General features: G+C 53.7%; 3 protein-coding genes across 3 annotated transcripts; 1 reads left to right on the top strand and 2 right to left on the bottom strand.

The window, feature by feature from the left end:
* The first annotated feature begins 3,210 nt into the window (after positions 1-3,210).
* Positions 3,211-11,984, top strand: NES (nestin). The gene is made up of 4 exons (XM_087827646.1): positions 3,211-4,129; positions 5,176-5,300; positions 7,046-7,119; positions 7,358-11,984. Exons 1-4 carry the CDS (start codon positions 3,347-3,349, stop codon positions 11,464-11,466), a joined length of 5,091 nt encoding a protein of 1,696 aa, XP_087683772.1. The 5' UTR covers positions 3,211-3,346; the 3' UTR covers positions 11,467-11,984.
* An 8,362-nt stretch (positions 11,985-20,346) lies between these two features.
* Positions 20,347-32,732, bottom strand: BCAN (brevican). Its single transcript, XM_087828177.1, has 13 exons — positions 32,642-32,732; positions 31,630-32,112; positions 31,141-31,315; positions 30,738-30,865; positions 29,975-30,268; positions 28,181-28,414; positions 26,985-27,626; positions 23,447-23,554; positions 22,707-22,865; positions 22,035-22,117; positions 21,522-21,666; positions 21,060-21,250; positions 20,347-20,734 (listed from the first exon to the last, which is right to left on the bottom strand). The coding sequence occupies exons 1-13, from the start codon at positions 32,730-32,732 to the stop codon at positions 20,627-20,629; spliced, it is 2,841 nt and encodes a 946-aa protein (XP_087684303.1). The 3' UTR covers positions 20,347-20,626.
* Positions 32,733-47,392: 14,660 nt separating this feature from the next.
* On the bottom strand, positions 47,393-49,349 carry HAPLN2 (hyaluronan and proteoglycan link protein 2). The gene is made up of 5 exons (XM_087827611.1): positions 49,262-49,349; positions 48,685-49,038; positions 48,441-48,557; positions 48,142-48,324; positions 47,393-47,865 (listed from the first exon to the last, which is right to left on the bottom strand). The coding sequence occupies exons 1-5, from the start codon at positions 49,347-49,349 to the stop codon at positions 47,585-47,587; spliced, it is 1,023 nt and encodes a 340-aa protein (XP_087683737.1). The 3' UTR covers positions 47,393-47,584.
* Between the last annotated feature and the right edge of the window lie 5,202 nt (positions 49,350-54,551).

Here is a 54,551-nt window from a genome sequence, read left to right as displayed (position 1 = left end):
AGCTCAGTTAATTAGAGCATTATCCCCATATGCCAAGGTTGCAGGTTCGATCCCCAGTCAGGGCACATACAAGAATCAACCAATGACTGCATAAACAAGTGGAACAACAAATTGATGTGTTCTCCCTCTCTCCCTCCCTAAAATTAATAAATAAAAATTTTAAAAATGTCTTTTTAAAAAAGTCTTCATCAAACATTCCTTTACCATCTAGTTATCTTGCCCTGGGATCAATTCCAACCAGTAAAGGTCCCTCTTAAAATACAGTATCCAGAACAACACTCCAAGTGCAGAGGGCAATGAGACTGTCACCACCTCTGATTTGGACCCCTTCCATCTATTAGTCACTTATAATCTTTTTACTTTTTTAGGCAGCCACTGCACAGTGTCAGCTCATAAAAGGCTTGTGGGCTGCTACACCCACCAGGGTTTCTTCACTAGAAATGCTCTACTCTTTATTCTTCCTTTTTATGCTGGTTTTTTAAATTGATTGATTGATTGATTGATTTTTATAGAGAGAGAAAGGAGAGAGAGAAACATTGATTTGTTGTTCTACTTAGCTAGGCATTCATTTATTGATTCTTGTATGCGCCCTGACTGGGGACACCTTGGCATATCAGGACGATGCCCTAACCAATTGAGCTACCTGGCCAGGGCTTATGCTGTTAATTTTTTAAAAACCAAAAGCAGAATTTTACATTTATCCTTAGTAAATGTCATCTGCTTCACTTTTTTTTAATTCTGTCAAAATCTAACTCTTAGTTCTTGCATAATCTGTTAATTTGATAAATACGGCTTCTATGTTTTCATTCGTCTTTAATAAAAACTCATGACAGTCAGGACCAAGGACAGAACCTGATTAGACAGCCCAGAGCCCTCAGCTTGCTCATGGACATCTCTGGCGACAGCTACTGAACTTTGTGTCCACCACTGTAGTATCACATGGCCCATGTGTCCTGGGCCCAGAGGTTCAAGAAGTGTAGCCAAAAACCTAACAAAAATCCCAAGACTCCAGTGCAAGCCCTGGGGGAGGAGAGGAGGCCGCTTGGCCCACAGAGTGCCTGTTGAGTGCCTGCTGGCCCCCATGCAGGACTTCATTTTTCTGTCTGTCATTGTTTTAAATACTGTTTATCTGTTTAGAATCCGCTGAGCATTGATGGAGCTCTGTCTGCTAAAACCTACTTTCTCCTGCCTTAGGAAAATCAACACCATGCTCTTCTTTAGCATTCTAGGTCATCTCTGCTCCCCATGGTCCCCAAAACTCACTGTTCCAGCTAAGTGGCTTTGTACAAAGAGCTTCCCATACTTGGTCTCGTTTGATACTCAAATCAAATCTATTAGGATGGGGAAATATTAATCTCCTTTACCAAACTGGTAAACTGAGGCTCACTTACAGAAGTTATGTGACTTTCCCAAGGTCATTCAGCTAGAAAGTTCACAAGTCAGACCCATTGCTCTTTGCACCAGACACAGTGCCAAATGTCTTCCCCTCTGTATAAGAGTGAGGGGTCCAGGAGAGAAAGTCACCCATTCAGTGCCACCACACCTCTCCAGGAGATGTCCCTAAGGATTCCAGGGGATCCCAAGTATTCAGCATCTCTCTCCCCATAGGAAGGAAGTGAAAGAGGAGGGAGAGATCCCAATCAACTCTCCTGGACACAGCTCTTGGGGAGCCCCCAGCCTAAACCAAATAGTAGAATTTGTGAGGTAATGTGAGGAAGGAGTCTCTCCCCTCACTCCACATCCATAGGCCCTCCTGGCCTCCATTCCACATATTGGTGGTGAATTCCAAATCCCAGCTTGCCTTGGGATGGGAGGGGATGGGTAGGAATGGCCTACTGGTCACTGACCTTGCTGTAACCCAGAAAACCCTTTCCATTCTGTGTGCTTCCCCAACTCCCTGCAGACACCTTGGGAGATAAGAGGGGCAATAATCTTATTATGTCTACTTCCACCACCAGACTATGAGCACCCGTCACTGTTGCTCTCACATCACCGATCTATGAGCTCTTCCAGGGCTGGGAGTGAGTGCTGACACATACTAGGTGCTGATCAACACTTGTAGAACTGGATTAGATTTATGTGAGCAGAATTTCTTCCCTAAGATCTCCTTGGTTTCATTTTCCCTGACTCTCCTCCTGTGGCCCTGCTTCTTTTTCACTCTGCTAACCCCAAATTCTACTGTCTTTCACTACCCAGGAGGAGGACCCCTCCTCCTCCAGAAGGCCTTCCCAACGACTCCCACCCTTACCATTTCAGGTGAGCTCTCTGCTTCCTGAAATGTAGAACCATCAAAGGAATGTTTTGAGGAATAAGTCAGATAATGTAAGTAAAATGTTAGAACACGATTTGGCACATCACAAAGGCTCAATAAATCTGGGCTAGTTGTGATAAAGGAAAGAGCCGCTGCTTTTCTGCTTCTTCTTGGCCTGGTCTGTATGCCACCAGGGGGCGCCCTCTGCCCAAAAGTCCCTGGCACCTAGACCAGGATGGGGCCTTTTCCCTGAGACTGGGGGAGGCCTTGGACTAAGTAAGGTGGGTATGTGGACCTCAGGTTATGTGGAAGAGCAGCAGGAAGGATGGAGGTGAGTAATAGAGAAAATACCCTTTCATTTTTCCATTTTCTGATGGATACAGAGGCAAGAGTGTGTGCATATCTGTGCAGTCTCCCCATACAACATGTTCTTTTCCCCAGGCAGTGTCTCTCTTACCTCTCTTTGCAATGCTACCTTCTTCCAGTATTTTGGGCTGGTGAGCACTTGCAATTTACAAAAGAACAAAAACAAACAACAAACAAAAAAACATGGGATTTCCATCATTGCTCTGGAATGATGAAGAAACTGAGTCTTAGAGGAATTCAGTAAGTGATACCTTTCTTGGGTGTGCTGAGTATCTGAGACTCGAGTCCTCTCCCAAGCCCGAATCCCCTGGTACCCCCTCCACAGGCTCAGTTCTGTGCATAATCTGCTTTTATCAGAGGTTATGACCCTTCCTCACTGCCTCCTCCCTCAGAAAGCCACCACCATGGGATCAGATTCTCCAGGCATGGCTTTTCCTACAGTTCCACTCTCCATCCAGCGCACCAGGCCGCAGGGACACAGGATGCAGTTGCTCCTCCAAACTCTAAGGGGTTAAGGCCTAGGTCCCGCCCCCCCCGCCCCCCCCCCCACTGGCGGGAGTATGAATAGCCTCGCTCCCACTCCCAACTCTGTCGCTCAAGCTGCTCCTCACCCTGTCCAGTCATTGTTCCTTCCCATCTCCCTTCCCCTTTCATCCTAAAAACTTTAAGAGCCGCTGGCTTCTCCCGGTACCTAGCGTCTCTCCGTCTTCGGTGGGTCAGACGTGCAGGATGGAGGGCTGCTTGGGGGTGGAATCTTTTCAGATGTGGGAGCTCAACCGACGTCTAGAGGCCTACCTGGCTCGGGTCAAGGCGCTAGAGGAACATTATGAGCTGCTCAGCGCGGAGCTCGTCGGTCTCCGGGCACAGTCCGGGGACTCTTCCTGGCGGGCCCGTGCCAACGACGAACTGGCAGAACTGCGGGCCCTCGTCGACCAGCGCTGGCGGGAGAAGCACGCGGCCGAGCTGGCGCGCGACAGCCTGAGGGAAGAGGTGGAGAGCGTGGCGGGCCGGTGCCAGCAGCAGCGGCTGGCCCGCGAGCGGATGGCAGAGGAGGTGGCCAGCAGCCGGCGTGCGGTGGAGGCGGAGAAGCGCGCCCAGGCCTGGCTGAGCAGCCGGGCTGCGGAGCTGGAGCGCGAGCTGGAGGCTCTGCGCGCCGCGCACGAGGAGGAGCGCGCGGGCCTGACCGCGCCGCCCGCTGGGCCCCGGTGCCCCCCCAGCCCCCCCCGCGGGCCGCCGGCGCCGGGCCCCGAAGTTGAGGAGCTCGCGCGACTGCTCGGCGAGGCGTGGCGCGGGGCCGTGCGCGGCTACCAGGAGCGCGTGGCGCACATGGAAACAGCGCTGGGCCAGGCCCGCCAGAGGCTGGATCGCGTGGCGCAGGGCGCCCGCAAGGGACGCCTGGAGCTGCAGCAGCTCCAGGCCGAGCACGGCGGCCTCCAGGAGCGCAGGGCAGCCCTGGAGCAGAGACTGGAGGGCCGCTGGCAGGAGCAACTGAGTGCCACTGAGAAGTTCCAGGTGAGGAGGTGGGGGCCTGGGCGGAACACGGCTTCGAAAAGTCCCCACGGGGCTCAGAAACGCTCTGGGGAAGGGAGTGGGAAGTGGGGGTGGAGATGGCTGCCCATTCAGGGACTGCTTCTTAGAAAACTCATAGCTGGTGCCAGAGGCCCTAGACTTTCACAACTCCCTGAGTAGGGTGGGAATGGTGGCGTTCAGAGCCCTCAAATCAGACCGCCTGGAACAGCAGACAGGCCCAAGACGCATGCAGCACCTTCCCGCTCTGATGGCCTCTGGGCCCCTCCCTAGGCTCTGCGGTCACTGGCAAGATGCCAGAACTTTCCTTCTCAGTGCTGCCTTATGGTCCTGCTACTCAGAATCTCCAACGTTCCTCACCTCCCTTATCCCCCTGACAGGTGGGGGTGAGGGGCCCTGCAGGAGGGGCCATCTGCCCTTGTCCCATGTCGTGGCTTCTTAACTCCCTGAGCACATTCCAGAAGCCTGGGACAGCTGCTCCCCCTCACTACACAGACGTGACCAGCAACTGAGAAAACAGCTCCCTTGCTGGGCCAGACAGAGGTCTCACCATGGCCACCTCCCCAACTCTCCTCTCAGAGGAGACAGATTCCAGAACATGTGGGAAGTGGAGGGGGTGGGAGCCTGGTGTGAGGAGCAAAAGACAGTGATTGGGACTAGGGCAGTTTGGCTTTCAGCCCTGCAAGCTCCAGGCCTCTTGATTAATCGTTTTTCCTTCTGCTTCCCTCCTTTCCCCCCCTCTCCTCCTCTCTGTAACCCATCTCCTCCCCTCCTTCATGTCCCCCTTCCTGTGGAAGCTGAATTCTGAGAGCATGTGCAACCATTTAATCAGCATCCTCAGAGGAGGAGCCCCATGGGAGAGGGCTGAGAGGGGCCCTCATGCTCTTTTGGAGGCTCTAGAGGGGCTTCTCTGGGCAGGGAGTGGGATAGGGAGACAGGAATCTGCTCAACAGAGAAGTCAGGAGCAGAAGGTGCTGCTGCAGCAGCCAGGGACCCCGCCCTTTACTGACTGCCTCTGGCTTGCTCTGCAGCTGGCGGTGGAGGCGCTGGAGCAGGAGAAACAGGACCTACAGAGTCAGATTGCCCAGGTCCTGGAAGGTCGGCAGCAGCTGGCACACCTCAAGATGTCCCTCAGCCTGGAGGTGGCCACATACAGGTACAGGTTCACCCTGACCCACCCGGACATACAGATGTACACGTACATACAGGCTAGGGTGGAAGCTCCTCAGCTGAAGGCGTCCAGAGCCATGGGTGGTGGCAGTTCTGCCACCATTAGGTTCTGTGACTCTAGGCTGATCCCTTTCACACCAAGATATTTCCCATCTGAACCCACTTAATCCTCTATGGGTTCAGGACCAGAGACGTAGCCTGTGCCCAGGAAACCCCCCAAGGAGAGGTGATATTGCTGAGTGGGGCAGCCAGATGAGAGAGGGCAGGACATGTGTGGGGCATCTGTATCCAGACCCTAACCCCAAGGGGCTGGAAAGCCCTGTCTGTGTGTGTATGTGCTCACACTAAGGAGGCAACTGACTTGGGCAACCTCAGAAAGGAGGAACTGCAGGTGTGGGTAGCTGGCACTGGTTTGCACTGACAAGTCTCCTTGTTTGGAAGATGGAAGATGGGCTGGGTGACCTTCAAGGCCCCTTCCATCCTGAATGTCTTGGGGCCTGACAATTCTCAAATCCTAGTCCCTTGGCCCCACAGCCCTTCTGCTAGCCACATTTCCTGTTGGCTCAGGAAAGGCTGCGACTGCTGCAAGGGCTGCTTCTCTGGCCGTGTGGCCTTGGGCAAACTCACAGCCTTTTCCGGGAAACTGACTTGGTTGGCTGACCATGTAGGGCTTCGTACACCAAACCCACTGTGAGGGCCAGGGCTAGACAAGCTATGAAGACAGTGCTCCCCAGAATCCACAGGCAAACAAAAGCAGGGGTCCTAGGACAGGTTCTGGAGGGGAGGGGAAGCAGGGCCCAGAGTGGAAGGTCAGTGAGGACCCAGGGATGAGTGAGTGTTGCATGAGCTCAGAGGGCAGGATGCTGCCTGGAGAAGATGGAGGTGAGACCACAGACAGTACTAACCAGACTCAGAGATCTGGAGGAAGCATTGAGAGTCGATGTTCAGCATAAGCTGTTGAATCAGTTGTTTCCCCCTCCCCCTATTGGTCCCCTCCTCCTCAGTCCCCAGTGGGCACTGAGGCAGGGGCATGAACACAAAGACCTCCATTGCCCTGAAAGGCTTGGGATCCAGAGTACTTAGAGATCCCAAGATGAGGGCCTTGACCCCAACCCAACCACTGAGGGAAAGGGTCTGCGGAAGGCTTAACCTCTGGGTTTTTGAGGCTTGAAAAGGATTTGGATGAATTCTTTTGTTTTTTTTTCTGTGACTAGCTCCTGGGGCCCTGGGGGAGGAGGAGGGAGCCTATCCCATGGGAACAGCCTGAGAATTCCCACTTCCCCTGGGAAGCCCCCTCCTCAGACCCTCCAGATGGTGGTGTGGACAATGGCAGCTATTAGCATGAGAATGGGCCCCACACACAGAGTATGAGGTCATTGGCCTGGGGTGGGGAGGAGGAGACTAGTCTGAGCAATGTGTGTGTGTGTGTGTGTGTGTGTGTGTGTGTGTGTGTGTGTGTGTACACTGTGTCTGCTGTGTGGGAATCTGCTTGTGTGTCTGTGAGCTCATCTGTGTGTCCCAAATATGTGTGTGATGCTGTGTGACCAAGTGTGTGATGTCTGGATATGTGATTATGTGATTTCATGTACACAGCCAAGTATAACCCCACCTGTGGCTTTCATGTGATAGTGGCAAAAATGAAGAGGAAGCCTGCAAGGTCAGGGGTTTTTTTCTGGCTGGCTTGCTTACTGGCCTGTGGACAGGGCTTACCCAAGTTTTCCTCATTCCTAGGACCCTCCTAGAGGCTGAGAACTCCCGACTGCAGTTACCTGGTGGTGGTTCCAAGGCTTCCTTCAGCTTCCATGGTAAGAGTTGGAGCCAGGTTTCCCCTCCCTAAAACTCTACCCTTCTTTGTTTTTCATACCCCATTCCTTTCTTGAGAGGCAACAGTCTAGGTCTTGACTCCTTGGCCCCCAACAGCTCAGAAAGTGGGAGGAAAGGACAGGGCCCATGGACACTCTTGCCAGAAATGGTAACTGCTCTGTGGCCACATCCCTCCTGCCAGTACTTACTGACACCGTTTCTTTTCCTCCACTTTTCCAGACTCCAAGCTGGAGCTTCATTTTCCTGGGACCCCAGAGGGCCAGCGTCTAGGACCTTTGCTCTCTGTCCTGGGCCCTACTCCCCTCTCCTTACCCTTACCTGATACCCTTGAGACACCTGTTCCAGTCTTTCTGAAGAGCCAGGAATTTCTCCAGACCCGTATCCCCACCTTGGCCAGCACCCCAATCCCACCCACACCTCAGGCTCCCTGTCCTGCTACAGATGGAGAGATCAGAGCCCAAGATGCCCTTCTTGCTGTGCCCCAACCAGAGGTTGGGAGGCAACAGTGGGCTGAAGCCAATGTAGCCATTCCTGCCAGCATCCTGCCAGGACCAGAGGAGCCTGGGGGCAAGCAGCAAAAGTCCAGTACAGACAAGTTCCCTGAGGATCATGCTTCCTTGGCCCCACCCCTTAGCCTTGATCACCCCAGTTTAGAGGCCAGAGATGGAGAACCCAGTGAGACTAGAGTGTCCAGCAGATTCCAGGAGGAAGGTGAAGGGCAAATGTGGGAGCTGACAGAGAAAGAAATAGCCATAGAGGTCAAAGTGGTAAGCAGCTTGCAGCAGCAAATGCAGCAAGAAGAGGGGGATCCAGACATGAAAGAAATCCAGGACTCCCAGGGTCCTTTGAAAAAAGAAACTCTGAAGTCTCTGGAAGAGGAAATTCAAGAACCACTGATGTTTCCAGAAAAACAGAGCCATGAGATACTGAGATCTCTAGAGAAGGAAAATCAAGAACTATTGAAGTCTTTAGAAGAAAAGGACATGGAGGTAGTAAGAACTCTAGAAAAAGAAACTCTAGAACTACTTAAGCCTATAGGAAAAGAGGACCCACAGACATTGCAATCACTAGAAAAGGAGAATCAAGAACTAATGAGATCTCTTGAAGATAATCTACAGACATTTTTATATCCAGGGAAGGAAAATCAAGAATTAGTGAGATCTGTAGAAGGGGAGAACTTTGTGTCCTTGAGAGCACTAGAAAAAGAAAATCAAGAGCCACTGAGGTCTCTAGAAGAAGAGAATCAAGGGACCTTGAGATCCCTAGAAAAAGAGAACCAGGAACCACTGAGGTCTCTAGAAGAAAATAATCAAGAGACCTTGGGATCTCTAGAAAAAGAGAACCAGGAACCACTGGGGTCTCTAGAGGAAGAGAATCAAGAGACCTTGAGATCTCTAGAAAAAGAGAACCAGGAACCACTGAGGTCTCTAGAAGAAAATAATCAAGAGACCTTGAGATCTCTAGAAAAAGAGAACCAGGAACCACTGGGGTCTCTAGAGGAAGAGAATCAAGAGACCTTGAGATCTCTAGAAAAAGGGAACCAGGAACCACTGGGGTCTCTAGAGGAAGAGAATCAAGAAACCTTGAGATCTCTAGAAAAAGAGAACCAGGAACCACTGAGGTCTCTAGAAGAAGAGGACCAAGAAACAAAAAGACCTCCAGAAAAAGAAAACCAGGAACCACTGAGGTCTCCAGAAGATGAAAACCAGGAGACAATGAGGCCTCTAGAAAAAGAGACTCAACAGCCACTGAGGTCTCTAGGAGAAGACCAAATGATATTGAGACCTCTGGAAAAGGTGGAACCAGAGCCACTGAAATCTCTTGGAAAAGACCAGGAGATATTTAGACCTCTTGAAAAAGAGAATCAAGAGTTATTAAGGCCCCTAAAAGAAGAGAGTGTAGAGGCAGTAAGATGTTTAGAAACAGAGAATCTAGAATCAATAAAGTCTTCAGGAGAGGATCTGGAAATATTAAAGTCTACAGAAACTCAAGAGCCATTGTGGTCTCCGGAAGAAATGAATGGGGAGACAATGAAACCTCTAGAAAAGGAAATCCAAGAACCACTGGGGTCTGTGGAAGAGAACCAAGAGTCATTGAAACCCCTAGAAAAGGAGAATCAAGAATCTCTATCTCTGGGAGAGTGGAACCTAGGTTTGAGATCTCCGGAAGAGGTAGACAGGGAAAGTCCAAAGTACCTGGAAGAGGAAGAGAACCTGGAGAAGGCAGAGAACCAAGAGTCGCTGAGACCTCTGGAAGAGGAGGGACAGGAGCTGCTGCTGTCTGCGGATCAGCAGAGGTGGGAAGATATGGTGGAGAGCCAAGAATTGGATCAGGAAATGCCCTCTGGGAGGGCTGGAGTGGGCAATGAGGATGAGGCAGAGCTGGACCTGAGGGAATGTGATGGCTTCTCTGGAAAAGAGGAATCTGCAGAGGAGGGAGAGCTGCAGCTAACTGTCGCAGGGGGCGCCTGGAGCACAGGTGAGGGACACCCAGGGAGCCCAGAGCCCAAAGAGCAGAGGGATCCAGCTGAGGGCACCAGTAGGGAGGGAGGTGGTGAGGGCCTTCAGGACCTTGAAGGGCAGCCAGAGAACATGGGGGACCCAGGCCTTCAAGTTCCCTGGGGAATGTCAGAGGTGATAGAGCCAGCGTTGGAAAATGAAGATGAGGCCCCAGGGGGTGACCAAGCCTCCCCAGAGGTCACTTTGGGGTTGGAGACAGCCATGGGTGAGTCTGTTTCAGGAGCTGAGCAGGGACTGGAAGAGGAGGTGGTAGGCTTGGAGTTCCCAGGCCACCTGGCCAGAGAGGAGGTGATGGAGCCTCTCCTGGGGGAAGAAGGTTTGGAGGCAAAGAGGGTGCAGGGCTTGGGAAGGCCTGGAAAGGACCTAGAGGAGGATGCTGCTCTGGAGCCAGAGCTTCCCATACTGCTCAGGAAGAGCAGAGACTCTCTGGAGTCTCACGGGACTGGGGAGAAGTTGGAGCCTGAGGTCCCCTGGGGAGAAGAGGAGGAGTTCCCTGCTGAGACCTTGTGCCATGATGGAAGTGATACCCCTCAACCCAGGCCCCTGGGGTCAGAGGAAGCTGAGAAGGATGCAGAACCAGTGCCAGGGCCCTCCAATTCAAGGCCCCCTGAGCCCTGTTTGCTCACCCTAATCCCCAAAGATGCCCCTGAGTCCCAGCCCCCAGCTGAAGGGAACCAGGAGGCTAGCTGGGGGCTGACAGGAAGGGCTGAGGCCCTGGAAAAGGTGGGGGGCGAGGAGGAGGAGTTGGGTCCTGGGGGGCTCCCTCCGGCCCTCCAGGATGAGGCGGAGGAGAGCAGAGATGAGAGCGAGGCGGATGAGCTGGGAGAGACCCTTCCTGACTCCACTCCCCTGGCCCTCTACCTCAGTTCCCCTGCCTCATCCAAGTGGGACCCAGCTGGAGAGCAGAGGCCCTCCCCTCAAGGCGAGACCAGAAGGGAAGGCTGGGATTTTGCTGTCCTGACCCCTGAGGGCCAAGGGACCCATCCAGAGGAGGAAGAGGAGGAGAGGGGGGGAGATGAGGGTCAGGAATGTGGCCAGGACTCTGACCTGTCGGAGGAATTTGAGAACGACGTGGGGACTGAGGCTTCTGTCCTTCCTGGGGTCCCTGGGGAATTGATGGAGCCCCTGGGCCAGGTGTCCCAGGTGCTCCTGGAGCCTGCAGCCTGGGGTCAGGATGGGGAGTCTGATGGGTTTGCAGATGAGGAAGAAAGTGGAGAGGAGGAAGAGGAGGAAGAGGAAGAGGAGGGAGGGGAGCCAGGGGCCGGGCAGTGGGAGCCAGGGCCCTCTGCTGGCAGCCTTCCTGCCCTGAGCAGCGCTCAGAGCAGCAACCCCTTGGGGTCTGAGGCTGTGGATGTCAGCGCCCCCTGGGATGATGGCTCCAGGGGTGCAGCAGCTGATCCCCCTACGACAGCCCTAGAGACTGAGTCCCAGGACAGCACTGAGCCCTCCGGCTCAGAGGAAGAGTCTGACGATGCTCCCTTGGAGGGGGAGGACCAAGTTCCTGGCCCTCTGGGGACCCTCAGTGGGACAGAGGATACCCCTGGTGTCAATGGCCAGGGCCCCAGCCTGAAGAAAGAGTTGGAGCATGTGAATGGGGGGTTGGTGAATGGGGTGGAGCAGTCTGAAGGAGCGGGGCAGGGAAAACTGGGGGCCCTTGAGGGGGACCAAGGGAGCCCTTTGGAAGAGGAGGAGGGGGGTGCCCTGAAGACCCCTTCTGCAGCCATTCCTCTTCATCTGGGCCCAGGCCAGTTCCTGAAGTTCACACAGCGGGAAGGAGATGGGGATTCATGGTCCTCAGGGGAGGATTAGAGACAGTGCTCATCCTGCACTTCGAACTTTAGTGGGGACATGTCCCCAAGCCCCCTCCCTGCTCAGGGCCAGCACCTTAACTTATGATCTCCTGTCCTGTGGTATCCATCCGAGCGGCCTGGCTGGCCAAAGTGAAATGGGTGTGGAAAAGGGACAGCTGTTCCAAGAATGGAGGCTCCAGGAATAAAAACCAGCCCCTCAGACCCTGCAAAGGGGACACGCTGCCTGCATTGTCCAGTGAGGTTTAAGCCAGCTGAACCCCTATAGGACTAGGCCCCTTTTCCTTGCACCCCCTTTCCCCCTCATTCCTTTAGCTGGAAAAGGCCTGGGGCCCTGCGGCTCCTCCAAGGAGAGGGTGGCTGTGGTGGCCTTTGTGCTGGGGTTCACCAGCCCTGCCTCTCCTCACTCTCCACCCTTATGGGGTGTCTGCTCCTGTGTCCTGACCCCCCATATTCCTGCCTCATGTGGCCCTGTCTAGCTCGTCACTGCTTGAATAAAGTAATGCTTCTACCGACAAAGTCTGATTTCTTTCTTCCCCAGTTCAGGGGGTCCTCGGGGCCAGCACAGGAGCTGGGGAGACTGGGGAAGCATCGGGAGGTGCTGGTGTTGGGAGGGGCTGCTTCCTGAAGAGAGGAGGCCTGGGAGGCCTCATGGGAGGACAAGGCAGATGGACTAAGGCTGCAGGCAGCAGTGCTGGGACCCCAGGGAGGCCTGGGGTTCCAATCCAGGTGATCTCAGTGCCTGAGCATGCAGGCGGTCATCATCTCTGCCACAGGGCTGATTACAGGGAATAGGACTTGTGCCACCCCCACTTTTGCCTGTCCTTCTCCCTGCCCTCAGTGCCGCCAGCATAATAAGCCCCTTTGCCCCCAAACCCAAACAGTTGTCTGGCCTGTGATGTCTGCATGGGCTGGCTGGGTCAGAGTGGGGTGAGGAAAGAGGAGGCCTCTTCTGCCTTATGGTTGTGTGGCCCCAGGTCAGCCTTAAATCTCTCTGAATCTCACACTCAGCCACACAAGAAGGGTGCTGGGCTGGGTGACTTGGGGGGCCTTCCAGTGCAGGGAAAGCAGGAGGAAGGCTAGGGGAAGCCAGAGGGCTGCAGCTTTGACCATGAGTGGTTCTTTCCTCACTTGCTGACGCAGGAGACAGGGAAGCCAGGAACGTGGAAGTGAGGAGGGGGAGAGACTGAAGAGCTAAGGGCTGTGTTGGTAACTGGGGTAGACAGAGGGTGAGGAGCACAAAGCCACAGCTTCTCTCCACTCCCTGCCCCCTTTCCAGGAGTTTTCTGGGTCCCTGTATAAGGCAGGAAGGGACCAGAGGTTCCTGGATTAGGTGGGGCCTGAAGGCTTTGAAGTCAGGACACCCAAATAGAAGCCACTCCCCAGCTCAGCTCAATGGGGACGGAAGATCTGGCGACACTTCTAAATATCTTTGGTGGGGGTGGGATAGGGGCTGCCAAACAAATATTCCATGTTTGGAGACAATCTCAAGTCTGGGAACAGGCTGAGGGCCTGGGAAAGATGAAAGGATGAAGCCTCAGCCGATCTGGCCCCAATTTATGTCCTCTGGCCAAGGGGGGGTGGACAGGAGGCCCCCTGACAGAGTCTCACTGTTTGCCTCTCTGCCTGTGCCTTTCTCCTCTATCTGGGAGTCTCTGTCTTGGGCACTCAGGCCCCCATTCCACACACACCCCTGCCCTCGGGGTCCAAGGTTCTGTCCCTCCCCACCCTTCTGGCAGCCCAAGCCCACACTCTCCTTCCTGTACTCACCACTAACAAGGCCCTGTGTGCCAGGGTGGGGACCAGAACACTGGCATACAGGCAAATAAGGCCCACTCCCTGACCCTCTAACAGGACACAAGAGCCCTGTGCATGATCTCCCCGGGCCCTTGGGCACCTCCGCCTGGGCAAGGGACCAAGGAAGAGGCCAAGCCAAGAGCAGTCCTTCTCTCTGCCTGGGTGACCATCCTGTCCCACACACCAGGGTCCCTGGTTCCCCGCAGAGTTATCCAGACTAGCTGATTCTGCTAACAATCCTCAATAAGGAAGGACGTAAGTTAACAAAAGTGAGGACTTTCCTAAAGGGGGTATGTGATGGTAGGTGTGTTCTCTCTGGAAATGGTCATCTGTCTACACAGCAAGAGAAATGCAGGCTTGACAATAACAGAGATATTCCTGGTGCTGAGAACAGGAGCGAATACCATTTTTCGACAAATATTTACTAAGCATCTACTATGTGCCATGCACTATGCAGGCACCGGGAGTCGAGGGTTCCTCGCTCATGAAGCTTTATCTTCTAATTGAACAAGGGCTTGAAAACAGAGAAGTGCAGGAAGTAAGGGGAGCAAGGAGCAGAGGACCTCGCCTGACCTGGGCTGAAGGAGGCGGCCAGGGAAGGCTACCCTAAGAACCTGAAGGGTGAGCAGGAGCTTCTCAGTGGTGGGAGGAGGGAGGAAAAGGATTCTGGTCAGAGGGAACACCATGTGCACCATCCTGGGGCAGGAGGGGGAAGCTTGTGCATTTGAAGAACAGAAAGATGGCTTGTGTGGCCAGAGGGTGGAGACAAGGGAGAAGATTGATAGTGAGACTGGAGAGCGAGTGGGGGTCAGTGGCCGAGGCCTTGCCAGGCAGCCAGAAAGTATGGACTTCTCCCTGAGGGATATGAGGAGCTGCTGAGGAGCAAAAATCCAGGTTTGTTTTTTTTTTTAAGATTTTTGAAATTGAATTTTAGAGAGAGAAGAAGGGAGAGGGGGAGAGAGAGAGAAACATAGATGTGAGAGCGAAACTTCGATTGGCTGCCTCCTGCACTCCCTCTACTGAGGATCAAGCCTGCAACCCAGGCATGTTCCCTGAACAACGGCCACCCAACTGAGCCACAATGGCCAAGGCCAGGTTTGCATTTTTAAAAAACCCTTCTGGTTACTGTGAGCATGGCCTGGAATGGGCAGGGGTGCTTCAGGGAGGCTACTGCAACAGTCGGGGTATGGTGGCAGGGGGACGGAGAGGAGGCATAAAAGAGCAGCAGAGTCTCAGGACTCGTGATCCACTGTGGGAGATAGGGGGATATGGCAGTGCCTGGGCAGCTGGGAGACAGTGGTCCCATCTCTGAGCTGAAGAATCCAGCAGGAAGTTGTGAGCTCCAAGAGGAACTGCCCTCATGGAGGGTAAGATATGAAGCTCAGGAGAGAGGATCAGATTGGAGACAAGAATTGGAGGGCTGCTGGCCTTGAGATCACCCATACAGAGCCCCCAGCAAACTCCTGGCAGAGGAAACACTTGGGCAGGGGCAGGAAGAGAGGCCAGAGAATAGGAGATCCAGGGGACTGTGGCACCTGGGAGGATCCTGCCATTGTAGAAAGCTCCAGAAAACAAGGCCTTTGTCCAGCCTACTACCAAGGGTGTTCAGGAAATTTGGATTGGATAAATGAACTAATGAAGGAATGAATGACCGAGATGAAGTCTGACAACAGGAAGCACTTTGGAGGGTGGCGTCCCCTCCAGAGAAGGGAATGAGGAGACCGCACACTCTCTCCACCAGCAGGACAAGTGGGAGGTTATTTTAGGGCCTCCTCTGGGTAAACATAGCCTCTGAGTGGGGTGGGGGCAGGGTGGGCCTGGGCCCCCCTCCCTAGGTGGCTTCCTCATTTGTTTGGGGCACTTCCTTATAAGGCTGTGCAGGCTGAGGGCCATGGAGGGTGAGGTCAGGGCTGAGCTCTCCATTCAGCCCAGCCTGATGCTGTCCCTGTTGTCCCTGTGGCTGCCAGAGTCTCAGAGGAAATCAAAGGCTGAGACTTTGGGCTCCAGCCAAGGGAGCTCAGAGTGGGGCCTCTTAAAGGGCCCCTGAGCCTTCATGTCTGTTGTGGGGGCCCAGTTCAGGGATGGAGAGAGGGTGTCCTTCAGGGTCCTTTTGGAAAGTAGTGCCGGGGACCCTGGTTTTCTCATCTGCATAATTGGCTCATCCTCTGAAGCTCCGCACAGCTCTGACACCCTGTGGTCTCACCTTTATCCCTTCTGCTGCAGGGGCTGCCCCTCTTGCTGTGGACTCTTGAGAGCAAAGACTCATTCACTACTTCCAAAGGCCCTGGTTCCTCAGCTCCCCTCAGCTCCCCTCAGCTCCCCCTTCTCAGCCCCTCTTTGGGGAACCAGCTGCTGCCACTTGACCCTGTGGTGTCACAGCTGCTGTCAGCTATGCCATTCTTGCCAGGCAGGGAAAGAAGAATGTGATTTAATTTCAACTGGAATGTGCTCTCTGAGGCTGCTCACAGAGAGGGGAGGGAATGTAGACCAACCCACCCAAGCTCAGGAAACCCAAGAGGGCTCTGGGCTGAGGACAGGCTCCTATGTCCTTATGGGGCCCTGCCCCCAGCCCAGAGGGGAGGCTAAGCTCTGGAAGGGCTCCTGCAGCAGGGTGGATCTTCATAGTAGGTGGGAAAAGAACAGGCTTCTTGTGAATAAAGAAAGGACCCAGGCACCTGTTCCTGAGTCCACAGGCCCACCTTAGAAAGATATGAGGAGAGTCTCAAGTCACCTGATCAGGGAAGGGACGACTTGGCTCGGGGGCAAGAGAGACAGAATGGCCTGGGGTGAGGGTCCATAGAGCCTGCAGTGGAGCGTAGGGGAAACCACGGTCCTGTTTCCTCGCAGCGCTCTGAGATCCCATATGCTTCCATCCACTCTGGGAGCCCCGTTCCCTCTCCCCTCTTTCTAACCCAGTACCCCAACACTCAGGTCAGGCTTGCCTCTTTGCCAGCATTTCTGGAGCAGGAGACTCTGCCTCCTGCTCCCCACTCCTTCCTCAAGCCCATTATTCCAGGCTCTCCAGTGTGGATGTCCCTCCTGTCACCTAACACTTGTTTTTTGTTGTTTTTTTTGGGGGGGTTTTTTAAAAATATATCTTTTCAGAGAAAGAGGAAAGGAGAGGGAGAGAGAGAGAGAAACATCAATGATGAGAGAGTCATTGATCGGCTGCCTCCTGCACGCCCCTGACTGGGGATCAAGCCACAACCCGGGCATGTGCCCTCACCCAGAATCAAACTGCGATCTGGATCCTAGGTCAACGCTCAACTGCTGGCTGGGCCCTAACACCTGCTCTTGATGCTGTAGCACCAGTCCCTCTTGTCCCAAAGAGTGGACCCCAGGATCCAGAGCCCAGATCCTAGAGCTCTCTTCCCCCAATAGTGTCCTCCCCTCCCAGCTTCAAAGTCCCCTCCCTTCAGCCCCATTCACTTTCCCCATCCCCATGACTCAGCTGTGACTCCAGAAATAAACGGAGTCAGGAGCCAGGGGGCCACTGTCGAGGAACCACTTCCCAGCAGCTGTGGAGTCAGCTGCTGATAAACCGGAGCCCCAGGGTCCCAGGAAGGGTGGCTGGGGGACTTCAGCAATGAGAAGGTGCCCAACTGGTTGGCTCTGGCCCCTCCTAGATCCTCTGGGGCTCCATCTTCCCTGCTAAGAGAACACTCCTCCCTGTCAGCCTCATTGGCCACTCACTCTCCTTCCCCATCACCTCTCCTCTGCCTTCCACCCTCCCCCCCCATCTCTTCCAACTCCTGAATCACTTGGTGTCTCCTGGATTCTTTCCTTTTCTACTCATCTCATTCGCCAGGAAGTTGTATGCCAGAGTTTCAACTCACCTTGATGGGGAAACTGAGGCACAGAGAAATATCCCTTGTCAATGATATTAAGAGTCCCTAGATGCCATTTGGAGTCCACAGAACATGGGCCAGGTGGCTGTGGGTTGCTCCCCTTAAGTGCTCCAGTCCAAAGTGGCCAACAGCCTTCCCTCTGTTAAGCTATCTAGAGACTCAGGAAGGACCACCAGGGGCCACAGGTCCTCCCCCCAGGCGGTTGAGTAGAGCTGAGTCTCCCAGAGGGCATTTTCTCACATCCTTCCTCCTTCACCCTCTTGCCTTTTCCTCTTCTCCTTCCCGAGCCCCTCCCTGTGCTGTGCCCTGAATCTTTTAGTTCTCTCTCCCCAGGAGGAAGGAGGTTGCTTTGTAGCAGGCAAGGTTGAAGTTAGATCACAGGAAGGACCTCTAGTCTGGGGAATAGGAGAGAGGGACCTGACTGCAGCCCCCACGGGAATCCTTCCCTCCCACCCAAAGGGGTCTGATAGGCTGAGCATTTTGGGGAGTCTTTGGGAGCTGCTGTCACAGCAGGCAGGCAGGACAATGGGGCCCTTTTCTCTCTGCCCAGAAGCAGGCCCACAGACAGGGCTTCAGGGCTGGGACAAAGACCCCAGTGAAGTCAGCACATCGTGGATGAGTCAAGGGTGGGGAGGTGGGGGTTGGGGGAGGAATAAGGAGATGGGGTGTGGGCCAGAGCAGCCTGGGGGGAAGCTGGGGGCCATGGCTATTGAGGACCTTGGAAGGCTCATCTCACTGGGCTCTTAGGCTCCTCTGCAATGCCCAAGCCCCTGACCTCCACCCAGGCTGGACCTCCCTCCTCCATTAATACCAATACATTCTCTGATCTCCCATTCATCCTTCATCCCCAGGGAACAGGAAACTCTGGGGGGACCCCATTTTAGACATGTGGGAAAGGCTGAGGGTTAACCACACACCCAGGGCTTGGCAGGTCTGTGGTACATCCCGGAGGCAGAGGCAGATACAGGTGTGCCCCTGCTCCAGCCTCCCAAAGAGATAGACACTCGTGAGGGGTCAATTCCCTTTCCCCAGGCCAAGACAGGCCCCATTCTCTCTCTGTCCCTCCCTGGATCAGGGTTGGATTCAGTGCAGGGTGTTGAGTCACCCCTGGTCCAGCTTTCCCTTCCCCAGGAAGCCCAATAAAGCCAGAAGGCTTCCGTTTTAGGCAGTCATGCCCAAGCAGCCCAGCAAGTGTGTGTGTGTGGGGGGAAGTATTCGAATTCCAGCCCTGTATCAACTTCTGGACCGCTCCTCATCCACAGATCAGAGAAGATGGTGGACCCCTGTCTACTGCTTGGGGGGGGGGGGGGGGAACAGATTCAATGAGAAAGTGTTAAGTAAGGGGCTGGGAAACCAAAGTCCCTTCCAGCTCACCCCCAGGGTCTCTCTGGGAAATACAACCTGCTTTCTAAACTCCATGTCTGTGAGGATATACTTCTCAGAGAACTTCCCTTAAGAACCCAAGGACAGCCCAGCCAGTATGGCTCAGTGGTTGAGCATCGACCTACAATCCAGGAGGTGGAGGTTTGATTCTGGGTCAGGGCACATGCCCGGGTTGCAGGCTGGATCTCCAGTCAGGGCATGCAGGAGGCAGCTGATCAATGACTCTCATCATTGATGTTTCTCTCTCTCCCTCTCCCTTCCTCTCTCTGAAATCAATAAAGACATATTTTTTAAAAAAGAACCCAAGGAAAGACACTGTCCCCTCAGCCTTCTCTTCTTCAGGCACTATGTTCAAAGGCCCATCTTGGTATTGGACCACTCATGACTCCAGCTAAATATCCTGACATGCCTAAAAATGGAATGAGTGAGCAACTGAAAGGTTGTACAGGATAAACTGGGGGTCTATTCTGGTCCCCAAATCATCCTCTTCCCTGTAGCTCCTTAAAAAACAGCCCTCCTCCCTAGCTATGCTAGCCTGGGCTGTCTGGGGAGGACAGAAGGTGGGACAGGTGAGCCTTGGGGTGAGGCGAGGAATGTGGTGTCTCAGAGACCAGCTGGTCGGGGGTTTGTATACAGGGTGGAGGAGGTCCAGGAGCTGGGCAAGGATGGCCTGGAGAGCCCGTTTTTCTGTCTTACCTCACTGTCTCTGGGTCTTTCCCTGTCACTCTCAGCCTTTTGTTTCTCTGGATCTGTCTCTGTCTCTTCGTCTTACAGGTTTTACTGACTTTTAGGAAAAAGAACAAGAACTGCTCATGTGGGTGAATGTGGTGTCACTCAGGAGTGTGTGCACGATAGTGTGCACACGTGTGGTTAAATGTGAGGATCTGCAACAAGAAGATTCACCCCCATCATGGAAACAGATGGCATCCTAACACACACACACACACACACACACACACACACACACACACACACACACAGCTGGTCATTCTCTGTCCACTTCTGAGAGTGACCTCACTACTTCAACCTCCGCTGACTCACAGCCCCCAGGCCAGCTCAGGCTGGCGGAAGTCTCACCCCTCCCCTTCGCCTCCCCCCCTTCTTGCCCCCCCCCCCCCCCCCAGCTTTCCGACTTCCACGCCCTGGGTAACTCAGGAAAAAAGACCGCAGCGCCCTCTGGCGGTACCCTAGGACTCCTCCCGCCCGGCTCCGCTCACGCAGGCGCACACGGCACTTTCAATCGCACGTACCTGCAGCCGCAGCGCCTTCTGCTGGCTACAGCCTATGAGACCTGCAGGTCATTCAGAGCCCAGCCCACAGCAGGGCTGGTGGATCTCTCCTCCTCCCTTATCATGTGTCCCTTCCTGCATCTCTGCCTTCTCTGCTGGAAGTATGCCTTTCTGCAATCCCTTCACCCTCATCCCCCTACCCAGTGACACCCCCCCCCCCCCCGAACCTCAGAACTGGGACAGCTATCTGCTTTTCTTTCTGGGCCCTCAGCCCCTACCCAGACTGAACTCATCTAGGTCTTTTTGACTGGGCACTCCAACTCCTTTCAAACACCCTGATGCTGTCCCCCCAATCCCTGAGGGCTCCTTCATCCCATAAATACTTACTGGGCAGCCGCTCTGTGCCAGTCACTATTCTATCCCCTGACATCTTGGGGACTTCTCTGACCTTCAGAAACCAATCAACCCCACAGGTATATTTATCCTGTGAGGCTAATCCCAACCCCACTTCTCTCTGTCTCTTCTCAGAAGCATCAAACTCAAATGCACCCAAATGCAGCTTTATTTCCTGCTGGTCTTACAGGTATGCCATCCTGCAAACTCATTCTCTTGAAAAACTGAGAATGAGTGGCCACAGAGCCCCCCAGGGGAAAGGAGGGGACAGGGTGGCTGGCAAGGATGGGGCAGTTGAGGCACTTAGGGGCAATTTAAGGCCCTGAGGGGAAAACCTGATGCTCAGTGTAGGGGCAAAAGGGCCTAGGCTGGGCTGTAGTTGCTCAGGTATTTCCCAGAAGCCCCTTCAGACACTGTCACCTGGACTCCAGCTCCACCCCTCTCATGTAGTCACTTCCCATGGAGGGGCATGAGGGCAGTGTCGGGGGCAGCAGTATTCAAGGCCTTGCCTTTACGGACCTGGAACATGACTGGAAGGAGGGGTAAACAGCACCTTCCAGTGCCTCAGTAGCCTCCCCTGACGTCCTTCTGTGGCCTTCATTGGGCGCAGAGCTCGAGACTGGGGAAAACACACACACTCACCCTCAGCCCTGGGCTCATCCCCCTTCTCTTCTCAGAGCCTGCCCTCTGGCATTCTTGCTCCTTGATGCCTCATCTCATCAAACACTTGCCCTGGCTCAGCCCTTAAGGGACCCAGGGCTTGGCCAAATGTTCTGACATCAGCGCTGAAGAACTCCAGAGCATCCAGCCCACCTCCTTCCCTTGGCCCCAGAGAGGGGTAGTGATTACTCCAAGGTTACACAGTCAGTGACTGGCAGAATTAGGATTGGAGCCCAGTGCTACTGTTGGCTAGTTCCCCCCACCTGCCTCCTCTTGACACTCACAGGCCTGCGGGGCACACAGGAGATCTGGGGGGGCTCCCAGTGACCATTCTCTTGGCAGCGGATCAGTGGCAGGTTGCGTTGGGCCAGCCCCTCCCGGCACCGGTAACGAAGCACCGTGTCCACTTCATAGCGCTGTCTCGGGCGGCCAAACACTTGAGCCAGGGGCAACTCCGGTGGGGATCCACAAGACACTGTAGGGGAGACACAGTCAGAAACTGGGAGCCTGGCTCTATGAGTGACAGACAGTTCCCAGAATCAGGATGAAGATGAGAAGAGTGGGCCACAATCTGATACAAAAAAGAGCAGGGATTCTGAGTAGACCCATCTAATTTGTTATCCCTCCCATGCTCATGGCCTGGGACCCATTTCTGACTCTCTCTGCAGCTTTGCACCCTCCTTCTATACACACATCAGTTCCTGGATCCCGAGCCCCCACCCCTCCTCTCCCTTGTCCACCCTCACCCAGCCCCATCTTGCAGGTGTAGGACAGGTGGTAGTTGCAGGGCACATCGCTCCATTGTCCCTGATCATGCCACACCATGACCACGCAGTTCTCTCCCGACAGGAAGTAGCTGTCAGGCTGCCCAGGGTTCCAGTTCTCATAGAGCTAGGGGGGTGGGGATGGAGGAGGTGGTGAGGAGCTCCAGTACAGGAGCACTGAGAGGAATGCACCTGGAGGGCATGGGGAAGAGGGGTGGGAGGGGCACAGGAGAGGGCAGGCTAAGGGAATGGGGAGTAGGGAACCCCAGGAGGGGGCAAGGAGAGGTCAGGGGCTTTGGGGGGAAGGATAATGGGAACCAGAAGAGAAGCCAGAAGGACACAAAGAAGGGAGGAGGGCCCAGGGAGAGAGAAAGGGCAGGGGGAAAGGAAGGAGCAAGAAAAAGGAGAGGGAGGATTGGGGTAACTGTGGGGTAGAGGTGGAAGTGCTTCGAAGAAGCGACCTAGAGAACTTGAGAGGCGGCGGGAGCCTCTCACCAGAGGGACGCCATCTGACCACAGGAAATCGCCTTCGATGGTCCTGTCATTGAGCCCAATCCACTGGTACTCCCGGTATCGATCTAGAAAAGAACCGCAGGGGAGACGGTGTGCAGTGAGCCCCGCTGCCAGCAGATGGCGATCATTCCCCAGGATCGAGCGGTGGGTGGGTGGCCGCTGGAGAACTCCTACCCGCCACCCAACCTCCTGGTTTCCATCGCTCCCACCTCTGCACGTGGGCCTGTGGGAAGGCAGGGACGTGGTGGGTGAGGGAAGAAGAAAAATATTACCCGGGCTAGAAAAGGGAAACTCTAGAAAAACAGTAAAAACGTTCAATGAGGTCAGGGTCGGGGAAAGCAGATAGAGGTAGGAGAGCCAGGGAGGTGAGAGCGCTGAAGGGGGCCCCTGGGCCACCCCCAGGCTGATGCAGGTGCATTTCCAGCTCTAACCTCAGCTTCCCGTCTGAAGCCCCACCTCCCACGTGTGGGGTGGGCAGGAGGGAGAGAAAGGAAAAGTGAATTAACAGAATGAGGTAAACCAAGTAATGAGTACCCGAATTAATGAATAAGGGGGTTAATTCATTAACATAGTCATTAATTAGCTGGTTAAGGAGTGAGTGCGTGTGAGGGAGAGAGCAGGCGCCAGGGTCCCTCCCGCCCGGCCCCAGCCCACTGTTGATGAAGTTCTGTTCCTCCGGCGTGCTGATGCTGGCCAGGTGCGCGCCATACATCCGGCACTGGGTCTCTGCCTCCTCCCAGCTCCTTCGTGTGGAAAAGTGCTTGTAGCAGGCGCCCTGGAAAGCGTCCCAGCCGGGGCTGCAGAAGCGGAGGCCTGGGGCGCAGAAGGGCAGGCAACTTAGGCGGGAGGATCCGGGAGCTCAAAGGGGCCTGGTCACCTGAAAGGGTCTTGGCTCCTCCCACCGCCGCAGCCTGAGGGGGCGGGGCCAGGGCAGGGGGCGGGGCCAAAGAGCTAGTAGGGAAGGGGGGGAGGGGGAGCCGGGAGGAGCCCTGGTGCCCTGGACCTGATGACTTTCTTCTCTGAGCGACTGGGGACCGGGGTGAGGGCTGGGAGTCCCGGCCTGGGTCTCTGCAATTCTCCATCCTAAAAAAGAGCCCTACGCTTTTCTCTTCCCAGGAGAATGGAAACTGACATGTATTGACTCCAAATGCCAGAAGCATGCTAAGCAGTCCACCCGCACCGAACCCCTGAGAAAGGCATTTTTGGTTCCACTTAACAGGTGAGGAAATCGAGGGTAGGGCTCAGACAGCTTATGTGATTTGCCTAAAACAGGTTAATCAACGACAAAGCCGAAAAACAGTGCCCTCTGTCCTTCCTCTGGAACCAGCATGTTGTGGCAGGGTACAGGTTTCAGATCTATCCCCACCTCCCACCAGCCCCTCAAGCACACTCACCAACATCGCACAGGTCCCCCCCATAGCCAGGCAAACATAGGCAGCGGACCCCCTCCTCCTCCTCCAAGCATGTCCCACCATTGTGGCAAGGGCTGGGGACACAGTCACCTGAGAGGGGAGAGAAGTGAGGTGGAGGGAAGCAGGGGAGCATGGCCCTGCTGCCTGAGTCCTTCTGGAGAGGGTTCAGAGAGTCCTCAGCCACAACCCCCTTTTCCTGGGAGCTAAAACAGCACCCTAAAAATTCTCCCTGGAACCTGCCTCTGGTTAGAGCCCAGACTGAATTCTGGATTTCTCTCCACCTCCTGGGTCGTGTCAAGGCCCCCACTTCAGCATTGGCTCAGCTCTGTGCTAGCCATTGTCATGGCCACCAGTGTGGGTTTACTCTAACAGAAGCTGGGGGAAAGTGGCCAGGAAGGCCCTCAGGACCCAACCCCACTAAGAAGAAAGATATTGGGTTGTCAATCATGAGACTTGGCTCTTGTCTGGCTCCCAGCTCTGCTGGGTGACATTGGGCAGTTTAGTCTCCCACCCCCTTGTCATTGTGCCAGGTCCCAGAACAGTTCTGTACAGTCCAGGTGGGCTCCATGGAATTGGAGGAGAGTCCCTACAGCCACCAGTGAGTGTGGCCTGCCCTTCACTGCTCCTGGGACCTGATATTAGGGGAGGGGGGCCAGATGGGAGCTAACCATTTCTCCTGCTGTCCACTGGGCAGAGTCAGCCCCAGAAGCTGTGAATGAAGATCCAATACACTTCCCTTACTTTGAGCCCTACCCCCTCTCTCCCAGCTCTGGAATGAGGCTGCAGTGGCTCCCACTGTCCTGCAGTGTTGGCCCCCACACTCTCTCAACATCATCCAACCTCTTTGCCTCCCCTTTTATCTTCACAGACTCCTCCTCTTTACCAGACTTTCCTTTCACCCTTTAGTCCAGGTTTTCTGCAGGTTTGTTAGCCTAGAACCCCCTCTGATCCATCTCACAACCTCCTTTTGGCTCTCTCTTCTCCAGGCAGTCTCCTTAGTCTAATACACTACCCTGAAGGCCTGTAATCTGCTGTCTGGCTCCAGCTCCACCTGGCTAGGCCACCTGCCTTCTCCTCTGGACACTCTCTAGATCCTGGGGCTGAGCCTGGATGCTGGAGGGGCTATCAGATTCTACTGCTTTCTGGTCCTGATGACCCAAGGAAAGATAACCCCACAGACTGAATGACAGCACAGTTCAGGGCTCTCAGCCCTGAGCAATAAAACCATCCTTGGGCAGGATCCTTCAGATTGTGGCACCCACCCCCTAGCAGCCAAGGCCAAGGCCCACATGCTTTTCTTTTGCCCAAGATCCCAATGCCTGGTAGGGATCAGAGCAGAGGTGGGGGAGGGGAAGATGGAATTGATTCAAAAATTTTTGCTGCTGTGATCTAGCTGTTTGGGGTAAAATGAATCAGCTGTTCCAGCACCACTCTCCCTGTCTTGCCAATAGTTTTACCTACCCACCAGGGAAAAGGGGAAGGGGAGGTGTTTTATTTAACCCTTTAAGCACCAGACCCCACAGAGGGTAGGAGTCCTGAACCCTTCCCTCATTCCTCACATTTTCCTGCTCTTTCTGTTGTCTTCTCTCCAATCCTCCAATCCTGGGAGACAGAAACTCTCCAACTTGGTCCCTGGTGCCCTGCCCAGGCCATAGGTCCTTCCCCTCTGGCTGAACCTGAGCCAGGAAGGGTAGATTAGGGTGAGATTTTCTGGTCTGCCTTCCTCCCCGTCTGCGCCAGCTACTATACATGACCAGAGAGTTTTGTCTTCCATTCTGCTGCAACAGTAGCCAGAAGACCTTTCCGCGACCTCCAGGTGGGCAACTGCCCATGGTGCTCCTCTTCCCACCAAACCCCTCCCCACCCCACCAGCGCTGAAATCCAAGGCCAGCTGGGAGGGAGCCAACAGTTGAAATGTGTGAGCCTGGATGTGATGCAGGGACACCAGGGCCACCCTGGGCCATCTGGGAGAATGGTTCCTGGGACTGAGGGCATCCCAGCCTTCTGCAGGGGCCTCCATCCGGAAGCTCAACCTTCCCTGAGCAGGTAGGGCTTCTCTAAAATGCCAGAACCTATCTCTCCATTCCCCTCCCTCTCTACTCCCTCTCTCCCCTTGCCTCCTGATCTGTATGTTCTCAGCATTAGGGACTTTGAGATCCTTTGGGTTTAGGGAGAGTAAAAATATTCTTCCTAAGGGGTTGGGATGGCCATTAGTGCAGGGGTTAATGGAGGAGAGGAAGGCTGTGGACAGTGGGATGAAAGTTAGACACCATTCCCTTGCTGAGATGCAGGGCCCCCTAGGGAGGCATGGGCCCTGGGGTACCTCAGGGAACCACACCTAGGCTGAGAGAGTTTTTCATCACTACTCTGTATATGTTCCTCTATATGGGATCCATTGAGATGGACCAGAAATGAATACAAATGTGCGTGCACGCGCACACACACACACACACACACACACACACACACACACACACACACTCCAGGCTGTGGAGGCTTCTCCCCTCCAAGGGTGAGGGACCACACCTCCCAGCACTCATGCAGCTGATGGACAAGGACTCCTGTGGGTATGTGTACAGTCAGATTTTGGATCTCAGCACTCAGGAAGGAAAGTGGAGAGAGACCTGAGAACAGGATGAGAGAACAGCAAGGGGCTGTTAGATTGCTAGGACAGGAAAGGGTTCAGGCTGAAGATGAAAAAGGAAGCAAGGCAGAGCAGTGAGGGGGGGGGAGAGAGAGGGAGAGAGAGAGAGAGAGAGAGAGAGAGAGAGAGAGAGAGAGAGAGAAGAATCACAGAACTACCCATGACATGAATCTATGGAATGTAAAGGGCAGACAGCGGGGGGTGGAGAGAGAGGGTGCCAGAGTTTTGGTTATAAAGCAATTTAATAGAGATTTATTTCCAAGGTTTGTTTTCCATGAAACAAATGAAAAAATACTTCACAGAAGTAGTCGCTTAAGGCTCTGTGGGATTAAGGGCTCTCCTGGACCCCAGAGGTTGAGAGGTGGGGATGGGGTCCCAGGCTTTCCTGATATTAGTGGGAGGTGTCTGAAGGGCATGGCACCCAGGAAGGGGGAAGGGAGCAGTGGGAGACCAGCCTGGGCCTTGAAGTGGGCAACAGGAGATGAGGGCTCCCTAGTGCATGAGGCATGAGGGTGATCCGTGGGGTGGGTGAGATGTGAGTCACAGGTGGAGAGCCCAAGAGTAGGAAAGAGTCTAAGGTGGTCAGTGATGGGGCTGGAGTAATAGAGTGAGCATTTCAGAAACAGGAAGAGTGTCTTAGGGTGAGGTTCAGGGCATTGGGGGCCATAGGGTGAAGAATCAGAGCTGGGGTGGAAGTCACATGGTGGGGTATCCAAAATAGGAAACCCACAGGTAGAGGTGGGTAGTAGAATAAAGGCAAAGGACAGGAGTTTGGGGCAATGGTGGGTTAAAGGACTACAGGTGAGGTGGCTCAGAGCTGTAGGGGTAGAAAAAGGAGGAAGAGAAATAGGGAAGCTGAGCCTTGGGCAAAGTTACCTGATGAGGGGGCCACGGCCACTCCACCGTGGCTGGAGCTGTCAGTGGGCAGCACTGGCTGGGCCTGCACTGAGGTCCCTGCTGGGACAATCCTTCCAGAATTCTCTTCTGAGGGGGCCTCCAGCTCCCTGGTACCCTCAGGGGCCTGTGTGGCTGGAAGCAGAGCAGGGGCATCCTCGGAGCTCCCTGTCTCCTCACTCTCTCCTCGAGGGACTCCAGACAGCTCAGGAACCCCAGTCTTTCCCCCCACCTCTCTTGCCCCAGTTGGAGTGAAAGGTGGAGATGCCAGGTTCCCCTCCCAGGGAGTGGGCAGAGTCTCAGTGGGTGGTCCTAGGACTCTTGGAGGCCTGGGAGCCCCTGGCTGTCCATTGGGAGGTGGCGATGCAGCAGGCTGTGGGACTGTGGACGACTGGGATGCCCGCGAGAGTGACTGGTCTAGGGCTGGCTCGCTGGGCAGAGGGGTTTCTGGGTCTGGGCTGCTGAGCTCGCTGGGCCAGGCCCACGGGGCCTCGTCTTCCACCTCCTCCTCTTCCTCCTCCTCCTCTTCTTCTTTCCCATCTTTGTTTTTCTCTTCTTCCTCCAATGCCTTGCCTTCCTCTTCTGAGGACCGCATGGGAGGTACAACGGATTGGGGTTCAAATTCTAGGCAAAGCACAGAGGATTCAGCACCAGGGACAGCACCCCCCCACCGGAAGAAGAATGGAAGAGGCAGGGGAGAAAGGCAGCTGGGGAGGGTGGGGACTGGGGCAGAGGACAGAGCCTGCACTGGGGAGAAGCTGTCTTTGCTCCACACCAGGAGAGTTTCAATAGCAGCTGCAATGTTGAGGCAACACTTGAGAAGGCTCTGTGAGCTGTCATTATTAGCCTGGGGAAACAGGGTCCTTGCATCTCCCTCTCCTAGTCTGTGAAAATTCTCTAGTCTAGTTTGGGTAGGTAAGGGAGAGGAGAGACCAAACAAAGGCTTGTCCTTCCCAGAGGGAAGCTCCTTAGTCCAAATATCTCTAGACCCAGAGAGTTGGAAGTGGAATTTGCTGGAAAGGCAAAGGTTGGAAGAGGGACAGGAGAGATGCTTTGCACCATTGAGCTGCTGAGAAAGTACAGGGCAGAGCCGAGCTGCCATAGCCCCATTATCAAGCTGGGCTCCTGCCCCTGACCTCTCAGGTGCAGACCTGCCCAGACTAAAGGACTTGAGTTACCTTGAAGGGTCCTAGGAGCCTCTCCTGGGTCTTCTGGAGTGGAGCTTCCACCTCCTCCATCCTCCAAGATGGGAATGGAGTAGATGGCTCCTCGGGACTCACTCTCCACAGCTTCCTGAGGCAGCTGCAGTTCCTCCAGGGTCTCTGTCACTGTTACAATGGCCTCCAGTCCATCAGAGGCTGAGTCAGAGCCTGGATTGGAGTCCTCAGGGGTGGCAGAGGGCTGGGCAGAGTCTGTTGCAGGAGTTAAGTGCCAGTAGGGGAATTAAATAGGTGGCTCTGTCCCCCCGGGTCATAGCTTACATGTGAGGGCTCTGGGTTTTAACTCAGAGACCATGGAATTCCCTCAGTTCTCTCTCATCTTTCCTGTGGAGCACCCATGGGGCCATGGAAGCACCCTAGGATGTCACCACTTGTTCCTCAAGCATTAATCAAGTTCCCACTACATGTCATGCTGAGCATTCTCCGGGGCATTGAGAATACAGTGAAGAGCAAAACAGCAAGCTTCCCGCCCACAAGGGAATTTATATTCTAGGTACAGGTAATAAGCAAACAAACAAGTATTAGAATGTTACCATATAAAGAAAACTTAAGCAGAGGAAGGAGGTGGGATGGGAAATACTGTTTCAGGTAGAAAGGTAAAGAAAGGCTCAGGGGAGAGATCATCCCATGAGTAAGGGATGTCAGCAGAAGGCTGCACAGAATGGCCTCAGCACCTTGGGCTTGGGGCAAGATGTGAGGGATCCCAGTCATCTCAAGACCTTTGAAATGGAAGGGGCCAGGCTGCCACCACTAGGAGAGCTGAAGGGCACAGGGCAGGAAGAACACTGAGTGGTCAACACCTGAGGATGTCAGTACTGAGGCAAAGGAAGGGGCCACCCTATCCTTCCGGGGTCTGCTCCCTTCAAATAGCAGAGATTTAGAATAGATTACCTTGCCTCTAGGGGAGTAAACCAAGAGAGGAAAACCAATGAAGTGAAGGTGGAATTGGGCTAAGAAAAGCCCTGAGGGCCATCTGTGCTCAGCCAGATGAAACAGGACAGCATGTCCTGCCCTTGTCACCTGCTCCAGTGAGCCTTGCTAATACCAGATAAGCAAACCTGTGCCCTGCATGCCTCTGTCTTCCACCTGCTTGCAACCAGAGTCATCTCCCCACGCCTCCTGATTCAGTTCCTCTCTCCATTTTCCCTGAGCTTTAGTCACCTTTGGCCTGGGCCCTGTGCCTCTGGGGGTCCCAGGCATTGCCCCCCTCATCTCCCAATATAAGATGTGGGCAGGAAGCCATCTCTACACCCAACAGTCCTTAAGGACCTGCTCCCTGTGGGGGAACCTGTATCTGTCCATCAATATTTGGTGTTTAAAGATATGACACTTTCAAGCTGAAGGTTCTGGAAACCCCTTTAATGGCTCTTGAGGGCATTTGGTTAACTAGAGCAAATCATTTGTTGGATTCAGAGATTGTCAGTCATCTCTGCTCTGCTAATGAGCTGGCCAGAAATGGAAATATAGTTGGTAGCCCAACATGGGAGAGGCAGTTTTGAAACTGGAAGAGCCAAGCCTGGACTACTGATGTGGAGGGAGGTGAGAAGATGCAGAGAAGTGAGCACTCCTGGAGGCCACATAGCCAAGCCAGAGGATGTGACCAGAATTTAAACGCTAGTGACAAGCTGAACATGACCCAAGCCTCCTTCAGGCAAATGGCAAAGGCCTGAGAGGAACTGCTCAGAGTTGGGGCAGGACTTCAGGGCTGACTCTGTGAGGTTGGTCTCAATCCCTGCAGGAAGGCGGGCTCACCTCGGAAGCAATAGACGTTGAAGCGGCTATGCTTGTTAGGGAAGCCAGTCTGGTTGGGGAAGAGGAAGAGAGTCTTGACACCGGGCAGGCCCCCACCGCAGCGCTGGCTGGGTGTGACGATGGGGTAGCGCACACTGCCGTCGGCCAGCCAGCCTGGGCTGCAGCGGTCCAAGCCACCATCCCAGGCTGCATACAGCTGGCCTGTGGTGGCGATCTCTGCTCCCCGCTCCTGGCAGTATGCCCGTGCTTCCTCCAGCGTCAGCTTGTCTGGGGGAGCACCCAGGAACAGCTCTCCTGGTGGGGAAGAGGAGACGGGGTTGCCAGGAAGTTGGTAGCCCCTTCTCCCCTGGGTTCCCACAGGGACCCTGGGCAAGCTTCTCTAGGCCTCAATCTCCTCATCTGTGACATGGAGTCAATTATCTTACTTCATAGGATCAAAGTCTGGATAGAACCTCAGGATGGATATTATTGCTCAGAGGAACCTGGCCCGACTTCCTCATGCTGCTAAAAAGGAAACTGAGGCCTAGAGATGCTAAGAAGTAGAGATGCACAGCAGGTAACAGGAAAGCGAAAGTGCAAACTCAGTCTCCTATGCGTGCCTGAGGCTTTGACCATGAACTTGCCATGGTCAAGTTTGTTTCCTTACCCCTGGCTTCCCCCTTAAACACATGAAGGGCAATAGGTCCAGCAGAGGCCCCAGGAAGACCCATGGGCAGCATTAGATAAGGGGTTTGTCCCCTGGGAACCCCTCAGATCCAATCACCATTTAGGTCTTCAGCATAACAGTAGACATCATAGAGGTCATTCGGGTCCACCACTCCATAGTTTCGGACACCAGGGAAGCCATCCATGTCTCCATAACAGGCCTCTCGTGGAGTCTGGATGGGATACCTGGGGAGGGAGGACCGACACCTTCACCAGGAAGCCGTCCCACGGTGGCCTTCCGAAATCACCTTGCTGTTCCATGCAGCCAGTTGTCCTCCCAGCTCTGCGGGGATGCACACCTCCAGGGCAGGTCCCCACCCATTCTCTACGGACCAACTTCATTCCCAGGAGGCAGGGAGCCCTGTATGACCAGCTTGAGGCAGCAGGCAGCCCCTGGCAGAACCGGAGGCCACAGCTACCTCCGAGACAACCAGAAGCTCCCGGTCCACAGCCCAGCCTACCTGACAGTCTGGTCGGACAGCCAGCCAGCATCACACTGCTCATAGCCCCCAAGATAGGCTGCATAGAGCTGCTCAGGGGTGGCAATGCGGGCTCCGATGCGGGCACAGGCCTCCTGGGCTCCAGCGAAGGAGAAAGCATAGCGGGCAGAGCCTTCCCGGTACAGAAAGACGACCCCTGAGGGGCAGAGAGGACTCCTAGAGGCATGGTCACTCTGCACACTGACCTCCCCTCACCCTTCTTGTCACTCATCTGTCCACAAAAGGTAAAGTCCAGGTTACATTCAGTTTACAGAATAAGAGGCTTAAGTTCGACTCTAGGTAGAACTTGCCCCAACTTGAAGAGAGAAAGGAGGTAACAAAGGCCTGCATCTCTGCATCTCATCGGTCATTGTCTTCCAGGTGTTAGCTCCCCCCTCAGACTGTGGGCTCCCTGAGGGCCAGAGTCCTCCCCTCCCCTCTTTGAACTTCTCTCGGTTGCTGCCCTCTCACCTTTGACCTTGACCTCCACTGCGTCGCTGCTGTCGTCGATGCCGTGCTGGACCTCGCAGCGGTAGATGCCCGAGTCGTTGGGTCTCAGCTCGCTCAGCGCCAGGGAGACGTCGGTGAGCGACGCGGGGTAGGCGGGCAGCGCCACGCGGAACCGGTAGGCCTCGCTCACCTTGACCCGCAGCCCGCGCGCCACCAGCACCTCGGCCTCCCGGCCCCCGGACAGAAAGGTCCACTTGACCCGCGGGGAGCCCAGCACGGCCCTGCGGCCCGACGGCGGCCGCGAGTAGTGGACGTGGCACGGAATGGTGAGGGCGCCGCCCAGCACGCCCTGCAGCGGCGGGGCGCCCGCGATGCGCACTCGGAAGGCCCGGTCCTCTGTGGGCGGGGCAGGACTGGCTGCGACTTCAGCCCCGCTTTCCAAGCCCCTCTCCAGGATCCCTCCCGTCTCACCCCAAGATTCCCCGGCCTTGTCTTTGGGTTTTCCTAAACTGTCCCCAACAACCTGGGCCCCAGCCCCCAGGGTCCTGCAAACTCACCTCTAGATCCCCAGACAGATCCCTGAAATCTCCCAGTCAATTCACCCTCAGAGTACTGCCCTAAGGTTCCTGCCCCCCCCCCCCAAGGTCTTCAAACCCTGCTCCCTGGGTCCTACAGTCCTGTGCTCAAAATTTCTCAGTCTGTTCAGGATCTTTTCCAACTCCACCTCTGTTCTGCCTCCCAGCCCCTCATCCTGTCCCAAGGGTCTCCCACCCTCCACTCTAAAGGCTGGCAACCTTGCATCTTGTGCCTTTCCCCAGCCCTACCCCAAGTTTCCACATCCTACCAGGGACCCACAACTCATCCCTTCTTTCAAAGGGTCCCAGCCCAGACCCTTCCCCATAGTCCTCCAAATTCTATCTCCTCCCTGAGCCCCCCAAGCTGAAAGAGGTTGGTTAGGGCAGAACAAGAGACCACTCCCTACCACAGGGAAGATGCAGGAGACAGAGGAAATGACCCTAAGCGGGTTGCTTACCTGAGCTGTCCCCTTCCAAGGCATCAGCTAAGGCCTCAGGGACCCCAGCCAGGGTCAGGGCTGCCAGCAGGGACAGGAACAGTGGGGTCATGCTGCAGGCTGATGGGGGGACTTGAGGAAGAAAGATAGGGTTAGACCTCAGGATGGACTTACCCTGGCTCCCCAACATATCCATGTGGACTCACATCTGGCCCCAGAAGTCCAATGCCTCCACCTCACCAACACTCTGTTTCTGATGACCAAGATTCTTATTCAAAGCCAATACCTCATTTCTAGTCATCTCACTGTATGACTTAAGGCAAGTTCCTTACCCTCTCTGGGCTTTTGTTTTCTTGTAAAAGAGCACCATTACTACCACCTCACAGCTTGTGATGAGGCTGTGTGTTTTGAGAACACTTTATATTCTAAAAAATCCTGTACAAATACACAGCATCCAACACACAGTAGGAGCTCAATAAATGCTTATAGCATATAGAATGAGTGGTGGGTGCTATATATCTATAAGTGTTTAGAGTTCTCTCTGCCTCTCCCAGTGCCAGACTCCTTCTTCATACCCAGAGTCTTCTCCTCCCACAGAACCCCCCCAACCTTCCCTTCTTATCCCTTTCTCCCTGAGTACCATAGCCACCTGGCCTCCTCCAGGAGGGCCTCCTAGACTGAACCCAGGCAATGCACAACTTTTCCCCAGTACAGCCCCTCCTTGACCTTCCTCCACCCCATCATTACTTATAAGGAAACTCTTCTCTTTACTCCCCAGCATCCTCCGCCCCCTCCTTGGCTGCCTTCTCTTTTCTTCCTCCCAGCCTTTCCTTTCTGTCTGGCACAGGCTTTCCCACCGGATCTCCTGGCTCAGAAACTAGCTGGGACAAAGCCCCTGTCTCTGCCAGTCTGGCCTCCATCCAGTCTCTCCCTTCCCCCACCCTAACTCTGGATTGGGGGGTGGGCTAAGAGGAGTGGGTGAGAATAAATGAGAGGTGCTATCTCCTTCCTGCCCTTGGTTATAAGAAGCTCTTTGAGAACCCAGAGTATTTCTCTGAAGATCTCACAGCATTTACACTCTCATAATGGAGGGATGGGGCTGTAACATTGAGAAATGGAGCCCAGAGAGGGATAGCGCTGACCCTGAGTCCCCAGTGAAGCCAAGGCAGGCACCAGGCCAATGTGCCCCCAGGACAGAAGGCTGTGGAGCTAGTGTCCAATGTCATCTTTAAGGGTAAGGCTAGAATTAGAAGACCATGAAGACCCAAGTCTGCCATGGAACAGACCAATGGTGCAGCAGGAGAGATGAAGGTTAGATTGCAGGCCAGACTTACTAGAGATCAGACTTATTCCCCCTGGCTACTCATTCCCATATCAGGCCCATTGTTCAACCTCCATCTTCCCTGCCTTTGTACATGTACCACTTTCCTAAGCCTGAGCTGATGAGAAAGCCCGGTCTTCTTCCAGGTTCTACTGAGGATGCCTCCTCATCAGTGTGAGCCTCTGCTTCCCCCACTGTGATGGCATCATTTCCTCATGGTCAAAGTTGGGGGAGGAGTGGCAGGGGTCAGATAGAGTGGCCCAGGGCATCTCTCTGACCTCTGATGTGGCCAGATCAGAGGTGCTGAGACTGGCTCTGGATATGGGGGCACCTTGGGAAGACTGTTTTCTGGGGTTGGGGGATCTTTGCGGATGAATACCCAGTGCCTGTGGTGCTGTGGAGACTGTCAGCCATGCATTTGAGCTGTGCCAGGTCCTAGGCCAGGTCTCTCCCTGGAGCCCTCCCTCCCCTCTCTCTGGGCTGAAGCTGCTCACAGACCTGGGTCCCAGCTCTCTGATGGGTGGCCCAGAAACCCATATAGTTGGAGCCACTCTGGCAATGCCCTGGGCCCCCCTTTTGCCTCTGTTATGAAGGTGGGGGAATGAAAGGAGAATATCTGAGGCTGAGGACCTGGCTTTCCTGGAACAAGAAGGTTTCCCACCCCCACCTCTAGGAATGGGAATCACTGATCAGAGACAGAGAGGTCCTAGTTGTACAGTTCTTACAGTTAGAGAGCTCTGCCACCCCACCCCACCTGCCAATCACACCAAGCTTGGGCCTTAGTCCCTTCTTGGTACAGCTAGGAGCCCTGAGAAAACTTAGGCGTCCCTCATCAGGCACCAGACTCAGACCCAGGGATCCAGGCCTTGCCTTCTCCATCCCACACACCCGTCCACCTCCACTCCATCTTCTCATCAGCCAGAGTAGGACACACCACTCCACCCCTAACCTTGAGAGCTCAGTAGTCCTCCGGTCCCTTCCCCTGATGCCACACTGTCCCTCACTCCAGCTCTCTCTTGCTCCAGCATCTGGATTTCTGTCCTTGTTTTGAGTTTCTCAAGCTGTTCAGGAAGCTTTCCCCTTGTTACAGTATCATCTCTCTTTCTGACCATGGTCCTCCAACTCCCTCACAGGCATCATAGTCCCAATTCACAGAGAATCAACACCAGGCCGTGTGTGTGTGTGTGTGTGTGTGTGTGTGTGTGTGTGTGACCCAACAACTGCCATCTCCATGCTGAATGCCCACCAGCTGGAATCCAAGGTCCGCTCCATGGGAACCGAGCTCCAGTGCTCAGCAGGATCAGCTGGGATGCACAGGAGGCGAGAGCTCGGGTCCCAACAGGAGGGAAGCTCTCAGCTATCCCCTTAGTGGATGTGTGAGCAGCAACAAGAACCTACACAATACAGCCTGGCCTTCGAAGGGCCTGCAGGAGTAACTGCAGTAATGGTATAAATAGTCCTATTTACGGGGAAGCACAACTAATAATACCATTAGCAACATTACCAGATGAGCTACTGTAGCTCCTCTTAGTATAAAATCTGAAATGTAGATGATGCTCTTATCAATGGCAAAGTTAGCCATGACAACACAGCCACTGGTAGTACTGTGGGTGGGTCTATGGGTACTGTCCCTTGATATTACTGGTATTTTCTGGAGTAGAAGTAATGCAGTTGTTTGTGTGTTTTTTTCTACCCTCACCCAACGACATGTTTTCATTGATTTTAGAGAGAGAGGTAGAGAGAGAGAAACATCGATGTGAGAGGGAAACATTGATCAGTTGCCTCCCAAACTCACCGCCACCAGGAAAGAACCCACAACCTAGTTATGTGCCCTGACATGGAATCCAACCCACAACCTTTTGGTGCTGGGGATGACACTTCAACCACAATCAACCGAGCCACCCAGACAGGGCGAAGTAATGCAGATATTAGTGGTGATAACAAAATTCATGGTCCTCTTAAAACCACGTGGGCAGAGCTATTCTGGAAATAGGGGAGAGTTCCTGGCAGTTCTAGGAAGGGAGGCAGGAGTGGTACCGGAGCCAGGCCCTTGTTAAATGCCTCCCAGGTATAACCTTAACTTTGTGGGGGGAAAAAGCTGTTCGGCCATTACACTGATCAGGAACCTGGTGTTCAGGGAGGTCAACTAACTTGACCAAGGTCACAACAAGTAAGTGCCAGGGTGGGATTCCAGCTCCAGTGGGCGCCGGATTACCCGCCACAGCGGCTCCTACCGGCCGTCCTGGGGCTACCGGAGGTGCCCCTGGAGCAAGGGCTGCTCGCCCCGGCTCCCGTCGCGGTGCCGCCCGCAAGGCGCAGGGAGCCGGGCCGGCTCGGACCACCGCCCGCAGCCCGAGACGAGGGCGGAGACGGAGCGCGCGGCGGGGAGGGCGCGAGGACCGAGAGGGGCGTTCCCGTGGGCTCCAAGGGGGCCGCTGGTCCGACTGCGAGCACCAGTGGGGGTGCCAGGGGCAGAGATGATAGGAGGGGCCGCCGGCGCGCGGAGGCATCAGGGGTGGGAACGCCCCGGATCCTCAGAGGCAAGGGCTGCGGGGTGCGGGGCGCGGACCCCTGGGCGCCCGGCGGGCGCGCCCTTCTCTCTCCCTCCCGGGTCCCGGCGGCCGGGCTGCGGTCGCGCTCACCTACCGGCGTGCGGCCGAGGGCCAGAGTTGGGGTGCGGCGCCGCGAAGTTTGTCGCGTCCCCTGGGGGTCTCCGCCGGGTCCACGGCTCGGTCCTGCTGCTGCGGCTGAGACTGCGGCGGGGACTGCGCGGGCGCAAGCGGAGGCTGGGCCCGCAGGATGCTCGGAAGAGGGCGCCGGGCCGGGCGCCGCACAAAACCCCCTTTCTTCCCCCCGTCCCGCCCTGCCCTTCCCCGGGGCTGCCCCCGCCCCCTGGCCCAGAACGCGGGGGGCTCGGAAAAGTCACGGGACCCGCTGCCTCCTCGGCGTCGGTTGCCGGCGGCAGTGGAGAGAGCAAGGACGAGCGAAGTAGGACATCCTCCTGGAGATGAGAAGCCGAAGACTTGGAGTAGGGAGGGAGGGCAGGCGGGGCGGGGAGGGAGCGGATGATGTTGCAGCTGGAGGGATGGTAGTTAGACAGCCAGCGGGACTTCCCCTTGGTGGGGGAGAGGAGGAGGGACTCAGACTTTGAGACTAGGGAAAAGGAAGGAGAGAGAATGACACCACGCACACATAAGAATGGGGGAGGGAAGCCCGATTTTTGGAGGCCAGATGAGATGCGAAAGACCTTAGCCACCTCCCTGGAGGAAGTCCTGATTGGTTTTGTCTCCTGTGGTGCTTGCACTCCCCAAACCGAGAAGGAGCTGACTTTGCAGCTGGAAGGGTGAGGTTAGACAGCAGATTCATAGATTAAGCAAAGCAAGTCAGGATCTCTAGACACGGGGGAGCTGGGGTGGGGGCGGGGTGGCCCTGTGAACGAACATTACTGCTCAAGCAAACCAATGTGCAAAATGCAGAGGTTGCTGGGAGCCCAGAGGGCCCCCTGGCCAGGGCTGTCGCAGATGAATGTGCAGTCTGGTGCCAGGAGGTGGGCCTTGACTGCTGCCCAGCCATTGGGAACTTCTCAGCGCCCAGAATACCAATGACACCCCCCTCCCCAGCTCCAGGGCCTCTGCTTCCCTCTTCTTTCCCAGGCTCTCTTTCCCCTCCCTCCTCTTTCTCCCCTCCTGGGACGCCAGGCAAAGCCCCTGGCACAGACTGTGGGCAGGACAGCCAGACGCCTGGATTCTCTCCCTGTACACCAGTGGTAGCATCGAGGAGAGCTTGTCTGAGGCTTTGATCCCCATAACCTTCAGCAGCACCCCCCCAAATATCCCAAGGAAAGTGAGGTGCCTGCAATGCAAATGCAGACTAAGGGCAGGTTACTGTCCTCCCATCTGGACTGCACCCAAGTCCCTCCTGTATGGGAATTCTGGGCTCCCTTCTACTGGATGCCCCAACTGCCCCATTCACCCCTGCCTGGGCTTCCACTCCCAGTGCTATGAACTTGGTTCCAAGGCCTTAGAGAAGCTCACACACAAAAAGCTCCTCCCCCCCAATCCTTGAGGATCTAAAGATGGAGTTCTGGCCCCTCCCCAGAGACTTTTCTCCTGTAGAGACAGGACAGGAAGACCTAGGATGGAGGGTGGTACAGTCCCTCAGTAAGAGAAATGCCCCAGGCAGGGATGTGAGACTGAAGGGGACAGAGCAATGTTCTGGGGATGGTCTGGGGAGGAAGAGACTTCCGTTTATTGATTTTATTAAATAAATATTAACTGACTGTCCACTATGGACCAGGCACTATTTTAGGCCTTGGGAATGCTGCTCCAAGTCCTCTAGTGAAGAGAAGGATCTGAGGCCTTTAGGACAGATCAGCACCTGGTAGCCCAAGGACCTCCCTTGGCTCCACCCAGACCTTGTATCCCCCAGGCTGAAAGAGAATCCCCTCCCCCAGGACAGTCTCAGATGCGTGTGCACATCCAGCCTGTCCCCATATGGCTCTTCTCCCTAAGGGTAAGGGCACAGTGGAGCCAGGCAACCAAATGGTTCAAATTCAATCCCAGTGGTGGCTCACATGTAACCACAGTTCTTGCCTCCAGAAAACCTGTCTATGACCTGGGAAGACAGAGAAAGTGACCTTCCTCACCAACTCTCCTCATGACTAGAACTGTGGGCACAGTTTAGTGCCCTGGGGGAGTCCAACCTTGACTGAGGCCAGCAGCACCTGGATCTGGACAAGGGCTGCTACCGAACAGTCTGTTCCAAGACGCAGACCCCTGGTGGGAAACCAGACATAGTGAGAGAACAGTCAGCTGCTGCTGTGAAGATCTTGATGAGAGCCAGGATTTGAGTCATGGGCACTGAGGCCAAACTCCTGTTTTGCCATTTGCAGTGGCAAAACCTTGAAAAGGTCTTGGTTTCACTGAAACCACTTACTCTTCTGTAGCAGCATCTACTATGCTGGGTGACGTCTATTGCACTGGGTGACATCTGTACTGGGTGATATCTACTGCACTTGGGCTGGGTAAGGGAAGCACATGTCCCACCCCACCCCCATCCCCACACACATACACAGTAATCTCCACCAGATCTCCTGGCCAGGTAGTCAGTGGGCCACTCCTCTGTGAATGGGATGGGGGCTCAGTATTTGAGAGGGGAATCCATTCTTGAGGATTTCCTAGGGGAGGAATAAACACCTCCCCAAGACTTTTCCAACATTGCCAGCTGTAAAAATTCACACTGAAGTCTAATCATACTTTGCACTGACAGTTGCTGATCAGGGACTTCCTTTATTGTCTTCACTTACATCTTAGCCCATGGCCATGTGATCACCCTCCCATTTCTATTCATTTTCTGAGCAGAGGCAAAAACCAATACCTTCCCTTCTAGGTCTCAGAAAGGGGCCCTCAGGGCCTGACTGACAGCAAACACAATCAATGGAAGCAGGGAGAATGCAAGTCAGATTTCAAGTAGAACTACTGGCCGAGTAACAGGAGGAGAATGTCTCAGGTAACCTTAGGTATCTCCTGGACAAAGAAATTGAGACCCAAAGAGGTGAAGTGACTATCTGGAGTCACACGGCAGGTAACGACTGACCATGACCAAAATGAGTCTCCTGCCTCCAAGGTCAGGGTCTTGCCAGGGCCCGGAGCTGTCTCTCTCAGGGGACAGAGAGTCGGGGAGGTGGAGAGAAGACAGAGAGGAGGGAGAGTGGGGGAGCTCTCCTCCCTTCCCCACGTGCAGCCCAGCTGGCTTGCCTCCCAGCCTCCTGAGCCCTGGGGAGTTTTCCAGTCTCTCCAGATGAGGACAGTCAATCTCCTGCCTCTCCCCCGTCGGCTGAGGTCACCCTCCAAGTTGAAGAAACAGAATCTCCCCTCTGAGCTCTCGTACCCTAAGAGTGCTCCATCTTCAGTGTCAGCCTGGAGCCTTCCTCACTGGATTCCCAACCGCAGTGGCCACTGGAAGAGCCTGTCCTTCCCAGCCCCTTGAACACCTGCTCCCACTTCCGCAGGCTTGGGGGTAGGGGCCCAGGCAGCTTAGTTTCTCTCTGAGGCCCTGCGTGCCACGCAGGCACCTGGGGCCTATGCCATGGGGATGCGCAAGTGGGGCCAAAGGGGAGAATGGAGGCAGTGCTCAAGGCTGGCACAGCTGTGTTAGGAGAATGGGGGCTTTGATAGCTTCTGAAAGGGTCCAGGAAGCAGGGGCTGCTAGCCCAGGCGAGGGGGTGGCCAGGAATGGCTGGGTATAGCTCTGAGGGCTCCTGAAGCTGAAAGAGAGTGGGGGATGGGAGGGGAGATGGGGTGGTGAGGAGACAGTGGTGGGGCCTACAGGCTGAACAGCATTGTGTAAGAACCCTCGCTGTGTGAGCAGGAGCCACTGTGCTCTGAGCTGACAGACCCTCTCTTTAAGGGATGCAAACTCTTGTGTTCAGAGGAGACTGCCAGTCTTTTCCCCAAAGAACAGCTGAAGGTACTGAAAGGCTCGACCCTGAGTACAACCAAATCTACTACTTATTCATTTTTTTATATGTTTTTATTGGTTTCAGATAGAGGAAGGGAGAGGGAGAGAGAGATAGAAATATTGATGCAAGAGAAACATCAATCAGCTCCTCCTGCATGCCCTTACTGGGATCCAGCCCTCAGCTGGGGCATGTGCCCTGACCCTGACGGGGAATCAAACCACGACCTCCTGGTGCATGGGACGCTGCTCAACCAACTGAGCCACACTGGCCAGGCCACATCTACTTCTTGTCAAAAATCCCCTTCCCTCAAGCTCCCTGCAGTCCTGTCTCTAGCTCCTAATGAGGAAGACCATTCACTTTTCTATGATGCTAGGCCAGCTAGTAACTTCTCTGAGCCTCAGTTTCTTCACCAGCAAAATGGCACTAACACCTTGTTTTATGGTTTTGGTGTGGAACTATGTAAATGTTTTATATAATTAAAACACAAAATAAAATTTAAAGAATTAAATTACTTTTAAATTAAATTTAAAAGAATAAAAGTGCTTCAATCCCTTAAAATCTAAAACTTAAACAAATGCACCTAATTATATATGAAGTTGGAAGCAAAGTCATACAAAAGAATTTTCTTTCAAGTGATTATAAAACTCAGCATTTTTCCTATACATTTCTAAGAGCAAAAGAGCCATGGATAAATCTTAATGTTGGCATTACTATTTCAAGAAGTTCTATTCATTGTAATAAGGCAAATAATTATAGCAATAGTGTTAAGAACTAAGGTTTGCAGTGTGAAAAAAATGAAAGTTAAGCAACAACTACTAACCTTTAATCTGACTTGAACATAATAGGATGAACTCATGATGTGTGTGTGTGTGCACTTGCTTGCGTCTTCTCCAGTTTATATATATGTAAACATATATATAACAGTTTATATTACTTGTGTATACAGTTTACTTCAAAAAAGTAACAACCCGACAACAATGAGTGCTCATGCCCAGATCATAGTCTTGAACTTTCCACTAAAAGGAACCATGGCTCTGGAGGAATTCCAGGCCTGAGGCAGGATGATTTTTCATACTGGAGAACTCAGATCAAGTTCATGTCAAAAGGACCCAATTGCCAACTTGACAACATTCCCTCTGGCCAAACAACTTTAGCATTAAAATGAATAATGACTGTAAGAGATGGAAGCACATCAAGTAAAAAAAAAGTCAATGAGTTCATAATGCTACTAAAAAATAAAACCACTGGTCACCTTTGGGCATTGATAGTACACCAACTTACGATTTTGAAAATCAATAGGGTGTAGCAGATTCTGCTGATGACCCTGCTTATATCCTCTTAGCAATTACCTTGACAAGCCAAAGGCTGCTGAGGATTTTTTTCTGATTGGGGAAGTATGCTTGGCCTAAGTGCACGGTAAGCCAGAACACCAGAGGATGAATGCCCCTGGAGACTGCCTTCAACCGGTGACAGGGTGAGTTGGTAGGCTAAAGCCCGGCCCCTCACTCTCAGGCAGCAACACTGTGAGGCAAGTTCTCTAGTCTCCAACTGTCCACAGTCATAATCTGTTCAATTATTCGGATTACTTAATCAATTACTTATTAGATGTCTTCCCTTCCCTGTCTCACTTTCCAGATTTATTGAGATCAGGGAATTTTCAGATCCACAAAGTCATGAGCACGTGTGGGCGGGCACAGCAATCCAAAAAGGCACATTGTGATTGGGCAGTGAGTGGGTTCAGAGGGCACAAGTAAGCTACGTGAGCCGGAAGCCCAGGCTCCCATATTACTTGTCTCTGTCACACCCATGCCTGTCTCTCAGCTCACCCTATAGTTTTGTAGAGTGTCTCTGCGATCAGACTCCAGAGGAGGAAAAAGCCAGGCCTGGTTCATGGATGGGTCACTCTGATATACTGATGTGAGCTAAATGTGGACTGCTGCCACACAACAGCCCCACTCGGGGGTGTCCTTGAAAGATAATGGTCACAGAGGATCTTCCCAGGGGTTTCAGACAGTACACTGATCACCTAACTTTGCAGTGAGAGAGGGGACTTGAGGGAAGTATATACATGAACTCTTGGACAGTGGCAAATGGCTTTGTTGGTTGGTCAGGGGCCAGGAAAGGGTAAGACTGGAAGGTTGGAGGTAAGGAAGTCTGAGGAAGAGCTACATGGATGGACTTACAGCAGTGGGCACTGGGTCTCATAGCAGTACCATTAAAGAACATTCGCTGCAGCAGAGGCATGAACAACCAAGGGGACAGAAGGACTCCAGTGGGTAACAGCCAGCCTTTGTCTTCTGCTACGCCAGGGATCACACTGTGGGCCCATGAATGGAGTAGCTGTGGCAGTGGGCATGGGGGCTATGCAAGGGCTCACCAGCAAGGGCTCCCTCTCGCCAAGGCGAATCTAGCTGCTGCCAATGCTAGATGTTTGGCCTGTCAGCAGCAGAGACAGGCATTGAACCCTGGACATAGTACCATCCCTCAAGGAGCCCAGCCAGCCACTGGGCAGCATGTTGGTTACAATGTACCTCATTCAATCTGGGGGAAAGAGCAATATCTCCTTATTGGGAATAATATTCTGGATGTGGATTTACCTTCCTTGTCCAAGTGCCTTGGGCAGCACCATTATCCAAGGACATAAAGGAGATGATTTATCATAGTGAGATCCCATATAGTATCACTTCTAACTAAGGGGATCCACTTTACAGTGAAGGAAATGTGACAATGGGCATAGGACCATAGTCTCCATTGGCCCTATGATATACCACATCACCTTGAAATTGCTAGCCTGATAGTCCATCCGTATGGTCTCTTTATAGCACATCTAAATACCAGCTTGGGGAAACATCCTCTGGGATTAAGCTACTGGCCTTGGAAATACAGTATATCTTTTGAACCAATGGCCATTGTATCCCAGACAGCTGGAAATCATGGGTCAGGAACCAGGGAATGGAAGTAGAATACCCCTCTCACAATCAGTCCCCATGATCCACTTGGGGACTTTGTGCTTCCTGTTCCTATAAATTTAGGCTCTGCAGAATTAGAAGCCCTAGTTCCTAGGTTGGGAGATGCACCTATCAGGAATCTCAGAAAGGGTACCACTAAGCCTAAGGCAATACCAGCCTTTGGGTCATTTTGGGTATCTCATGCCGATTGACCAGTAGACAAAAAAAAAAAAAAAAAAAGTACATTGGCAAAGACATTTGATCTTGATTACCCCATGTCCAATGGTAATCATGAACAGGCAGTTGCTGCAATGTTGGCCTCTCAAGGGCATGGAAATGAAAGGCTGAAGCCTTCAAGGATGAAGGTCTGGGTTTTTCCATTGTGAAAACCCAAGAGACCAACAGAATGAATTGTAGAGGAGGGAGATGTTGAATATTGATTACAACCTTGGAACCAACTGCAGCAATGGTTACTGTAGTCTGTGCCACGAGCCCTCCTGTTGCAAGACTTTTTTTTTTTTTTAAGAATTAGACATTGCAATTAGCCACCACGTTGAAGAACCAGTGACAGGACAAATGAATTTAACATGGGGCTACAAGTGGATCTGAGCACTGCAAAGGCTAGACTGTAGATACGGCCCATATCAAAAGACTCTTAATGAACATCTGTGACTGTCTAAGAGCTTTTTTTTTTCTGGCTTTGGGAACATGTTTGAGCTCAGGACTAGCCAGGAACACTAGAGGGTTAATGCTTCCAGAAGCAGCTCTCAAACCTTCCAACAGGAAGTTTACCAATAATACCCTAGATCTTTTTCCCCTTGGGTGGGATTCTCTGAGACAGGTTTTACACTATCTTCCAGAATTCCCCAAAAGGACTGAGCCTCAGTTGCTCCACCTGCTCTATTACACAGCTTTCAATGGCCTCCTTCCCTTTCCTGTCTCAGTTCTGCACTCCCCCGCCAGTGCCTCTTAGCATGACCTTGTACTCAAAGTCTTGATTTGACACCTGCTTTTAAGGAACCCCATTGTCTCAGTCAGTTTGAGCTGCTCTAACAAATTACCACGAACGGGGGGCTTAAACACTAACATTTACTTCTCACAGTTCTGGGGGCCAGCAGATCTGGTGTCTGGTGAGGGCCCCTTCCTGGGGGACAGACAGCAAGCAGCTTCTCATTGCATTCCCACCTAGTGGAGAGCAGAGAGAAGAAACTAGCTCTCCGGAGTCCCATCATGAGGGCTCCACCCTCAGGGCCTAGTTACCTCCCAAAGGCCCCATCTCCAAATACCATGGCATTGGGTATTAGGGTTTTAACATATGAATTTGGGGTGGGGTGGGGGGAGAGCACAAGATATAGTCCATAGTACCTACCTAAGAAAAGTGGAAGACAAGCATTAAGCCTACATTTCTTGAGTGGGTTATATACGTGTTAGGGTAACAAAACAGTTGATGAGGGAAAGTTTTCTTTATAGATGATTACAGATTATAGCTAATAAATGCAGGAATGACAAAAGGAAAACATCTCCATTTTGTACTCCTCGTGAAATAATGGCTCTAGACAATGATCGTCAGCAGCCATTACATAAGTTAACGGCTGTATGAGTTGATTGACAGCCACAAAAAGATATGTCCGTGTCCAAATCCCTGAAACCTGTAAATGTTCACTTGTTTTAAAAAGGGTCTTTGTGTGGCCCTGGCAGGTGTGGCTCAGTGGTTAGAGCATCGGCCTACTCATGGAAGGGTCATGGGTTCGATTTCAGGTCAAGGGCACATACCTGACTTGCAGGTTTGATCCCCAGCTGGGGTGTGTGTGGGAGGCAACCAATCGATGTGTCTCTCTCACATTGATGTTTCTCTCTCTCTTTCTGTCTCTCCCTTCCACCTTCTCTGAAAATCTATGAATAAAGTATCCTCTGGTGAGGATTTAAAAAAATAATAAAATAAAATACTCCAGCAAAAACAAACATGGTAAAGGGATTGATGAAATAAGGTCAGAATTTTGAAATGGCCAAGCTGGCTGATGAAGTGGTTCATTACATCTTCTACTTTCTGTGCATTTGAAATTCTCCATAATAAATAGCAATGTGTAAGAATTAGTGATCATGTGTTTTTATGGGTAAAGAAACAAAAATTTGCATCAAATGGGAAGCTCCTGCCATGACCATTTCTCTTGACAAAGCCTGAAGGCATTATTCTAAAGAAAAGCCATCTCTGCCTGTGGGCTGAGCTGCTGGACCAAGGATAGTGGCTTTCTGGGCTCTTGACTCCATAATAGGCCACAACTTAGAGGACTCAGAAGAGCGGTGGGGTAATAGGGGAACAGCAATGCGTCCTAGAATCTATACTGCCCTCCTTGGTGCTTGTGGTAGACGTGGGTACTGCTGCTGCCACCAAATAGTTCCAATTGTGCTTCTAGGCCAAGGTGACTGTTCTTTCCTGCCCCCTTGTGGTTGAGTGGGGCCATGTAATTAGTTCTGGAAAACTGAGTTGTGAACAGAAGTGACAGGTGTCTCTCTGGGCTGCAGCCATTAATTGGCTGTGTAAGAGCCTCCAGAGCTTTTTATTTTTTACTTCTGGCATAGTGACTGACAGCATTTGAGATGGTGACTGCTCTATCAGCCTGGGTCCCTGAATAACTAAAATGAGAAGAGCCATCCCCTTGTTGACCACAATGCACATGTAGCCTGAGTGAGAAATAAATCTTTGTTATTTTAAGCCACTGAGATTTGAGGTTTGTTATCACAGCATAATTTAGCTTGTCCTGACTAACACAATACCATACAGCAACCAATCCTATGAACTACCTGCTAAGAACCCGAATAATAATTGTTCTATTATTATTATTATTATATGTATCACTTACTGAGTGCCTCTTATTTATAGCTGGCATGTACTACCCTGTACATGCATTGTCTCAATTCTGCTCACAGCAAACTTGGGAGGCACATATATTCAATGACCAAGACAGGAGAAATAAAGCTTAGGACCTGGAACAAATATTTCATTTGCTGAGGGTTATTGAAGATGCTATTCATTCGATCATTCTCTGTCCCTTACACAAAATCCTATGGGATAAATTCTCTTTAACAATGATAGCAAGAACCCTCTTGGGGTGCAATTTTACATATGTCAAGCGCCATTAGAAGGTTCATACCCTTTGCTCCAGTCATTACTGTTCAATAGAGCAGGCTTTTGTGGTGCAGTTAGATTGCATTAACAGTAAACAACAAAAAAATGATCTATGTGAAAAACAAATTAATGACATTCAAGTTTGTATGCTGAGTTACTGGTATGTTTCCTTTAGCCGGATGTTAAGAGTGCTCCTGGTCCAGCTGGCCCCTTTCCCTGGAGGCCACGGTGGTGGTGAGCGCTAAACCAGACGACCAATAACACCAAGTATCACCCTGTGGGGCCATGCTGGTGTGGTGTTCATGCCGCCTCCTCCTTCCATAGGGTTAATTGCCCGTTAGTTGTAACAATGGTATAATTTTCCTTCCTTTAATAGTAGTCCTGAAAACCCTTCTGGGAGACTGGCAGGATACAAACAGATTTAGAAATATTTTTAGGTAGCTCTTATATTTGTTCTGTGGTGTCCGGCGTGTAGGCCTGGAGGTGGGAGCGCTCCTGGCAGATTTGAAGTAATCTTAGGTGGGTTTGTGGCTCCCCCTGGTGGTGGTTGGCGCAACACCCTGGGTTCTCCGGGTCTCCGCCCAGTCAGGCTGCCCCCGGCGTCTCCAACTCTCCTTCGCCCTTCGGGTGCTCTTCCCTCGCCATCCCCTCTCCAGCAGGCAGGAGCCCCTCCTAAGCGCAATCTGCAAGCTTTGTCCGAGTTCATCCCCCTCACCCCGACTCCTCGCCACGCTTACAGCTTCGCCCAACACAAAAACTTCCCTTTATTTTATGGCTGTATACAGAGGTCAGTTAATGCCCCCTGGGCGCCCCTCCCGCCCCCTAGCAGTGGCTGAGTCGTCTGCTGGGGCACGCGAACAGCCACGGGGCCTCGATCCGCAGGTCCGAGGGTCGTAGCTGCATCCCGCCACCGGGGACGCCACCACCTTCCCTCCGTCCCGACACCCGACCAGCGGGATCCGCGTGCGCAGCCCACGGCCAGGAAGGCGGGTCAGGAGGGGCTGCCCCTCACCTGGCGGGAGGAGAGGCTCGAGAGAAAGGGGCGGCAAGAACCTCCCACCAGGCCTCCCAGGCTTCGTCGCGCGCGTTGAGGGTGTGCGGCGGGCCCCTACTCAGAGTAGCAGTAGGTCCCATAGCTGGCCTGCTGGGGCTGCGGGAAGCCGAAGCTGCGCACTCCGGGATCAGGGAGGCCCCCGCAGCGCGGCCGCGGCGTGGTGATGGGGAAGCGCACGCTGCCATCCGCCAGCCAGCCGCCGTCGCACTGGTCCAGCCCCGAGAACTTCCAGGCGGCGTAGAGGTGCCCGACCTTGGCCACCACGGCCCCGCGCCGCCGGCACGCCGCGTGGGCTTCAGACAGCGTCAGCCGCCCGGGCACGAAGAACACTTGGCCTGGGGAGCGCAGCGGGTCACTGACCGGGCGGGGTGCAGCGGGGACTCAGGCCCCCAGGGAGCAGAGTCGAGGGGTAGGCTGCGGAGGCGTGGGGCCGGGCTGGGTGGCAGGGGCGGGAGCGCTCAGGCAGGGGTGCAGGTGGGGTTGCGGGAGGCCAGCTGGCGCGGGTGGGCGGAGGGACGCCGGCTGCAGAGACGTCCCAGCCCCGCCCCATTCCCAGGCCCCGCCCCACCCCAGGCCCCGCCTCCGGCGCCGGCGCTCGCCCCGCCCCTCACCTGCCTGCGCCGACGTGAAACAGAAGGCGTCGTAGCGGTCGCGCTTCCGGTCGCGGGGCCCGTAGCTGCGGATCCCGGGCCGACCGTGGCCGCCGCACGGGGCGCGCGCGGTGAGCACAGGGTAGCGCACGGAGCCCTCGAGCAGCCAGCCCGCGTTACACCAGTCCAGGCCCTCGGTCCACGCTGGCGGGAGATGGGGGGTTAGAGGCGGCAGAGGCAGGATCCAGACCCGGAGGTCGCCTCCCGTGGGGTCCCGGCAACAGCCCGGAGGGGGCTGCGCGGTGCCGGGGGCCGCTCACCTTGGTACAGCTGGGCGTAGGTAGCCAGGCGCCCGTCTTGCTCCTCGCACGCCCGCTTCGCCTCGTAGTAATTGAACTGGTACCGGCCCCGGCTGGGCTGGTACGGAAACACCACACCTAGGGGGCGGCGGACGAGGGCGGGGGCGGGGGAGGGGAGATGCTGAGGGAGGAGCCCCGGGAGAGCCGAAGGCCGCCCCACCCGCACCGCAGCGAGAGGGGAGGGGCTGGCACCGAGGGGCCTCACCCTCCAGGCGCAGGGTCAGCGCCACGCTCTCGTCCTCGATGCCGTTGATGAGCTCGCAGCGGTACCGGCCCTCGTCCTCCAGGAGCACGCCCGCGATGACCAGGGAGGCGTCCAGCCGGTGCGCCCTCCGCATCCTGGCTCGGCCCCCCAGAGCCCCGTAGCCCCGGGCGTGCAGTCCGTTGGTGATCAGGATCGACGTTTCCCGGAGCTCCCCTGGCTCCACTTTGCTCCAGCGCACCTTGTAGCTGGGAGGCAGGGTGCCCAGGACGCAGGGCAGCGTGGTTGTGGCGCCACGACGAGAGTGAATGACCTCGTGGATGGGGGGCAGGAGGTAGTGGGGGCCCCGGTAGGATGCTGAGCAGAGGGGGCCACAGTGGCAGGAACCCCCTGGCCCCCCACTGCCCCAAGTGCCCATCCAGACCCTGTTCCCCAGGCCGCGCCATCCTCTCCTCCGCTGCCCACTCAGCAATAACTCTCACTCCCTGGGTACCTCCAACAGCTGCCTTTTCTACTTTCCCCACACCTGGAACTTCTCCCCCACTGTATCCTAGATTGTGGGCAGGAACTGAGGTCTTACCTGGGTCTCCCAGGGCTTTGTGGAGGGTGGTGAAGGCCCACGGGAGAAGGAAGTGACAGAGCGTGGGGAAACTGAGCCAGCCTTGCATGATGGGGAGTCAGCCTAGCTGGGTCTACAAGGCACAGAGGGTGGACCATTCTTTAGGGCTAAAGGAATGGGGGCAGGGTGGGGAAAACAGGGTTTGAGATTAACTCCCGGCAGGGATTTCTCAGAGGGACTGTCTGGCTGGAAGCCATGGGGGCAGAAAAAGGGGCTTATATTCATGGCAAAAGGAAGGTGGTGGGCGAGGGGGTCAGTAGCAACCACACTCCCACCCCTGCCCATCCTTCCTCTCTCTCATCCCTTTTGGCAGCAAATCCTCTACCTATCTCCTCATCATAAGCACCACTTCCAAGTCTTGCCATCTGGATTGCCAGCTCCAGTCTCTAGCCTCTACCAACACTCATTCCCATCTGAAGCCAGAGTAAATATGATCTGGTCACTCTCCTGCTTAAAACTGTCTCTCTGTTGCCCTGAGAATAAAATCCAGTCGCCTCACCACAGCTTCTAAGGCTCTGTGATCCAGCCTCTCCCTGCCCTTCACCACCTGCCCTCTGTGCTATGCCCCACACGTTTGGACTTCTGGTTCAAACAGTCCAAGTTCACTCTCACCTCCTCACAGACATCAGTTTGGGCCTTGCCTTTTTTGGGAAGGCTCTCCCCCCTCCCCCCAGTTCACCACACTGCGGTGCACTGTGATCCACTTGTCTGGTTCCCCTACTGCACTGAGTTGAGGATTTTTTTCCCCTTAGAAGTATTTTTATTAGCAGCTAAATCAACAGTGTGAATTTGAAAGTTATACATATGCAAATGTAGTAATTATAAAGTAATTATAAAGTATAAAAATTATAGCTATAAAAAAGATTTCAAACACAGTTGTCTATTTCAGTAGTTATTTTCTCCTTTATTGTATCTATTCTTCATCACCTTGATAATTTTTTAAAACTGAGGGCCCCTTAACCTAGTTTTATTCATTTTTAAGATCTGATCCCTCCACTTCCTAACTGCATGACTTTGAACAAGGCACTTAACCTCTCTCTGCCTCAGTGAGGACATGGAGTAAGATATGGATAACAGCGCACGCCTCCCTTACTGAGTAGTTGTGAGGATTTGATGAAAATAATATATGCAAACTGCTTAAAATAGTGCCTGATATGTAGTAAGTGGTAGGTATGTGTTTGCTCATTTCTGCAGCTCCCAGCATAGTTTCTGGCATACAGTAGGTACTAAGTTAATATGTGTTTGTGTGTTAATGAATGAGCTCAGATTAAGGCCTTCTGGGAAGGAGAGCTGGGACAAGGTGAGGGAGGAAACACTGAGGAGGAGTCAGAAAGCTTAGGAGCTGAGCATCTTTCTGCAAATGAAGGCCAAAGACGACCTTGCAGAAGGAGAAATGGGGGTTAAGCACAGAAAGGACTTCCCAGTGGCTAAAAGGGAAAGTATTTGGGACAGGGACATGAGCAAGAGAACCACTTCTGTACAGGAGAACGTGGTAAGCAGAGCCATAGTGGGAAGTGAGACCGACTGAGAGGCCAATAGTAATGGCATTAACCAGTTTAATGTGCCCAAAATGGCTCTAAGCACTTTACATGTATACTTTTATATTTACACCTCTCAGCAATCCTACAAGGTAGGAACGATTATTGAATCCCATTTTATATACTCAAAGGTGCATGCATTTTAGTAAACTTGAGTGAGGTAAACAGCTTGTAGGGAGGAGTTTTCTGGGATTGAATCTGGGTCTGACTGAGGCTTAAGCTCTTAATCACAGATCTATATTTCTGTATTTTAAAGCAAGGGCACACACATCTTCTTTATACTCCTTACAGAGAATAGAGAGGGGCCAACAACAGCTCCAGGGCCTACCTGTTAGAAGCTGGTCTCTTCACAGAGATGGAGGGAGCAGTGATTGGCAGCTTTTTGTCCTGCTGGAGGAGAGGTTCCAGGTGAAGGAGCTGCCTGGGCCACTGGGAGGTCCAAGCACCTCAGAGCCCTGGACTTGGGCACCTGGTCAGTGCAGTCGCTCCTTTTGCACCTTTGAGGAAAGGCTTCTGCCCTGAGCTCACAGAAGAAGCCAAGGAGCCAAGAACTCCATTACCCATTACTCCACTAAGCTAGGCTAAGTGACCCGTGTCCAGCCCTGTGACCAGGCACTGTATCTGCGGTGCTCACTGTCCTGGGCCCAGGGGAAGATGCTGGGCTTGGGATATGGGGCAGGGACCCACTAAGGGGTATGGAGTAAAGGAGGCAACCAGGAATGGTCACCTGGATGACTGCAGAGAGTGAGGTGCCCCGTTTCATCTAGATGCTCTTGCACCAGAGAAGGGTATTGATTGGTGGGTATGAGGATGTTGAACCAATGGGCATGGCATGGGCATGAGACTCAAAGATCCATAGCTGTCAAATTCAGATGCCTCCATTTTTCCATATGGGCCTCATCTGCAGGCTGAGCTGTGGGCCAACAATCTTGGCTTTCTGGGCTCTGACTCCATAATAGGCCAGAACTTAGAAGACCCAGAAGAGCAGTGGGGGAATGGAGCACCCCTCCCCTCCTCCTTTCCCAACAAAATCCTCACCTCTGCTCTCCGGTGCCTGGGTGCTCATCGCCTATGGAAGAGGCTCTCGAGGTGGGAGCCAGACTTTCAGGACCTCCAGCTGCTTCGAGAAACCTGACCCCTTCTGTCCAGCCCCCGCATCTGTCCATCCGTCTATCCTTTCCTTCTCTGTCCCCACCCCATCAGAAGCACAATTTTCCATTGTCCCCATCTTTCCCCCATTGTTGAACAACAGGGGCCCTTTCTTTATCCTGTGGGCAATGGCAACAAAATGTCAACAGCTGGGGATGTGGGATGCAGGACTGGCTGGCACACACCACCGGAAAAAGGGTCTGGGTGGGGGTGGGCTTAGAACAGGAACTGACACCCCCAAGGAGGACAGAATGGGATGGGGGAAGAGAACGGTCAGTGAGCAGGTTGAAATGGAGTCTCCCTCAATACTGTAAGCTTCGAGGCTTTAGAGATCTTATGTGAGGCTGGGCTCCATAGAGGCCAGAGTGAGTGCTTAGAATTGCAATAGGGGAGATGGAAATTAAACAGCAAGGAGGATTTTTCTGTCTCCAGGAAGGAACATGACACGGGAATTCCTGAGGATGGAAGGGTTTGGGGAAGCTCTCCAAGAGCCAGGTCATATTCTTTTTTTTCCTTGCCTCCTCCCTCAGCACAGGTGCATAATTTTAAAGTTCTCACCAGAAGGGAGATCCTTAACTTACCTGGGTAGAAATTCACTTCTCTAAAGTCTCTTGTTCGGAAGTTTTTTCTGAAGTCTAAACTCATTTTGGAGTTCAAGCTCATTTTAAAAACCTTTCTGTTGAGGTATAATTTACAGCAACAAAATGCACAGCTCAATTAATTTTGACATGAGCACGCACCATGTAATTATGCACCCCCCTGACCCCCCATCAAGACATAGAAGCTTTCCAACACCCAGAGTGAGCAAGCACACTTCTTTTTTGTTTGCTAGCAATGCAGAGGGAGGACTCCCTCCATAAATAGCCATTTAGAAATGTTCTGAGCTTCGAATTGCCTCTTAGCCTTCTTTTACCTCCGCTGAGCAACCACACACCAGTAGTTTAGTGCTTTTAGAATCATCCACATTCAGAACCGAGGGAACCTCAGGGTGCTTAGCCTCCTCGGTTATCAGAGGAAGAGGAGATGGAAGGGAAAGGGACTTGTCCAAGACCCTGCAGAAGGCAGCTGTTGAGTCAAACCGAGAACTTGCCGCTTTTTTCCGTGATCCATCTCCCACTCCTCTTCTTGACTCTCCAGGGTTTTCCCTGGGGCCAGATCTAATAACAGGAGCTCTCCCATGGCACTCCTGGGGGCTTGATTGACTGTCTGCTCCATCCTGTTTCTAAGCCCTTCCCTCCTCCCAGAGAGACAAACAAACGAGACAAATAACCCCCTGTCTCCCGGGCCAGGACACCCTGATCCCGCGCATCTGATTGGCTCCCACCCAACTCAAACAAACAGCCTCCCGAGGGAGGGGGGCACAAGGAAAGGCCCCGCAGCCAGCCGCCGCCACCCCCCCAGGCCATGCCTCACCCAGCGCTCCTTCCTCCCCAGATCACTTCTCAACTGTGGCTTGGAATCTCTGGTCTCTAAATCCACAAAAGGCTGAGTTTGGCGTGGGGGAAAACCTCGAACTATTTGATAGATGCCAAAAGAACCGTTTGAGGGCAGAGTGAGAAAGGAAGAGATCAGTAATAAACACAGCGAATAGACAAGCTGTGTTTAGTTTGCTCAGTGACACTTTCATTCTGAGTTTTCCCCAAGACACTGCAAAAGAGGAATCTGCTCAGGCTTGAGTTGCCACCTTTTCATTGAATTAGCATCTTTCAAAGAGAAACTTTTGCCACTTATGGTACCTCTTGACCAGGGTGAGGTGGAATCATCTAGAACAAGCATGGGGTCCTGACACCTCTTTCCCTCACATCGCAGGCTCAGCTTACACCCTCCAGGCACATTTGGCTGACTCATTTTCTTGACCCCTGCTGACAGCACGATCCCAGTTTATTGCTGGGATTGTCACATGAAGGACTAGAAGAGTTGGCAAAATGGCACTTTAGGGGAAAGATCGGGGAGGGACTAGGTGTGACTATACACACAGCTGCCTCCACCACCACCCTGCCTCCCTGCAGAGCTCTCTGGAGGTGCTGTGGGCAGCTTCACCTCCTCCTCTGCCGGCCCTGCCTTTCTCCTCCCTGGGGTCCCCCAGGCCGCCCTCTTCCTTCCTTCAGGTGTCTTGTGGGGCTGGATCCTGGCTGCACTACAGGACAATGGGGGGGGGGGGTCCAGGGAATCAGCCTTGAGGAAAGACATGCTTTTGACTCAGGGGACCTCTCTGCACCCTGAACAGCCTTTGTCCTGTGGATAGAGCCAAAGGTGGGAAGGAAGTGGGAGATGAGGTCCGTGCCCTTCGGGAGGCTGCCAACCTGAGGCATGGGGCACGAGGCCATGTGGGCTATGGGAGCAACACTGGACCATGATTCAGGAATCCTGTTCCAGCCATATGCTAACCTCATATGAGATTCAAGAGCAAACTCCTGGAGCTTCAGGCTCTGTATCAAACAGGCACATCTGCCCCAAAGGACTGGCCAGTGTGAGGACAGTGGAACGGAATTCTACCAAGTGAAAAGCACACAGTGAATTAGGTTCATTGTTCTGTGGTTGGTTCAAGTTGAAACAAGGCTAGA

This window comes from Miniopterus natalensis, chromosome 19 (assembly GCF_054644295.1).
Source record: "Miniopterus natalensis isolate mMinNat1 chromosome 19, mMinNat1.hap1, whole genome shotgun sequence".
NCBI lineage: Eukaryota > Metazoa > Chordata > Mammalia > Chiroptera > Miniopteridae > Miniopterus > Miniopterus natalensis.
The sequence above is the reverse complement of the archived record's forward strand: the minus strand, read 5'-3'. Positions and strand labels throughout refer to the sequence as shown.

Excerpts from the sequence above, each read along its gene's own strand:
- BCAN (XM_087828177.1), bottom strand. The coding sequence starts at position 32,732 with ATGACCCCACTGTTCCTGTCCCTGCTGGCAGCCCTGACCCTGGCTGGG. Across the intron at positions 23,555-26,984 it reads GGCCGTGGCCCCCTCATCAG|GTGACTGTGTCCCCAGCCCT; the intron begins GTAACTTTGCCC and ends CTCCCCTCTCAG. Across the intron at positions 22,118-22,706 it reads GGAACAGAACTTCATCAACA|ATCGATACCGGGAGTACCAG; the intron begins GTGGGCTGGGGC and ends GTTCTTTTCTAG.
- NES (XM_087827646.1), top strand. The coding sequence starts at position 3,347 with ATGGAGGGCTGCTTGGGGGTGGAATCTTTTCAGATGTGGGAGCTCAAC. Across the intron at positions 5,301-7,045 it reads CTGGAGGTGGCCACATACAG|GACCCTCCTAGAGGCTGAGA; the intron begins GTACAGGTTCAC and ends CCTCATTCCTAG. Across the intron at positions 7,120-7,357 it reads GGCTTCCTTCAGCTTCCATG|ACTCCAAGCTGGAGCTTCAT; the intron begins GTAAGAGTTGGA and ends CCACTTTTCCAG.
- HAPLN2 (XM_087827611.1), bottom strand. The coding sequence starts at position 49,349 with ATGCAAGGCTGGCTCAGTTTCCCCACGCTCTGTCACTTCCTTCTCCCG. Across the intron at positions 48,325-48,440 it reads CTACGCCCAGCTGTACCAAG|CGTGGACCGAGGGCCTGGAC; the intron begins GTGAGCGGCCCC and ends ATCTCCCGCCAG. Across the intron at positions 47,866-48,141 it reads TTTCACGTCGGCGCAGGCAG|GCCAAGTGTTCTTCGTGCCC; the intron begins GTGAGGGGCGGG and ends TGCGCTCCCCAG.